The 53,870-nt window shown below is 35.7% G+C and overlaps 3 protein-coding genes and 2 pseudogenes across 3 annotated transcripts; all 5 read left to right on the top strand.

The window, feature by feature from the left end:
• Window positions 1-11,265: 11,265 nt before the first annotated feature.
• On the top strand, window positions 11,266-12,275 carry LOC131182035 (auxin-responsive protein SAUR68-like). Its single transcript, XM_058150662.1, has 2 exons — window positions 11,266-11,565; window positions 12,237-12,275. The coding sequence occupies exons 1-2, from the start codon at window positions 11,266-11,268 to the stop codon at window positions 12,273-12,275; spliced, it is 339 nt and encodes a 112-aa protein (XP_058006645.1).
• Window positions 12,276-13,513: 1,238 nt separating this feature from the next.
• LOC131182485 (auxin-responsive protein SAUR68-like) lies at window positions 13,514-14,042 on the top strand (annotated as a pseudogene).
• Window positions 14,043-15,168: 1,126 nt separating this feature from the next.
• Window positions 15,169-15,594, top strand: LOC131182036 (auxin-responsive protein SAUR68-like). Its single transcript, XM_058150663.1, has one exon. It carries the CDS (start codon window positions 15,169-15,171, stop codon window positions 15,592-15,594), a length of 426 nt encoding a protein of 141 aa, XP_058006646.1.
• Window positions 15,595-16,451: 857 nt separating this feature from the next.
• On the top strand, window positions 16,452-17,152 carry LOC131182037 (auxin-responsive protein SAUR68-like; annotated as a pseudogene).
• A 2,531-nt stretch (window positions 17,153-19,683) lies between these two features.
• Window positions 19,684-23,078, top strand: LOC131182038 (NAC transcription factor NAM-B2-like). Its single transcript, XM_058150664.1, has 2 exons — window positions 19,684-19,906; window positions 22,658-23,078. Exons 1-2 carry the CDS (start codon window positions 19,684-19,686, stop codon window positions 23,023-23,025), a joined length of 591 nt encoding a protein of 196 aa, XP_058006647.1. The 3' UTR covers window positions 23,026-23,078.
• The last annotated feature ends 30,792 nt before the right edge of the window (window positions 23,079-53,870 follow it).

Raw genomic sequence — 53,870 nt, forward strand, 5'->3', positions numbered from 1 at the left:
CAGTTCACCATCTCCATAGACCAGAAACATATCTTTAGTCCTTCTCAAGTACTTAAGAATGTTCTTTACTGTTGTCCAGTGATGTTCACCTGTATTAGCTTGGTATCTACTAGTTATGCTTAAAGCATAAGATACATCTGGTCTTGTACATAGCATTGCATATATGATAGATCCAATAGCTGAGGCATAAGTGATCCTATCCATTTTCTCTTTCTCAATCTGTGTCTTAGGACACATATCTTTGGAAAGAGAAATACCATGCAATATAGGCAAGAATCCTCGTTTTGATTCTTCCATGTTAAACCATTTTAACACTTTGTCTATGTACACAGATTGTGAGAGACCAATGAGCTTTCTGGATCTATCTCTATAGATTTTAATTCCCAAAATATAGTCTGCCTCTCCTAAATCCTTTATGGAGAATTTCTTGGATAACCATATCTTTACAGATTGGAGTAATGGCACATCATTTCCTATTAATAATATGTCATCTACATATAAAATAAGAAAAATGATTCCACTCCCACTAACCTTCTTGTAAACACAAGGTTCATCCACATTTTTAATGAAGTCAAACTCTTTGACTGTTTCATCAAAACGGATGTTCCAACTTCGTAAAGCTTGCTTTAGTCCATAAATGGACTTTTGAAGCTTGCATACTTTGTTAGGAAATTCTTTGGATTCAAACCCCTCAGGTTGTGTCATGTACACATCCTCTTGCAAATTCCCATTTAGGAATGCAGTTTTGATATCCATTTGCCAAATTTCATAATCATGGTATGCAGCTATAGCAAGTGAAATCCTTGTAGATTTTAGCATGGCTACTGGCGAGAAGGTTTCATCAAAGTCAATGCCTTGCCTTTGCCTATAACCTTTAGCAACCAGCCTGGCTTTATATGGTTGTACATTGCCATCCATGTCAGTCTTTCTCTTAAAGAACCACTTGCACCCAATGGGTTTTATCCCTTCAGGTGGTTCAACCAAAGTCCATACTTGGTTAGTGTACATGGAATCCATCTCAGATTTCATGGCTTCAAGCCATTTCAAAGAGTCAATGTCACACATTGCTTCCTGAAAGTTAGTAGGCTCTTCTGGTAAGAATGACATGTCATTATCAGCTTCTATTAAAAGATCCAATCTTGTAGGAGCATGACGTATTCTACTAGACTTTCGAAGTTCTTGTGCTACTTGAGTTTCAGGTTGTGCATCTGATGCTACAGTCTCACTCATCGATTCCATTTGGATGGTAATTTATGGTTCTTGAATTTCTTCAAGATCTACTTTACTCCCACTGCTACCTTTGAGAACAAATTCCCTTTCAAGAAAGGTAGCATGTCTTGAGACAAACACTTTTTGCTCTGTTGGATGATAGAAATAATATCCAATTGTTTGTTTTGGATATCCCACAAATTTGCATTTATCTGATTTAGAAACTAGCTTATTAGAAATTTAATGTATTGGAAAGGCAGCTGTTAGCTGCCACTTATTTTGCATTTATTTAGGGCATTTGTTTAGGAATTTTTGTGTACATATCTTTTCTTCCCTTTTGTTGTATGATTCTGATACAATTTTGGTAGTTTAGCTTGATTAGGAACCTATTTGTTAGCTGTAATTTTTTATATATATCTTTAATTTCTGGGGCAATAAACATCAGAATTCTTATTCCAAAATTTCTTAGTTCTTTTACATGGTATCAGAGCCATGGCTGATGAAAAGAAAAATGAGAGTTCTGGATCAGGGAAGAAAACTTCTAGTTCTTACACACTGAATTCGAATGACAACCCAGGTAACTTGATTACCCAAGTTCAGTTGAAGGGCGAGAATTACGAACAATGGGCGTGAGCTATGCGGACTGCATTGCGGGTCAAAAAGAAATATAGTTTTATTGATGGATCTATCAAACAACTAGCAGATGACTCACTGGAACTCGAAGATTGGTGGACGGTTAACTCTATGCTGGTTTCTTGGGTGCTTAACACCATTGAACCGACGGTTCGCTCGACCATCTCTCACATGGAGAACGTAAAGGATCTGTGGGAGGATATTAAACAGAGGTTCTCAATTGGGAATGGTCCATGAATGCAGCAACTGAGATCGGATCTGGCGAATTGTAGGCAAGAAGGTCAACCGATCGTGTACTATTTTGAAAGACTCAAAACGTTATGGGATGAAATAAACAACTATGATCAGATACCAGTGTGTATTTGTGCAGGCTGCAGATGCAATCTTACCATTGAATTGGAAAGAAAGCGTGAAGAAGAGAGAGTTCATCAGTTTTTTATGGGCTTGGATGAAGAAAGATACGGAACAGTGCGCTCTAATATTTTGAGCACTGAACCCTTGCCCAGTTTGAATCGTGCCTATGCTATGGTTGTTCAGCAAGAGCGGGTGTAAACTATGACACGAACCAAGGAAGAAAGAGGCAATCCTATGAGTTTTGCAATTCGAGCAGTTAGTCGAAATTCAGGGGGGGATAAAGACAAATCCTCAATTTGTTCTAATTGTAACCGAGAGGGACATGATGCTGAAAGTTATTTCCAGCTGATAGGTTATCCAGAATAGTGGGGTAATAGACCACGTGGAACTTCTGCTGGACGAGGAGGTGGTCAAAAGCGTGACAATGGAGCAGGACGTAGCAAGGGAGGAGTTGCTCGTGCCAACGCCACACAAGCAACTGGAGTTGATGGTGGGTGTGAAATTGTGACAGATTCAGATCGAAAGGGTCTTAGTGGATTAAATGAAGAGCAGTGGGCTGCTTTGCTGGGCATGTTGAATTCTTGACAGAATGGTGGCAATGAGAGGCTGACAGGTACGCAGAGGATATTTCCTTGGATTATTGACACAGGAGCTTCCCATCATATGACAGGAACGTTGGCATTTTTGAGTGAATTGCATGACATTGTGCCATGCTCAGTCGGGTTACCTAATGGAGGAAAGACCTTGGCGGTGAAAGAAGGAACTATGTTGCTTGGAGGAGACTTGAAATTGCAACGAGTCCTTTATGTGTCAAATTTGAATTGCAATCTGATCTCTGTATCACAACTACTTAATGATTCAAATTTGGTTATTTAACTCACAAACAAAATTTGTGCTATACAGGACCTAAATTTGAGGAACCTGATTGGAGCGGGTGAGCAACGCGAGGGGCTGTACTTTCTCAAGGGAGTGACATCGGTACATGCTTGCAAGGTAACTGATGTGGGGTCTTTTGAGCTTTGGCATAAGAGAATGGGTCATCCTTCTTATAAGGTGGTAGAGTTAATTCCAGAAGCTGGTAGCATAGTTAGGAAAACTAATAAAACTTGTGAAGTTTGTTTTAGAGCAAAGCAAACAAAAGAGATTTTCTTTTCTAGTGACAATAAAGCTGATGGTTGTTTTGAATTAATACATTGTGATTTGTGGGGACCTTATAGAGTCCCAACTTCTTATGGAGCAATTTACTTCTTAACAATTGTTGATGATTACTCTCGTGCTATTTGGATATATTTGCTGAATGGAAAACAAGAAGTAGCTTGTGTTCTTAAGAAATTTGTTGTGATGGTTAAACGCCAATTTGAAAAAAATGTGAAAATTGTCAGAAGTGATAACGGAAGTGAATTTATGTGCTTGAAAGAATATTTTGATGAACCAGGGATGTTGCATCAGACTGCCTGTGTAGGAACACTTCAACAAAATGGCCGAGTGGAAAGAAAACATCGCCATATTCTTAATGTGGCAAGAGCCTTGCGTTTCCAAGCAAATTTACCCATAGAATTTTGGGGAGAATGTGCACTTGTAGCCGGGTACTTGATTAATAGGACTCCATCTATGTTATTAAATGGTAAAACCCCATATGAGATGCTCTTTGGGAAAGTACTTTCTTACAAACACGTTCGGGTTTTCGGTTGTTTGTGCTATGCACATAATCTGAATCGGGATAAAGATAAATTTGGTAGTAGAAGTCGTAGGTGTGTTTTTGTTGGGTATCCATTTGAAAAGAAGGGATGGAGATTGTATGATTTGGAAACTAAAGAATACTTTGTATTAAGAGATGCGGTATTCGCTGAAACAGAATTTTCATATGCAAATGAGAAAACAATGGATGATGAACTCATTAAAAATGGAGTTGAGGAGTTGGGTGATGAAGTTAATGGTTTAGAGAACAACTTGGGAAAGGAGCACGATGAAAGTGTGGGTAGAGAAAGTGAGGTGAATCCTGAAATGGAAGAATTAATCCATGAAAACAGTGAGGGAGTGGATAGAGGTGAAGTTGTTGAAGAGCAACTAGGTAGGGGACAAAGGGCCAAGCAACCTAGTGTTCGTTTGAAGGATTATGTGACAAATGCCATCAAAACAAGCCCCTCGGTATGCTCACCTTCCCAATCTGATTCCTCAGGTACGCCTTACTCTATAGCACATTATGTGGGTTATGATAAATTCTCTGCACAACACTGATGTTTTTTGGCAGCCATTACTACAGGACATGAACCAAGCTCTTATGCAGAAGCAGTTAAGGATGAACGGTGGAGAGCGGCTATGAGAAAAGAAATACAGGCTTTGGAGGATAATGGTACATGGACAGTTGAAAATCTGTCATTTGGAAAGAAAGCAACAGGAAGCAAGTGGGTATACAAAATTAAATACAATTCTGATGGAAGTGTTGAACGATACAAGGCGCGGTTAGTGATATTGAGAAATAATCAAGTTGAAGGCATAGATTATCAGGAGACTTTTGCTCCTACAGCAAAAATGGTTACTGTGCGCACCTTTCTTGCCATTGCGGCTGCAAAGAATTGGGAACTCCATCAGATGGATGTCCAAAATGCTTTCTTACACGGTGATTTGGAGGAAGAGGTTTACATGAAGATGCCACCTGGATTTGCTTCTCAATCACCAGGGAAGGTTTGTAAACTCCAGAAATCTCTATACGGTTTGCGGCAAGCACCTAGATGTTGGTTTGCGAAATTGGCTGCATCTCTAAAAGCTTATGGATTTCAGCAATCATGTTCAGATTACTCTTTGTTCACTTTTCGAGCTAGGACTGTTCAATTGAATGTGCTTATTTATGAGGATGACCTTATTATCTCCAGCAATGATGTTTCCATTGTACAAAAATTCAAGAACTATTTGAGTCGTTGCTTTCATATGAAAGACTTGGGGAAGCTGAAATTTTTCTTAGGGATTGAAGTAGCCAGAAACTCGAATGGTATTTTCTTATGTCAACGTAAGTATGCATTGGATGTAATTTCAGAAGTTGGATTACTGGGTTGCAAGCCGGCTAAAACTCCTCTTGAACAAAATCACAAGCTGGCCCTTACCGAGAGTGATGATGTGGATGACCAAGATAGGCCCGTGTGGGACGGCTTATTTATCTAACAATAACTCGGCCCGAGTTGTCTTATTGTGTGCATATTCTTGCTCAGTACATGCAACAACCGAAGAAAGCTCATTGGGAGGCAGCTGTTAGAGTTGTGCATTATTTGAAAGGAAATCCAGGTCAGGGTATACTACTGCATGCCAATTGTGATCTCAAATTATCTGCTTACTATGATTCTAATTGGGCAAGCTGTCCTTTGACGAGACGGTCTTTGACCGGTTATTTTTTTCTTTTAGGTGAATCCCCTATCTCGTGGAAGACTAAAAAGCAACAGACAGTGTCTCGCTCGTCCGCTGAAGCTGAATATCGATCTATGAGTACTACAACTTGTGAACTTAAATGGTTGAAAGGATTATTGAATTCTCTTAGTGTGGCGCATACTGAACATATGAATTTATATTGTGATAGTCAGGCAGCTCTGCATATAGCTGCTAATCCTGTCTATCATGAACGTGCCAAGCATATTGAAGTGGACTGTCATTTTATCTGTGATGAAATATTGAATGATAACATTCGAACATATTATGTACGTAGTTCAATGCAACCTGCGAATATCTTCACAAAGGCGTTGGGAAAGGATCAGTTTGACTTTCTTTTTCGCAAGTTGGGCATTCGAGATCTCCATGCTCCAACTTGAGGGGGGGTATTGGAAAGGCAGCTGTTAGCTGCCACTTATTTTGCATTTATTTAGGGCATTTGTTTAGGAATTTTTCTGTACATATCTGCTCTTACCTTTTGTTGTATGATTCTGATATAATTTTGGTAGTTTAGCTTGATTAGGAACCTATTTATTAGCTATAATTTTATATATATATCTTTGATTTCTAGGGCAATAAACATCAGAATTCTTATTCTAAAATTTCTTAGTTCTTTTACATAACGCTTCACATAAGCATCACATCCCCAAATCTTTATATGTGACAGTGAAGGTCTCTTGCCCATCCATATCTCATATGGTTTCTTTTCAATAGATTTGGATGGAACTCTATTAAGAAGGTATGCAGCAGTTTGTAGGGCAAAGCCCCAAAAAGAAACTGGAAGGTTAACATTACTCATCATGGATCGCACCATATCTAATAGGGTTTGGTTCCTTCTTTCAGAAACACCATTGTGTTGTGGCGTTCCAGGAGGTGTCAACTGGTGAAGAATCCCATTCTCCTTTAAATAATCTTGAAACTCCTGACTTAAGTATTCTCCACCTCGATCAGATCGGAGTGTTTTAATACTCTTTCCAGTTTGTTTCTCCACTCCACTTTTAAATTCTTTGAACCTTTCAAAAGATTTAGATTTATATTTAATTAGATATACATGCCCATATCTAGAATGGTCATCAGTAAATGTAATGAAATATGAGTACCCTCCTATAGCATGGGTAGTCATTGGCCCACATACATCTGAATGTATTATGCCCAATAATTCAGTGGATCTTTCACTCTTTCCAGTAAAGGGTGATTTGGTCATTTTTCCCATTAAGCAAGCTTCACATGTTTCATATGATTCATAATCAAAAGGATCAAAATATCCTTCCTTATGTAACTTTGTGATTCTTGTTTCATTTATATGACCTAATCTACAATGCCATAGATAGGATGGATTTTGATTATCTGATTTTAATTTCTTGCTATTTATGCTAAGAACAGGCCTTTCAAGATCAAGCATATACAAACCATTTGCATAAACACTAGATCCATAGAAAATATCATTATTATAAAAGGAACAACATTTGCCTTCAATAATAAATTTAAAACCATTCAGTGCTAGGCAAGATACAGATATGATATTTCTAGTTAGTATCGGAACAAAATAACAGTTATCAAGTTCAAGCAAAAGGCCCGTAGGCAGAGATAAAATACATGTTCCTATGGCTAAAGCAGCAACCCTTGCTCCATTTCCAACCCGTAGGTCCATTTCACCTTCCTGTAAAGGTCTAGGTCTTCTTAGTTCCTGCATATTATTACAAATATGAGATCCACATCCGGTATCTAATACCCAAGAACATGAATTTGACATAGATAAATTTATCTCAATCATAAACATACCTGAACTAGAAGCTTCATTAAGCTTCTTCTCCTTCAGTGCAGCAAGATAATCAGCACAGTTCCTCATCCAGTGACCTTCTTTACCACAATGATGGCAAGTACCTTTGTCCTTTTTAATGCCCCCAGCAGGCTTAAGTGCTTTAGGCAAAGTCCCTTTCTTTTTATTGTTCTTCTTCTTGGACCTTTTGGATTTGGTCTTAGAAGATTGAACCATAAGAACAGGGGACTTGTTCTTTTTAAATTCCCCTTCAGCAGTAGTTAGCATCCCCAACAGTCCAGGCAATGTAGTTTCCAACTGATTCATGTTGAAGTTCATTATGAACTGTGAGAAGCTAGGAGGTAGAGACTGTAAGACCAAGTCAATACTTAACTCATGATCCATGACAAAACCCAATTGGCTTAATTTTTCAATATAGCCAATCATCTTCAGAACATGAACATTCACTGAAGATCCTTCTGTCATCTTACAGCGGAACAATTCCCTTGATACCTCATACCTCTCATTCCTGCATTTTGAATCAAACAACTCCTTGAGATGCAAAATGATAGTTCGAGAATCCATATTCTCATGCTACCTTTGAAGTTCAGGAGACATGCTAGCCAACATCACACATGTGGCTTACTCATCATCATCTGTGTGATGAATGAACTCACTTAGTACCTCTTCAAGAGCATCAACAGGAGGAATACTGGGTTTGGCACGTTCAAGGACATATAGCCTCTTTTCTTGCTTGAGAACAATTCTCAAGTTTCTGTACCAGTCTAAGAAATTTGGTCCGGTCAACTTATTAGCATCCAGTATGCTACGTAGGGAATGGTTGTTACTCATGGTGATATTAGTGATCTACAAATGCAAAGATAAAATTGTATTAATTTCATGTATATAATTTTCATTAACCAAATTAATATAAGGTCTTTAATATCCATTTGGTCTCCCACTATTTTACTCAAATTAATAGCCCTCACCATTAATTCAGGAAATTTAACGCATTAATTTCCTTAGTGGGCTAGGACCCCATTTTATTTTATTTGACCTTGAGTGTGCTCAACAAATCAAAATAAAATTAAATTAGGTAGATAACTATTTATCAATCACATCTCTATGTGACTCCTAGATCAGTTAGGTGACAACTATTTGTCTAAACATAATTTTAAGTTTCTCCTAACTATGCCTCCGATTCTATATGATCATGAGTATGCTCATCCAAATCATGTAAATCAGTTAAGTAAAACCCATTGTTCAGAAATATCCAATATTTCATAGCCATAAACATGTTCGAGAGAAAAGCAACCTTGAGTGTGCTCAACAAGTTAACTTTAATATAAAACTTAGGTTTATACTATAACAATGGAAGGCATCATGTTCATAACATGTACTTAATATTTGAATGAGGGATTTTAGGTCTATGCCAATTTTTAGGTCTCATTAATTAACATGCTAGCAATATCATACATCACATATATATAACATACACCCCTAGCATGCATTTCTAATTGGATGATTATGGACTTTACTAAATAATTCTCTCGAGCCATTTGAGAGAATTATAGGGTCAAAAACCTAGGTAATAGCATTGTAGGACTTCATAAGTCTTCTTAGCAGCTCCTTGAAGTATATTCATTAGCTCCTCTTTCTACTTACATTCACAAATAATTTTCTTATCTACTCTTTCTAAAACTATATAACGTTTACATATTTCAGAAATAGAAACCTCAAGTTACATTCGAGGGGAGTAAGATGAAAAAAGCATTTTCAACGCAGAATATAAGAGAAGGCAGGAAACACAGTCCCTATTTATGAATATACAGACATTCAACCATATAAAGAGCAATCACATTGGTCTTTAGTCCATAACCATCCATCATGCATTATAATCAAATTAAACTGCATAAATAAATTTAATCATCCTCATTGTTGTTGTTGGTTTCATGTGTAATTAAAATAATATTTCTAACAATTAGAAATATTAAATCAAAATATATAATGTTCCTCCCACTGAATAATTATATTTAATTGTCTTGGAAACGATTTTCTTTAATTAATAAGTAACTTAATCACAATTAAATACCTATTAATTTAACAAAACAATTAAATCAAATTTTATACTACCCAATGCAATATATAATTTAGAAACAATTTTCTAATTTATATATATGTGAGTTAAACAATTTAATTCAATATCTAATCTATTTCACAATTAATTAAAATGGCTCTGATACCACTGTTAGGAAGCATGAATTCTCAATTAAACAAGATCAATTTTAATTAAGTATGAAATGGTAATAATAAAAATTTTATTATTTAGCAAATTACCTCAAACAGCTTGAGGAATTTTCGGACCACCAGGCCAGGTTGTAGCAAATCACCAGCCGTCCAGATGTTCGGCCTCTGATGGTATCCACACAGACCGGTTGTGAGGAAATTCTCCAAGACACTCTTACAGAATATTGAGAGTTTTGAGTGCTAGTTCCTTTCTTTTTCTTTTTTCTTCAAAAACAAGCTTCCCTATTTATAGGGAATAACATTTTATAATTATAAATTTAACCCTTTAAATTTATTAATTATAAATTGACCCCTATAGAAATTATAATTCACACAATTAATTCTTATAATTCTAGAAACTTTAAATTAAGTCTACACTCAATTATTAGGACATTAAGCAGTCTAAATAAAATTTATACTTTAGTCCTTAAGTCTCTAAAATTTTTTTTATCAAGTCCAACTTGATAATTTAATTTAATTCCTCACTTATAGTCTTTATTTGTGTGACCCATTAGGTTCTTAATATGTTGACAACAAATATAATTAAATAAAATTAATACTTTAATTTTATCATCAATTCACAATTAATTAATTATATTTGTAGATCATTATTGACATCTAGCAATGTGTAATGACCACCCAAATATTAGAACTTGTCAAAGTGGTTTGACTAACCTTTCTGTGATCAGTCTGTCAGTGTAATTAATATCTCTTCATCATAATATTTCGATTTATACATTGATGCATAGAATGTATCTGCTATATATAAATTATTTTCGTCCTCCTAGTATAATTGATTAATTAAATAAGATCTCAATCTTATTTTACCTTGCGCAAGGATTTAACAATCCATACTGGCCAAGAACAATTGAAATATTTTCCTTAATTACCTAAGATGATGAATTCTATCTTGACAATTAAATATCTCCACATAGTTCATATTATATCCAACAGCTGCCACATTTGTTGTCTTTATATAGAATGACATGTGAGCAGTATCAAAATACAATAATTCTTATATAAGATAATTTAATATCTCAAGTCTAAGGATCATTTACACGACTATCACGTGAGCGCTTCCATAGACACAGGTAAACTTCCATATGGAATTCTTGTGCGGCTCAGTTCAGTAAACTTGTCACCACAAACACTTACACGTTGGTTCTAGGTATCTCACATACCTCAGCTTAATGAGAACTGCTGCTTCCTTTCATAAAGGAAAGAATGCAACGTGTACTAGTCTCGACAATTATATCAATGTCCGATCTTGATATAACATTGACCAGGAACATTTTTGGAATAATGCTATAATGCAGTCAGAATCTCATAATTATAACAACATTATAATTTCCACTGCTATGCATATAAGTCTCATGGACTTTATCTTTATTAATTAATATTCATTAAAATTAAATTAAACATTAAAGATAAAGCAGCCTTTTATTAAGAATAAAGTATATATATATATGAATTAAGTGATCACACTTGCAATTAACACATTAGCTGCAGTGCACATACACTAACAAGAACAGCATTTGCAACTTTGAATTCTAAAGTTCTCTTTCATATCTCACAATTTCCCTCAAATCCCTTCCTTTAGTAGCAAGATGATCAGCACCAAGAGACTACTCAAATTGGCACGAAAATGGCACATGCTAGCTGTTGTAAGGCGAAAAAGAATCACACCGCTGCAGGCCATTGGAGAAGCGAGCAGTTGTAGCACATTAGAAATGGCCGAGAAGGGCCACTTTGTTGTGTACTTTGCTGATCAGAAACGATTTTTGATTCCTTTGGAGCATCTCAAAAATGAAATTATCAAAGAGCTATTTAATATGGCAGAAGAAGAGTTTGGATTGCCAAGCAAAGGGCCTCTTACATTGCCATGCGATGCAGAGTTCTTCGAGCATGTAATTTTCTTGGTCAAATAGCAAGTTACTGGAGACATTCAAAAAGCATTAATAATGTCCATAGCTAGCTGCTGTTCATCGTCTTTCTATCTCCAACAGAGAGAAACAAGCCATCAACTACCAGTTTGCAGCTTTTGAAAGAGTTACAATTAGATTCAAAACAATGTATGCAATGAACACAATTTAATAGAAATCTCAAATTCTTTTCATGATTAGTTTTCACTCAAAGTGTAGGCCTGCATATGCTCACACTACCTAGTGTGCAGCAAATTCACAAGTATACTTGGAATTATCATGTGTACTGTTTTGAACTTTGGTTTGTAATAGTAAATTATAACCCATACAGGCCTCACCATCGATCACCATAATCAGCATAATATTACTCTTCTTCACGAGAAATTTTCCACATTCACCTTTGAAATTTGAATTTTGTAATCATTGTTCATGACAAGTATAAGTTTTAGGAAAAAAAAAAAAAAAAGCAACTCTGTTACTTATTTTGTTAGTCTGATCAGAATCAGCGAAACATGTGCCATGTGGTCCTCATTTAAGGGAATGCAAGAAAATGTAATATTGAAGAAACAAAGTAAAATCATTAATTCACCATGATCATGTTGACCTACCTTTTACAATCCTAGGTTAGTAAGTGAAGACTATTTCTGAACTTGCAGATAATGAGCACAACAAATGAAGCACTTATAGATATCTAAGAACTCCTATTTCCTTTTGTCCCTAAAAAGAAGTCCACATCATTCCATGGCCTCCACAAGATTATTTCACAACTAAATCATAATTGCACAAAACAGAGTAACAATAAACATATGCAACTCTATTACAAATTTACAACCTATCATTTCAGTTTCCCTCTTTTTCTTCTTGAAACTCAACTACAAAACACTCTAGTTAGAACCTAATGAACTCAGATCCTAATTGAAGTCTACTTCTGCACACTGCATTAACTTTTAACTTAATAATATTATACTGGACATCTCTTCATACGTAATAATTGCATTGATGAAAACATATATGAATATATATGCTTGGGGAATTATTTGGCCGAGGATATTACCCTAATAAATTAACCCCCCACCCCCCATTCCTATATGTATGTGCTTAGGTAAAGTAAAAGTTGGTACTCATTTTCTTATTCTATACTTCTGCACACTGCATTAACTTTCAACTTAATAAGATTATACTGGATATCTCTTCATACATAATAATTGCATTGATGAAAACATATATGAATGTATGCTTGGGGAATTATTTAGCCAAATATATTACCCTAATAAATTAACCCCCCAGCCCCCATTCCTATATCTATGTGCTTAGGTAAAGCAAAAGTTGGTACTCATTTTCTTATTATGTCTATTCTAAAATTCTATCAATTCTTTATATATAAATGGATTACCTCTAACTTAGGTATTGGAGGGTCCCCAATAGAAACATGTTTCTATTAGTCAGGACCACAGCACTAAGCTTGAACAGACTTTCCCAACTTTCACCAACACTCGAATTTTCGAAATACAAATTGGCATTCATTAAATGTACCCATCAAAAGTAGATCCTGATTCAAATAAGCTTATAAATTTATCTTCATTGTTAGTGGTTCAAATAGCTTATGATATATGGTCATAACCCACCATTATTTTTTGCTGGTAAACTACTAGACAAAAGGATATAATTATTACATGCCTATGCTCCAACTTGATGGGATCATTATCAAACATAAGCAAACATGCCAAACTTGATAACAATATTTCACAACCACCTATCACATGGTTTTGCTTCCATGCACCTCTGCCTTGTGGGAGCTCCATGAAATGGATTGTCTAACCTTATGAGCATATAACCAAGCCCCTTACTTTCCCTTCTACCTATAAAAAAATTAGCATTAAGTATTTTAGAGTCTAAAGGTTTCTTCCTTTATTTCCCTCATAAATTTTTGTTCTTACAAACTAACAAGATGATCAGTGCCAAGAGACTTCTGAAATTGGCAAGGAAATGGCAGAAGATGGCTACTATCAAGTGAAGAAGAATCACATCGCCACGAAACATGGGAATTATAGATACAACTAGTTGCAGCACATCATCAATGGCTGAGAAAGGCCATTTTACTGTGTACTCTGCAGATCTAAAATGTTTTCTTCTTCCCTTGGAATATCTCAACAATGAAATGATTAGAGAGCTATTCAACATGGCAGAAGAAGAGTTTGGATTGCAGAGCAAAGGGCCACTCACACTACCTTGGGATGCAGATCTCATGGAATATGCAATTGCTTTAATCAGACAAAACGCTACTAGAGATGTGCCGAGAACACTGCTGGTGTCAATAGCTAGCAACTGCAGCTCATCATTTTTCCTTTTCCAACATCAAGCAACAAGCCATCAGCTACCAATTTGCAGCTTCTGAAGAGTCACAATAGATTTGTAAAGATACACATACAAGTGTACAATTTATTTCATAGAAAATGCAAAATTTTTTCTCCTGCTCCTGCCCAGTTATTATCACTATCCATAATTTTCAAAATCACTATGAATTATATGTGTTGTCCAATAAATCATCTGACATATATGATTTTGACATCTGGAATCAGTTTAAAAAGCAGAACAAGAGATTATAAACCAAAATTAAAGTCCAAGTTACCATTGACACCATTTTCCCAAGAAAATTCTTTTATAGATTGTCAAAACACAACTAGAAATGCGCTTTGACACTATGGCAGTGGAGTAGTCTCTGAACAGCCACTGAGAGGGTACAAATTCCAGCTCCCAACTCCACACAAAGCCAAATAAAAATAATAAAGACAACCACCCTTGTGGTTTCGACAAGGTAATCTACATTTAGTAAGATGGTAGTATACATTTTTGTAATTCTAGAGAAAATTAAGTTATACTTACCTCATATTGGCTTGCATAGTAGTAGTAGAAGCTCTTGTGGGATACCTCTTTGGGTATGATGCTAGTGTTTCTGATGGGTTGGGTTTTCTTCTTCTTTGTTTCATTCTCATTTTATTATTATTTTCTTCATTATCAAAATCGCAAGGAATTGACTGCGACTTTTCCAGTAACAAGTACAGTGGAAATTTAAAAACAAACTAATCAAACTTTAACTTTGCTGTTACTTAGCCATTGTATTAACATCTAACAGATAGTATTATTTGCTTGTGATCTTTTACACTCAGAAACTTCATATACTGGATATCTCTTCATAGAGTTATAATTAGATTCGTAAACAAAGATATATAAAAGTACAGTGATAAAATTTATCAGAAGGCTCAAGAGTTATAATATGCTTAGTTCATATGATTACTAACTGAAATCAAAATTTAAGGCACTATTCACTCTAGCTTTCCTAAGAGTTGGAGATGACCAAAGATATCTAGAACCACCTATGATGTTATTCAATTGCCAATCTTTATGGAAAGTTACAAAATACTAAACCACATGCTTCTGCATTGAAAATATCAACATAAAGAAATCTACATGAAATGGAATATCTCAAACCTTTTTAACTATATAAGTAACAAACTTTTATACCCTTCACAACTCAAATCAATACCATCCTAAGATCTAAATCTTTCCTTCCAACACAAAACAAGAAGCATGATCAGCCTAAAAAAGCTCATCAAAATATCAAGAAACTGGCATAGGATAGCTTCCATTAGGAGGAAAGGAACTTCATTTCGTAGGATTAGTAGTAACACGAATGCGGATTTGCCCAATACATCATCATCAGTTGGAACAGGAAATTTTGTCATTTACACCAATGATTGTAGGCGATTTGCTATTCCCTTAGCATATCTCAGCAATAATGTCATCAGAGAGCTATTCAAGATGTCTGAAGAAGTGTTTGGGCTCCTAAGTGAAGGTGCTACCAAATTTCCATGTGATGCTGTCTTCATGGAGTATGTGGTTTCCCTTATCAAAAGGGGTTTAGCTAAAGACGTTAAGAAAGCTTTGATTATGTTCATGGAAACAAGTTGTTGCTCATTTTCTCTTGGTTTCCATCAAGGACATATAGATCATTGATTACTAATTTGCGGCTATTGAAGTAGTTTAGTTCTGTAGTGTTAACTTTAATTTATGTGCTGTATCATTCAACAATTCCCCATGCAAAATATATTGTGAATGAAACAACAACATTTGCTAGGAGATACATTTCTAGTTTTGACTCAAGAACTTTGTCTAAATAATCAAACCTCAAGTTGACCCATAATATCATATATAATATTCCACATATAAAGAGATTCTACCTATCCAGCCTTTGCAAATTATTAGAAAATAGAATATTTCATTGCAATATGTATTTGTTTAGTGAAGAATTTATTAGAGTAAGTTACAATGACTAAGCAGAGAATGGTTTCTGCACTAGCTAATCAAGGCATAACTTGAGCTAGAAGTTATCGAATTGAAGTTAGTCTTTGTTACATTTGTTAGAAAAGTTGTTTAAGTCCAGGCTGGACAAAGTGTAACACAAATAATCACACCAACAAATGGTCAGACTGCACATATTGTACATAACTTGTGAATAGTCAATTCCATGTCTTACGTGAGCCATAAATTCCATGTGTCTCTTTGGCGGTTCCCTGACATAATTGGTCCAACTTGCTCTGTGTTACCACTTCTACCACATATTAGTGAAGAACACAGCACTAAGTTTGAAGGACTTTCCCAACTTTCACCAATAGTTGAATTTCCTATCTACAGATTGGCATTCACTAAAAGGACCCATCAAAAGTAGATCCAGATTCAAATCAGCTTATAAGTTTCTCTTCATTGTTAGTGGTTTAAATAGTTTATGATATATGGTCATGACCCACCATTCTTTTTGCTGGTAAATAACTGGACAAAAGGATATAGATATTACATGCCTATGCGCCAATTTGATGGGTTCATTATCAAGCGTAAGCAAACATGCAAATCTTGCTAATAATCTTTCACAACCACCTATCACATAGTTTTGCTTACACGCTCCCCTGCCTTGTGGGAGCTCCATGAAATGGATTGTCTGGCCTTGTGAATATATAAACAAGCCACCTACTTTCCCTTCTACCCATCAAAAAATTAGCATTTAGTATTTTAGAATTTAAAGGTTTCTTCCTTTATTTCCTTCATAAATTTCCATTCTTATATACTAGCAAGATGATCAGTGCCAAGAAACTTCTTAAATTGACGAGGAAATGGCAGAAAATGGCTGCTATCAGGCGAAGAAGAATCACGTCGCCACAAAACATGGGAAGTAATGACACAAGAAGTTGCAGCACATCATCAATGGCTGAGAAAGGCCATTTTGTTGCTACTTTGCATATTAAAAACGTTTCCTTCTTCCCTTGGAATATCTTAATAGTGAAATGATCAAAGAGCTATTCAACATGGCAGAAGAAGAGTTTGGATTGCAAAGCGAGGGGCCACTCACATTACCTTGCGATGCAAACCTTATGGAATATGCAATTACTTTGATCGACATGAATGCTACTAGAGATTTAGAGAGAGCATTGCGATGTCAATAGCTAGCAGTTGCTGCTCATCATTTTTCCATTTCCAACATCAAGCAACAAGCCATCAGCTACCAATTTGCAGCTTCTGAAGAGTCACAATAGATTTGTAAAGACGCACATACAAGTGTACAATTTATTTCATAAAAAATACAAAATTTTTTCTCCTGCTCCTGCCCAGTTATTATCACTATCCATAATTTTCAAAATCACTATAAATGATATGTGTTGTCCAATAAATCATCTGACACATATGATTTTGACATCTGGGAATCGGTTTAAAATGCAAATCAAGAGATTATAAACCAAAATTAAAGTCTCAGTTACCATTGACACCATTTTCCCAAGAAATTTCCAGATAAAATTAGAAATGAACTTTGACTCCATGGCAATGGTGTAGTCTCTAAAGTTACAATTTCCAAGACAACCACCCCTGTGGTGGCGTAGATTTTTGTAATTCTTGGAAAAGTATCTAAATAAGCATACCTCATCTTGGCTTGCATAGTGGTAGTAGAAGCTCTTAACGGATGCCTCTGTGGGTATGATGTTGGTGCCTCTGATGGGTTAGTTCTTTTTCTCTTTGTTTCATTTTCATCATAAGCTTTGTAGTTGCTAATTTTTCTTCATTTAAATTCGAATACCAAATTTTGAATTTAGAGAAAAATTCCCTTATTTTTTTTATCACCATGCTCTTATTCTTCTATAAGGCTTTTATCGGTTGGTGACACCAACGTCCCCAACAGTTAAGTTTCCATGAGAGGGAAAAGTTTCCTTTATTTATTTTTTTTTAAAAAGTTAATTATAGAAAATCCTAAGATTTGTCTTAAAATATATTTTAATTTTTAGTGATTCAAAATTAATAATTTAATTTTTATCCCAATATTAATGAGAAATTAAAAAAAAAAGAATTAAAGTGTTTTAAATTTTAATAATTTAAAAATTAAATATATTTAAAATTTTAAAATACTAAAATATTTGAAACATCAAAAAGCAAATATTGATTTGATCAATTTCTTCTAATCTCAAGCAATAAAATTTGGGCTTTCACGACCAAAGCTTAAAAGAAGTATTTGATTGCAATTTCTGTAGAATACAATCAATGAATTGTGCTACAGAACACTGCAGATCACTTTGAACTGAATAAGATATCTCTAATATGATTAAAAAGAAGAAGCACTCGGAAGTGATGCATCTCTGTTTAGTAGTTCTCAGACATATTGGACCCAACTTGACGTGTCTTCTGCCACATAAACGTCTAGACTGCATAGCCAAATTTGCACAACTCTGCCAGTTCTCTGCAATATTTGAGTTAATATTGGGCCTAAATCATTTTGATCTTTCTCTTGTTGTGGTTCACAAAGTCTGTAGGCTCATGAGCCAATTCAACATGTCTTATATATATCTTTTTTGGTGCTTAACTACTTGGCAGAAGGATATACGCATGTTACACCTATGCTTTACCTTGAAATGATGATTTTCAATCATAAGCCAACATACCCACCTCCCAAACAGGCTCTTACAACCACTATGACATGGCTTTGCTTCCCATCTATCCCTGCACTGTGGAAGCTCCATGAAACAGACTTATGCCTAGCCTTGTGATTATATAACCAAGCCACTGCTTCCCTTGCATTCAACCCATCACATGATTGGCATTCAGATTACCCATAGATCTTTGCCTTTCAACAAGATGATCAGTCCCAAGAAGCTCCTCAAATTGGCAATGATATGGCAGAATAAGCAGGCTGCTACGAGGCGAAAAAGAATCGCATTCCCACAAACCATTGGAAACACAGATACAAGCAATTCCTGCACAGCAAAAGCTGAGAAGGGTTATTTTGTTGTGTACTCTGCAGATCAAAAGCGCTTCATGCTTCCTCTGAAATACCTTAAAAAACCAAATCATCAGAGCTATTCGACATGGCAGAAGAAGAGTTCGGATTGCAAAGAAAAGGACCTCTCACATTGCCATGCTAGGCAGAGCTAATGGAATATGCCGTCACTTTGATCAAAGGGCAGGTCACCAGAGACGTAGAAAAAGCATTACTGACTTCCACAGCTAGCAGTTTCTGTTATTCGTCTTCGACTTCCATTACTGACTTCCATACCTTAAAATACCAATTTGTAGCTTCTGAAGAGTTTATGTACAAATCAGATTTTATCCGAAATTTTATCCTTTTCTTTTTTTTATCAATCCATATTTAATAATAATTAAGCGGAAAATCCGTTCTTATCCAGCTCTCCTCTAATTTTATTAGGAGAAGGATTGAAAAAAAAAAATGACATAAACATATAAGAAAAACAGCACAAAAAGAAGAAATCGAAATCAAAAATCAAAAACCGTACAAAGAAAGTGTTTTATAGAACGTCACCGTTTTATGAAGGGAAGACAGGAAGAAAAAAAAAAAGGCATAAAGTTGGCTACTAATCCTCAGGATATTGATTTTTGCAAGAAAATTAATTTATTTTACTTATCTTGCTCTCCTCTAATTCTATTAGGAGAAGGAAACCTATTTTTACTTGGTAATGGTCTGAACATTCGAGGTATATATATATATACATGCAGCAAAAACCAATTAGTTGATCAAAACCCTTCTCTGAGTTTGTGTTTGCAGTACAAATAATGGTGGAAAATCATAATAAGAACAAGGGAGTTGCCGCAAATTGCAGTGGTGATGACGATGATGAGAAATATGTCAATTCACTTCCAGTTGGGTATCGATTCGCACCTCATGATGATGAGCTGATTCTTGACTACTTACTGAAAAAGATCAAGAAACTTCCCTTGCCTCGTAACAGGATTCATGAGGTTGATTTGTATAAATATAGCCCTCGAAAGCTCACTGGTTAGTATTAAGTTGCATGCATCTATGCGTTTTCTTTTTCATCTTTATTTACTTTTATTTATTTTAAGTGGAAGTACTCTATTTTTTTAGGAATTAAATGGGAGTAATTTTAATTATAATTTTTAATCTCATTTAGATTAAATTATATGAGTGTTAATACAATCATTAAATTTTAACAAAAAACGTATTTAGATTTTTACAATTTTATCCAATAGTCGTAAAAATTCTTAAAGTGTTTAGAGTTCCAAATAAACTCTTCAAGTCTCAAGATTGCTGGCCATCAACTTGGAACCTACTACTGGACAATCTCCAATGTAATGATGGAGGGCATCTCATATGCTGATGCCTCGCATATGTGATATTGTAAAGATGCAAGTTTTCCACGGGTTTTTAATTAACGAAAATTTTAAATTTCACATTTTTTTATCCCAATTTTACCTAAATGGTTATTTGCAATTCCTGTGAATTTACCCACGTAATTACTGCAAAGTTAAGTTTGTTAAAGCACCCTTTGCTGGTTGCATTGGCTGTCAAAGCTAGCTCTGTGTTGATAAGTAACAAATAGTGGTGAGAAATTTGGGCATCGCCGAAGTCAGTATCTCCATTGTGGTATTCCGGCGAGAGTGATAGGAAATTCAGCAAGAGAATGACAGCCTCTGCAGCGACAGGAGTAGGCCGTGACAGTGGCAGGGGGTTGAGAAGCGGTAGCGGTGGGTGGGAGGAGAAAGTTTACAGCAATATTAAGTGTAATATCGTTTTTTTTTTTTTTTTTTTCTCAACAATCTGCTATTTTTCTTTATATTTTAATAATTTTAAATGTAAAAAGTAATATTTTATTTATTAAAATCGACTTTACTATTTTTTTAACACCTTATCTAATCGAAATTAAAACATGAGAGACATGTTTAAACTTTAAAGGCTAATATAATTATTGGATTAAACTTTAAGAGTTTAAATAAGTCTTTTATATTAAGTTTTAATTAATATTTAATTAAAGATTATTGATATGTGTTCTAGAAAAATTTTTCTATTTAATCTTTAAGTTTTACGGTCATTAATTTTTAGATATCTGTAATTTGAAACTTAAATTCTTTTAAATATAAATTATTATTTAACCTTTAAATATTATAATTATTATTTTTGTCCTCAGTTATAACTTCATTCATCTGTTTTATCTATGAACTATGCAGAAATCTATAAACTGAATAGAGCAAGAGAAAGCGAGTGGTATTTTTTCACTGCGAGGGAGAAAAAATACCCAAATGGGTCTAGACCGAATCGAAGTGCGGGAGATGGATTTTGGAAGCCTACAGGAACTGATAAAGCCATCCCAAATAACAAAAATCCTGTTGGTTTTAGAAAATCTTTGGATTATTATTCAGGGAAGCAAGGTGAAGGAAGCAAAACGGACTGGAAGATGCATGAGTATTTGCTTAATCCAAAGCTTGTTTCTTCAACTACTACTTCCAGACTCAAAAACCCATTGCAACCTATGCTGGTATTTATTGAATTTCTTCTTTTTCTTTTCTTTTTTTAATTGTGTTGATGATAAATAAAATAATTATGCAACTCCAAGCAGGGTGATTAGAATTCGATTCAAGTAAGGTGATAATATATTTATTTGCTTCTTTGTGTTTTTTTTTTCTTGGTCAGTTGGATGAATGGGTTCTTTGCAAAATCTACAAAACCCAAGCAGAAAGAAAGAAAAACAATAATGATGAAGATGGAGGGACTACTATAAATTCAGAAACAGAAATTTCAAAAGCTGATGATTCCACTGCACAGCCTCCAGAGTATGATAATTCTTTGATGATTTTTGAAGAAAACGAGAATGGTTTTGGGTCTTATTATCCTCCTCCTCTAACATTGAATAACTTTGTCTATGATCCTCCACCAATGAACAACACATTGAATTATAACTTCAACTATGATCCTCCACCAGTGAACAACACATTCAGCGATAGCTTTGTATATAATGTGCCACCAATCCAATCCTATCTCCCCTCTTCTTATAGCTATGACTTTCAACCCATCTATGGATGTCCAGATCAAGTTTGTTATAGTGACTGCATGGAGATGCCCACCATAAATAATAATCAATCAATGCCAACTGAGGAATCAATTCCTTCTTTCCCAACTATTCAGTCAATCTATGGATATGGAGATCAAGTTTGTTATAGTGACTGCATGGAGATGCCTACCATGAACAATCATCAATCAGAGGAACCAATTCCTTCTCTCCAGCCTATTCATCTCATCCATGGATTCGGAGATCAAGTTTGTTATAGTGACTGCATGGAGATGCCCACCATGAATAATCATCAATCAGTGCCATCTGAGGAATCAATTCCTTCTGTCCAACCTGCTGCTGAGAAAAATAACTTCTTGGGTGCTCAACCTAACTCTTCAAGATCTGCCTACTCTTATTGGAGAGTCTCGTGATTATGCATCTTCTTTAATTTTAGTTGGGAGTGGTTTAGATATGAACATGTATTCAATAAATTCTCATGTTTAACCCTTTAGTGAAATTTTTAGTATAAATTTAAAATATTTAACCCTTTAGTGAAATTTTTAGTTTAAATTTTCTATTTAATCTTTAAGTTTTACGGTCATTAATTTTTGGATATCTATAATTTGAAACTTAAATTCTTTTAAATATAAATTATTATTTAATCTTTAAATATTATAATCATTTATATTTTTGTCCTTGGTTATAATTTCATTCGTCCGTTTTATCTATGAACTATGTAGAAATCTGTAAACTGAATAGAGCAAGAGAAAGCGAGTGGTACTTTTTCACTTCGAGGGAGAAAAAATACCCAAATGGTTGTAGACCGAATCGGAGTGCGGGAGATGGATTTTGGAAGCCTACAGGAACTGATAATGCCATCCCAAATAACAAAAATCCTGTTGGTTTTAGAAAATCTTTGGATTATTATTCAAGGAAGCAAGCTGAAGGATGGAAAACGGATTGGAAGATGCATGAGTATTTGGTTAATCCAAAGCTTATTTCTTCAGCTACTACTTCCAGACCCAAATGCCCATTGCAACCTATGCTGGCATTTATTGAATTTCTTCTTTTTCTTTTTTTTTTTTTTAATTTCGTTGATGATAAATAAAATAATTATGCAAATCCAAGTAGAGTGATTAGAAATCGATTCAAGTAGGGTGATGATATATTTCTTTGTTTCTTTTTGTTTTTTTTTTTATTTTTTTGGGTCAGTTGGATGAATGGGTTCTTTGCAAGATCTACAAAACCAAAGCAAAAAGAAAGAAAAACAATAATGATGAAGATGGAGGGATTGCTATAAATTCAGAAACAAAAATCCCAAAAGCTGATGATTCCACTGCACCTCCAGAGTATGATAATTCTTTGATGATTTTCGAAGAAAACGAGAATGGTTTTGGGTCTTCTTATCCTCCTCATCTAACATTGAATAACTTTGTCTATGATCCTTCACCAATGAACAACACATTGAATCATAACTTCAACTATGATCCTCCACCAGTGAACAACACATTCAGCAATAGCTTTGTTGTCTATAATGTGCCACCAATCCAATCCTATCTCCCTTCTTCTTATAGCTGTGACTTTCAACCCATCTATGGATGTGGAGATCAAGTTTGTTATAGTGATTGCATGGAGATGCCCACCATAAATAATCATCAATCAATGCCAACTGAGGAATCAATTCCTTCTCTCCCACCTGTTCAATCCATCTATGGATATAGAGATCAAGTTTGTTATAGTGACTGCATGGAGATGCCCACCATGAATAATCATCAATCAGTGCCATCTGAGGAACCAATTCCTTCTGTCCAACCTGAATTAAATTGGGTGCTCAACCTAGCTCTTCAAGATCTGCCTATTCTTATTTGAGAGTCTCGTGATTATGCATCTTCTTTAATTTTAGTTGGGAGTAGATTAATTTAAATTTATATTGGATTATATTTTTAAAATTTTGTTTTTAGTAATAAATACAAATTTAAAAATATTTTAATTATAAATAAAATGTCACACATTATCCCTCTGTAAGGCATAACATGATCCCGTAAAATACCTAATGAACTACCGCACTTCACCTACCGATAACTCATTAAGTACCTTACAAGGGATTTTAAAACAATTTTATTACTTTTGTTAAGTGGTGAGCATTTTCTAATAGGTATTTAAAACATATGATTAAAAGTAAATCTAATTAATATTTTTAGTCCATTTTATTTTTCCGCAAATTTTATAAAAATTTTGATAGAGTTCCCTCTGTATTTTGAGAAAATAGTTCTTCAAATACTTGTCAAAAGCACTTCTAAAAATTTTTCTCAACCATTACTTCAATTTCACAATCAAACTCAATCAATTTCACAATCATTTCAATAAATTTCTCAAGTTCAAAATTCAATAATCCTCAGCATACTAGCAATACATTTCATTCAAATTAAATAAAATAGTTTCATTCATATTTCATTAGAAACAAAACAATTTAGATATATCATTACAAAATTTACATTAAGAGAATTTCAAACTACAATATATATTACAACTTTATACAAATTTTATACAAACTGCTCAAGACCCATTTTTACATGTCCACACATTTATGTGCAATATATACATCAAAAGAAATATTTACAGTTAGGGTATAAATTATACCCGAAGACTTCAAGCTGAATGATCCTCAATCTTCAAGACTCGATCTTTGCTCCTCTAGTATCTAAATCTGCGACAGCAATAAAAGCTATCGCTGAGTACTAGGACTCAGTGGTGCATAACATACTAAAATAATCTTTATGCAAAACTTAAATCACATTTATTCAAAAATTTGGCTGAACATGAGAATTAAGTACAAATCATGCATTATGAGATTTTAAATGCAAACTAAGTTCATTTCAAAGTATCAAAACACATTTCATAAAACCTACAGTTAAATCATGCCATTCGAAACAAATAGAATCTCAATAGCCAGAGGCTAAAGAGAAATCACATCACAAGGCTAGCTAGCTCAAATATATGGATATCCATTCACATCCTCTTCTACTGGCACACCTCAACACTTCTCCAGAGAAGGAATCAAAATTCGAAACTAATTACCCCCACTAGTTATGCTAGTGAGGTGTTCAAATATATGGTCATGACACTGTGGTTTCAAAACTTATCTTAACAATTTGCTAAACATTTTCATTTCAAATATACACAATAACTTTCACAATTTAAATCAAACATCATAAGAATGCCATAATTCAATATTTCACATTATTCAAAACAGTATGCAGAAGATAATTATAAAAAGTATACGTTGTGCACAAACCTCAAGCGAGTCGCCTCTTGGCCTTGACTCGGTTCCTCGGGTTCTTTCCCGGTATTCTTTTCAACTGAAACACACAATTTTACAGTGTTTCAGTACCATAATTTAACATAAATCCAAAAATAAATTTAACTTCACTTTTACCTAGCTCTAACGTGCTAAATTCGACGTTCTTGAAATTTTGTATTTCGGGTTACTATTCACTACACTATTCAAGTCAAATTATTGACTTTGTAAGGCTTAATAGGTATGGGAATTCCAACTTTACCCACATACCACATTTTGGTCACCAAACTTGTTGGTTTTGGTCATTTTCTCAAAACTTAGGTCTTTTAGGCAAAATTGCCAAAATTTCAGTTTTGGTGTCCTTAATTGTACTATTTCATTGGTCAGTTTACTGTTAGAATTTGGCAAAACTTTCTTCATAGAAAATGTTCCTTATTGTCTTAAGTTTATTCTCCTTTTTGAATCACTCCAATTGGAGTTTTGTAGCTCAAGTTATACTCAAATTACTATTACTGTTCATGCTGCAGAATTTGGTTCTGCAGATTTGTTGATCCAACTTCATTTAGTAATTTGATCAAGTTAAGTCCATAATTTGGTCTAATTTTCTTCATATGAAATGTTCTACTATGTCTTAGGTTTCCATCGGTTCAAGAATCGCCTAAATCAGAGTTTTCTAGAGAGAGTTATAGCCATTGAAACTTTACTGTTTATATGGCAATCTGCAGTTCTGCAGATTCAGGTCACCAACTTTGCTCAGTATTTTGATTGGGTTAATGGCATAATTTGGGTTAGTATTATTCATAAAAGTTTTAGATCTATATCTTATCTAATTACTGGTAAAATTTCAGGTCATTTTGACCTGCCTAGCTCGAGTTATGACCAAATGAACAAATACTATTCATTTGGTCAGTTTGTGCAGAGACAGCCTGCGATTTTCCGACTTCGGCCACTTTGTTCACTAGGTTTTAGTCACTTTTTGGGTAGGCTTCCTAAATGAAAATTGTGTCATTTAGTGCCTATTTTCATCCCCAATTGGTCCCATATCCATTGGACTTGTAAAATTTCGTTTTTGGTCCCTCAAAGGAGATTTTTGGTCATGGTGCATACCCAATCCGAATTTGACTTTGATTCAAACACTTCTAACATACTTAATTAGGTCACAAATGACCATTTCTTTCCTTAAACTATGTCAAAGACATCATTTAGCACTTCTTCGCATTTTTGGTCTCTAAACCCTAAGTATCCAAACCCTAATTCACACTAATTTTTGCATTTACTTGAATTCTAATTGTATATGTGATACTCATCCATTCATTTACACTTAACAACTTCATTGTTTGCATCAAAACATCCATTTCAAACATAACCCTAGCTGTCCAATTTCATACATAGTTCCTCAACAATTGTTTTTCTTTCCATATTTTCCATGCAATTCACACTTATTCAACCTCATATCCATTCATAATACTTAATTTAAAAGAGAAAATGGACTTACCTAAATTTGTGAATTTCCACTTCTTCAATCCTTCAATTTTCCTTATCTTTTTTTTTTTCAATCTTTAAATCAAAGCTCAAGGGAAATTTTTTTTCTTAAGGGAGTTGTGAAATTAATGGAGGTTTTTAGGGTTGTGAGAGCTTAACACAAGCTTTCATGGTGGAGGAAGAAAATGAGAGAGATGAGAGAAAGAGATGAATCGGCAATAAGGAGAAAGAAAGAAGCAAAATGAATTTCTTTTTGTTTTTTTATGTTATTTATCTCTTAAATTAGCCATTTGACTTGGTCAATTATTGGGCAAAATTAATTTTTATTTTCACATCATTTGTGATGTCATCAAGATGATGAAATAAAGCTTTTTTTTTTCTTTTTCATTTATTTTTCTATTAGTTCTTTAATTTAATTCTCGATTCTGAAATTTTCTTTTCTCCGATTTTATTTAACAGTTAGGTCAGGAGTCAGCTCTGGGGGTCAATTGAGCAAATTGCCCCTCGCCGGTTCATCCCGGTTTGCAAATAATTTCATATTTCTTCTGGCTCCCTGACCTAATTATTTGACTGGCTTAACAGTTCTTTTTCGTGATTTTCTCTTTTCCACTGTGTTTATAAGGGTCCTAAGGACCGCGGCGTCACATTTTACGGTTCGAAATTTGAGTTTAAAATGACTTCGCAGTCGTTCCCGAGAAGGTCACCCATCGCTGTGACTCTCGGCTTGTTTAACTTCTTATGTTCTATTTTTCTTATTTATACTTAACTAATTGAACATTACTAATTATTTGTGTTTATGGCTTCTCTAATTGACTTAAGTGTGGTTCTAATCCCCTTAATTGTCTGGACCGACACCGGTCACTGGAATAATGAAATATACCAGGCTATACAAATGAGGTGTTACAATTCTCCCCCCCTTAAAATAAATTTCGTCTCGAAATTTTACCTGGTATCAATCTCTGAACAGCTATGGGTGCTGTCTCCTCATGTCCTCCTCTCGTTCCCAAGTAGCCCCCTGGCCCGAATGATGGTTCCACAGCACTTTCACCAACGGTATCTGCTTATTCCGTAGCTGCTTCACCTCATAAGCCAGAATCTCTATGGGTTCTTCTTCATATGTGAGGTCTGGATTCACTTCAATTTCCTCTACTGGTAGTACATGAGATGGGTCTGATCGATACCTCCTCAACATAGACACATGGAAGACATTATGTATCTTCTCCAACTCTGGAGGTAGTGCCAACCGATATGCCAAAGGACCCACTCTTTCCAGAACCTCATATGGCCCAATGAAACGAGGACTCAGTTTCCCCTTTCTGCCGAATCTCATAATTCTTTTCCAAGGAGAAACCTTGAGGAAAACTTTCTCACCCACTGCATACTCAATATCCCTTCTTTTCAGATCAATGTAGGACTTCTGACGGTCTGATGCAGTCTTAAGTCGATCTCGAATCACCCTGATTTTCTCTTCAGTTTGTTGAACAATTTCGGGTCCAATCATCTTTCTTTCACCCACGTCATCCCAACACAACGGGGTTCTACATTTTCTGCCATACAAAGCTTCATATGGAGGCATCCCAATGCTTGATTGGTAGCTGTTGTTGTAAGCAAACTCAATCAAAGGCAAGTGTGTATCCCAACTGCCCTCAAACTCAATCACACAAGCCCGTAGCATGTCCTCCAAGATCTGAATTACCCTCTCGGGTCGCCATCATGCGTGGATGGAATGCAAGATCAAGTTCAATCTAGTTCCTAGGGCTCTCTGAAGACTACCCCAGAATCTAGAAGTGAACCTAGGATCTTTGTCTGACACGATGGATACTGGCACTCCATGGAGTCTCACAATCTCATCGATGTATAACTTGGCCAATCTTTCTACACTGTAGTCCATCCGAACTGGCAGAAAATGAGCAGATTTAGTCAGTCTGTCAATAATGACCCAAACTGCATCATGACTCTTCTGTGTCCTCGAAAGTCCCATCACAAAATCTATCGTTATTCTCTCCCATTTCCACTATGGTACTGGCAGTGGATGTAACAACCCAGCAGGTACTTGATGCTCTGCCTTCACTTGCTGATAAGTTAGTGATGTCCCAAATTATGTCCAAGAGGGGGGGTGAATTGGACTTTAAAAACAATTTTCGGTTCTTGCTCAAAACCTTTGAAAATTGCAGCTAGGTTCAACTAAATTAACTAATATGAGAAATGAACAATATAGCTCTATTGACAAGTTGACTCAAGGTTAAGCTATATGCAATCAGTATACTGATATAACAGACTATACAAGCATTCAGTAAATATATCAGTAATCTGAATACGTTTTTAATACAGCAACCAAAGCAGTATACCAAATATCCTATCTGACAGCACAACAGATAACCAGCAGAATATATCAGATATCAACAAATTAGCAAAGAAAAGCGATTTAGCAAGAAACTGCTTTTCTCGCATGACAAGATCAACAAAGATATGATATCAATTTTCATATCAGCAAAAGTATATCAATCATAAAGTTAAAATTGCATAAATGTAAATAGCAATGGTTGAGAAAATGAACACTGGAATTTTTATAGTGGTTCGGCTTTAACTAGCCTACATCCACTCTCTCAAAGATCACACTTTGAGTCTTCACTCCACTATTCTTCTCTTTTCAAGGCAAGAGACAAAGCCCTTTACAAATCTTCTCAACAAAGCTTTTACAAGTAGCTTCACACTTCTACCAAGTGTTATCCCAAACACTTATCACAACCAAGCTTCAATAGGTGCTTGAATGACCTCTCACAAATGATAATAATGTGTTGAAAAACTCACTCTCACTCAATTACAACAGCAACTATAAAGAAGAGTTGAGTAAATAAGCCAATGATGAGCAATAAATCACTTTGAGCACTTTGAATGAAAGCTTTAAAGATTTTGAACAGTAGAGGGACTTTCATTAAGTGCAAAATGGCCAAAGGAAGGTGTATTTATAGCTTTGGAACGTTTGTTACCGTTGCAGAACCCATTTGAACGTTACAGATACGAATTTCAAGAAAATAGCCGTTATTTTGTCGTTTTCTGCGATGTTGTGCAGAGTTGAAACAGTTAGCGTACTTGAGAAAATAGCAAACCAGTTAGCATACTAATATAAGTAGCAAACCAGTTAGCATACCAGGAAAAACTTTTCTGCATAACTTTCAAAACTATAAAACTTTACACCAAAACATAGTCAAACACTTTTTAGGCCAATATTAATAAAGAAAAATCTTTTGAGGGATTAAAAATAAGAATCATTGACTTTTACTCCTCAATTCTTTTCACAAGAAATCCTAAGAAATAAAACTAACTCTAATACTATATGTACCTTCAATTCTGATTTTCAATGCAGCCTTGGAAGGTAACCTTTTCTTCTTTTATCTCTTTTGCTTCGTCTTGTGTTATCCTTAGAATGTCATCTTTTCTTCATAAGGACCAATCCATCATAAAATCCTTTTGTCCTTTTTCTTTGAGATACACAACACTTAAAATAATGTTAGTTTGATTCTAGTTGAGTTTTGGTATCATCAAAATCTATGCTCCTTTGAGCTTGTGGGGTCAACAATCTCCCCCTTTTTGATGATGACAAAACTCAATTGAATCACCAAGTAAATGTAAATAAGTGTGAGTATGTGTATGAATGTATATGTGTGAATAACTCCCCCTATGTATGTGCTTATATCAACAATTAATCACAAATAACTCCCCCTTAATAATTTCAATAAAATATTCATAAGCATATTCTTAAGGAGTCAAGTGTGACTAAAAATACAAACTAAATATGCACAATATACACACTAATCACAAACTGTATATATCATTCACAAGTGATATCAACAATATGCACACCATAAAGTTATATCAACAATATACTATTCACAAACTATATCAATCATGAGTAATATCAACAAGATTACTCATTCAATACTTTTCTACTCATTCATTACTTTTCTCCCCCTTTTTGTCAGCATCAAAAGAATATGGGAGAAATCATGTATGTCAAAAATCAGTCTAAGTGCAGTGAATAAACAGTCAATACAGTAACTGATATAGCAGACTAAGTTAAAGTTCAGAAAAACCAAAAGTAGCAAGCTAAGTAGCAAACTAACAGACAGACTGTTAGACAAAATTCAATCAAGGTTCAGTTTATCCTTTCAGCCTGGAACTTCTCCTGATTGGTTTTGGAGCACCCATTTTCAGCTTTTTGGGCTTGATAGGTTTGTCACTCAAAGTTTGAAGAATTGCAGCAGCCAATTCAGTTCCGGGTGTCAAAGGAACAATAGGCCCAGCTGCTAACTCAGTAGTACCAGACTCAGCTGCAGACTTTTTGCCAGTTTTAGTCTTTTTGCCAGAGGGTTTACCAGTTTCCTCTTTCTGTTTGCTTTTTTGTTCCTTTTGAGTTGTTTTTCCCTTTCCTTTTGCAGGAGCAGCAGGAGCAGGGGTCTCTGGTTCTGCCTCAGACTCTGAGTCACTCATATCTTTCCCACTACCTTCTTTGCTGCCTCCATTACCATTCTCATCATCAGATTCATCCTCATCTTTTTCTGCTTCAGCTTCTTCCTCTTCTTCCTTTTCTTCCTCTTTCTCTTCTTCTTCTTCTGTTTCTTCTTCCTCTTCCTCTTCTGTTTCTTCTTCTTCCTCTTTTTCTTCCTCTTTTTCCTTTTCTTTTTCTTTCTCAGCTAGAGGAACAGAACCAGTAGCAACCTTACTGGTTTCTCCAGCCTCAGTGGTTGAAACACCCAAATGAACTTTGATTTTAAACAATTCTTCCACAATCTTGTACATTAACATCAAAGTCCCATCAACTTTAGAATCAAGAGCATTCATAAGAACAGTTTGAAAACTTCTAAATTTTTGTAGCTCTCCAAGTTCCATTTCAACAAATTCTCTCAAATTGTTCACTTCCTCCAAAATACCTTCAACATTTAAAGTGCCACTTGCACTATCTTTGGAGCTAGCACCTTGCTCAAATCTAAGCTTTCTACCATCATCATCTTTTTGCAAACTAGTGATTGGGATCATATTGGTTCTAAGTTTCTCAGTTTCCAAAGGTATCCCAAAGTCTCGAAATAGACCATTTAGAAGATGAGCATAGGGTAGCTTATAGGGTGGCTTCCATTTCATGATTTGTTTCAGCATAAAATAGGCAAGATTAAATTCAATTTGGTTTACTATATGCCAAATTATGCAGAGGTCAAGGGTACTCAAATAGTTGGGACTGCCGGTTCTAGGATTCAACACATAAATGATAAAACTATGAAGAATTTTGATGTGTTGATGAGCATGGGTAATGCTAGTTTTATCCTTCACTTCCCCTTTAAACACTTCACCCTCAAAATCCCTTTTGTTAAATCCTCCAACAGCAAAAACATCTTTGTGGAAGCAGATTTTGTTCCCACTGTTTGGAATTCCTAGGGCTTTAGCTAATCTAGCTACTGTCACTTCATAAATTGTCCCTTTCATTTTCACCTTAAAAGACTCATCTTTGTCAGAATCATCAACCCTCAAATTTTTATAGAATTCTTGTACTAAATCCACATACACTCCTTCAGTGTCAGAACACAGTTTATCCCATTTTTGATACTCAAATAAAGATTGCAAAGGAACCGAAATTTCAACAAAAGCAGGCCAGTGAATATACCTTGGCTCATGAATAGCCCTCTCCATACGCACAACTGGAGCTTTTGAAATCTTTTTCTTTTTGGTTTCCTTCTCTTGAACTGACTCACTGGTTCTTTTCTTGGTTCTTTCTTTTGGTTTACCAATTACCAGAGGAGCGTCTTTTTGTGGAGGTGGTGACGCAGGGACACTTGCGTCAGTTGAGTTTGATGATGAATACGTGGTTATCTTGGCTTTCCCTTTTCCTTTGTCTCGCGCCATAACCAATCTCAGAAATAAATTAGGCCGAAATGACAGAGAGAACTGAGATTATAAAATCAGTAATGTGAGCAGCCAATAGATATATATATATAATCAATTTAAGCATATCAACATCCATTTATCACAACAGAGCGCAATGACACAAAAAAAAAAATTAAAACAGTCAGCAAAAAAAAATCGAGTTCTTATAAATCCATAGCAGTCGAGTTATTATTATATACCATATTTTACGAAACGTTAATGCCCAAAAAAAATTAACAACAGAGCGCTAGAGCAGAACAAACAACCGAGAGCAATAATAATAAAAAATCAGCACATTACGATAGCAGAACAAACAGGCATCGAAGAATATGAAACACGATTCCATTAAAGGTTTAGACTTCGTACCTGAAATATACTGAAACAGAGAGTGCGAATCGACAAAGAAAAATAACCAACAGCAAATGATTTCTTTCGGAAGATTCAGTGAAATAAAGGAAACGAAAAATTTCGGGGATTTTCTTTCTGTAAATAATCGATTTAATCGATTCACTATCAACAGGTTTAGGAAATATTTAAAAATGATGAAGGAAAACGATTGCATGAAGGGGTGCGACCAAAATGGTTTTTGTGAATGGAAAGAGAAAGGCAGCCGTTCGGGTTCTGGGAAACGAGGCGACGGAAAGAAGGGTTTTGAATTTTAAAACTTGAAAGGACACAACTGTAGGTTTTGCAGGGAATAGGTAGCGTGTAGCAGAGGAGAGACGGCGAGAAGACTGATGGTTCAAAAAAAAAATAAATCCCGCGCAAATCAAAGTGATAAAAAGTCCATTTTGCCCTTAAATACATAATGATGCAATACTTTAAGTAGAGGGGTATTTAAGTAAAATGAGCTTTAAACATGCAGAATAGGCGCTCGAGAGAAAAAATAATTTTAGAGTTTTAGAACAATCAGACCTGATTCCCAGTTTGCCAACGAAAAAGTGGGAGCAGTGGTAAAGCATTTAGCAAACAAGAAATTTAGCAAACGGATTAGTATGCCACTGAGATCAAATTCTGCAGATTACTGTTCATATCTGATATCACCCAGAATTTTTCAAATTGCACCAAAATTATCAGAATGCATCTTTAACACTACAAATCAACATATATCACTTCATTTTCATATGGAAACATGAGAATACATCAAAACTTAATCAAAAGCATCAATCATACCAAGTTCTCTTCTTATTTTGCAGAAAATTTCCTCACTAAGTGGCTTTGTAAAAATATCAGCAAGCTGTTTTTCCGAAGGGACAAATTCGATTTGAATATCACCATTTTGAACATGATCCCTAATAAAATGATGTCTAATTTCAATATGCTTGCTTCTAGAGTGTTGAACAGGATTTTTTGATAGGTTTATAGCACTAGTATTGTCACATCTTATGGGAATGTGATCAAACTTAATTTCAAAGTCTTCAAGCTGTTGTTTCATCCACAAAATCTGTGCAACACAACTTCCAGCTGCAATATATTCAGCTTCTGCAGTAGAAAGTGCAACAGAAGTTTGTTTTTTACTGTGCCATGAAACTAATGCATGACCTAGAAATTGACAAGTTCCAGAAGTGCTTTTTCTATCCAATCTACTACCAGCAAAATCTGAATCACTATAACCAATAAGATCAAATGATTCACATTTTGGATACCATAAGCCAATGTTGTGAGTGCCAATGAGGTATTTAAAAATTCTCTTAACTGCTACAAGATGAGATTCTTTTGGACATGATTGAAATCTTGCACATAAACATACACTAAAATGAATATCTGGTTTAGATGCTGTCAGGTAAAGTAAAGAACCAATCATACCTCTGTAAAATTTGTTATCTACCTCTTTACCTTTTTCATCTTTCTCCAATTTAATTGTTGAGCTCATGGGAGTTCCAATACTTTTCATATCCTCCATTTTGAACTTCTTTAGCATATCCTTTATGTACTTGGACTGATTTATAAAAATTCCATCTTTCATTTGCTTAATTTGCAATCCAAGAAAGAAGGTAAGTTCACCCATCATACTCATTTCAAATTCACTTTTCATCATGTTGGAAAATTTCTTACAAAGAGAATGGTTAGTAGCACCAAAAATAATATCATCTACATAAATTTGCACAATAAGCATGTCTTTTCCAATTTTCTTAATGAAAAGAGTAGTATCCACTTTTCCTCTTTTAAAATCATTTTGAAGCAAAAATTTACTAAGTCTCTCATACCATGCTCTAGGAGCTTGCTTTAAACCATAGAGAGCTTTAGTAAGCTTATAAACATGATTTGGAAAGTGAGGGTCTTCAAAACCAGGAGGTTGAGCTGCATAAACTTCTTCATCAATGTATCCATTTAAAAATGCACTTTTAACATCCATTTGATAAAGCATGAAATTCTTAAAACATGCAAATGCACACAACATTCTAATAGCTTCAATTCTAGCAACCGGAGCAAAGGTTTCATCAAAATCAATACCTTCCTCTTGATTGTATCCTTGAGCTACTAGTCTAGCTTTATTTCTAACTACATGTCCTTTTTCATCCATCTTATTCCTAAATACCCATTTAGTTCCAATAACAGTATGCTTTTTAGGTTTAGGAACAAGTGTCCAAACTTTGTTTCTTTCAAATTGATTTAATTCCTCTTGCATAGCAAAAAGCCAATTTTCATCATTTTGAGCATCATCATATGTTTTGGGTTCAAATTGAGAAACAAAAGCAACATTACCAAAGTATCTTCTAAGTTGAGCTCTTGTCATCATTCTTTGTGATGGACTATCAAGAATGTCATCTTTGGAATGATTTCTATGGTATCTCCATTCTTGTGGAATATCTTGATGTTGAGGTTCCTCAATTTGTAGTTCTTCCACATTTGGTTGAGAGTCATCTTGAATTTCAATATTTGTGGAGCAAGGGAGTTCTTCTTCTTTATCATTTTGATCACCCTCCACTTGTTCTTTTGATTCAAGCTCATCATTATTTGACTTCTTTGAATTTAGAATCTGCTCAGTTTCATCATCACAAGAATCTTTCCTTTGCAAGGAAGTGTTAGCATCATCAAAAAGTATATGCATTGATTCTTCCATGGTTAATGTTTTTCTATTGAAAATCCTATATGCTTTGCTATTTGTTGAATACCCTAGAAATATTCCTTCACAAGATTTAGCATCAAATTTCTTGAGATTGCTGTCTTTGTTATTCAAAATGTAACATTTGCAGCCAAAGACATGAAAATATGCAATATTGGGTTTTCTTCCTTTCCATAGTTCATAAGGAGTTTTCTTTAATATAGCTCTAATGGAAACTCTGTTCAAAATGTAGCATCTTTGTATTCTGACACTTGAAATATTTTGGTAAACTGTTTTCATTCAGCATTGTTCTTGCCATTTCTTGCAGAGATCTATTTTTCCTTTCAACAACTCCATTTTGTTGTGGAGTTCTAGGAGCTGAAAATGTATGATAAATACCATTTTGAGTGCAGAAATTTTCAAATAAATTATTTTCAAATTCTTTTCCATGATCACTCCTCAAAGATGTAATGCAATATCCTTTTTCATTTTGGGTTCTTTTGCAAAAAGCTTCAAATATATCAAAGGTTTCATCTTTATGAGCAAGAAAGAAAGTCCATGTGAATCTTGAAAAATCATCAACAATTACAAATGCATATGCCTTGCCTCCTAGACTTCTAGGTGTGATTGGACCAAAAAGATCAAGATGTAATAATTCTAATGGTCTAGACGTAGTTACAACATTTTTTGATTTAAAAGATGATTTTGTATGCTTACCAAGTGCACAAGCTTTGCATTGAAATTCTTTTTCAAATCTTAGCTTTGGAAGTCCTCTAACAAGGTTCTTTCTTGAAAGTTTAGCAAGTGTACTCATGCTAGCATGTCCTAATTTTCTATGCCATAACCATGCATTATCATCCGAAGTCATAAAGCATGTTTCACAATTTTCTTCAAGACTTGTTAAATCAAGTAGGTAAATATTATCTATTCTAGCACCAGCAAACATAACATTATTTCCATGAATTTCACAATGTGTAGAAGTAAAAATAACTTTAAAACCATTATCACATAGTTGACTAACACTTAAAAGATTATACTTTAATCCTTGAACTAATGCAACATTTTCAATGCAAGGATTTTTACCAATTGTTCCACATCCAACAATTTTAGCTTTGCTTTTATCACCAAATTTCACATAACCTTCTTCTTTCAAGGTAAGAGAGGAAAACTTGCCTTTATTTCCTGTCATGTGCCTAGAGCAGCCACTATCAATGTACCAATGTTACATTTCCGGATACTCCTTAGGCGGACACAAATCAGTTAACTGTTCTTAGGTACCCAAGCAACTTTGGGTCCTTGGATGTTAGTAACATTAGGTACGGTTCCTTTAGGCACCCATACTTTCTTTGCCTTAAAGGTTCCTTTCCTAATAGGACAAGCATTAATCATATGACCATTATGATTACAATAAAAGCATGTAATACTCGGTTGAGAAAAGGATGTAGCTTTAACAAAAAATTGTTTGTATTTTCCATACTTCATAAATCCATCATATCCAATTCCAGATTTTTCATTTGTGAATCTTTGATTCCCAAGAAGTATATCAAGTGTTTCTTTCCCTTTTGTAAATTTAGTTAAATCTCTTGTTAAAGATTCAACTTTTTCTTCAAGGATTCTGTTTTTCTCAAGAAGTTGTTCACATACTTCTTTTGATCTTTGAAGCTCATCATTAACTTCCTTAAATAATTTCATTTGAGATTTATAAAATTCATTTTCCTTTGAAATCATACTCAATGAAATATTTTCTGATCTTAAAGCACAATTTTCATGAACTAAAATTTTGCATTTCTTTTTAAAAGTTCTATATTTATCATATGTCTTCACAAATGCAAGTTCTAATTCATCAACACTAGAAAGTTCAAGATTTACCTCATTTTCACTATCTTCGATGTGTGAGCTTTCACCTTTTTCTTCAATTGCCATCATACAAGTGTTTGCAGCCTCTTTGTCACTTGTTTCATCATTTGATGAAGAGTCACTATCACTCCAAGTTGCCGCCATTGCCTTCTTGCTTTTGTCCTTTCTAAACTTATTTTTCTTCTTCAAAGTAGGACATTTTGGCTTAATGTGGCCTGGTTTGTTACACTCATAACAAACTATTTCACTTGAATGATTTGGAGTCTTTGGAGCATATTTCTTAGTGAACTTCTTGTATTTGCTTCCACCTTTTCTAAATGCTCTTTTGAATCTTTTGACTATCATAGCCATGTCTTCATCATCATCACTTGAAGCACTTGAATCCTCACTTGAACAAGCTTTAAAAGCAACATTTTTCTTTTTCTCATCTACCTTTTCGGATATGAAAGCTATGCCTTTCTTTTTCTTTTGATCACCTTCATTCTCATCTTTCTTATAAATCATCTCATGTGCAATGAGAGAACCAATTAGCTCATCATAGGTGTATTTTCTGAAATCCTTGGTGTCTTGAATAACAGTAGTTTTTGCTTCCCACGTCTTTGGAAGAGACCTCAGAATTTTCTTTACAAGTTCTTGTTCTTCAAATCTCTTTCCAAGAGCTTTAAGTAGATTTACAAGGTCTGTAAATCTGGTACTCATCTCAGCAATAGTTTCACCAGGTTTCATCTCAAATAATTCATAATCACGGATGAGGAGGTTAGCCTTTGACTCTTTCACCACATCAGTTCCTTCATATGTGACTTCTAATTTGTCCCATATTTCTTTTGCAGTTTGGCATCCTGAAACACGATTATACTCATTAATATCAAGAGCACAATGAAGAATATTAATAGCCTTGGCATTTGTAGAAATTTTCTTCCAATCATTATCATCAAATTCAACTTCAGCTTTAGGAATTTGTACAGTTCCTTCACTGGTTTTATAAGGAATATAAGGACCATCTTTAACTATTCTCCAAGCATCAATGTCAACAGATTGTATAAAATTTCTCATTCTAGTTTTCCAAAAGGAGTAATTTGTGCCATTAAAAAGTGGTGGTCTAGTGATGGAATAACCTTCACTAAGAGGCGGTATACAGTGAGAATTTCTAGATGAACTAGCCATGTGTGTGGATCACTCTAAGGGGTTTAATCCTCAAGCAAGAGAGACAAGCTCTGATACCAAATTGATGTCCCAAATTATGTCCAAGAGGGGGGGTGAATTGGACTTTAAAAACAATTTTCGGTTCTTGCTCAAAACCTTTGAAAATTGCAGCTAGGTTCAACTAAATTAACTAATGTGAGAAATGAACAATATAGCTCTATTGACAAGTTGACTCAAGGTTAAGCTATATGCAATCAGTATACTGATATAACAGACTATACAAGCATTCAGTAAATATATCAGTAATCTGAATACGTTTTTAATACAGCAACCAAAGCAGTATACCAAATATCCTATCTGACAGCACAACAGATAACCAGCAGAATATATCAGATATCAACAAATTAGCAGCAAAAGCAGATTTAGCAGTAAACTGTTTTTCTCAGACAGCAGCAAGATCAACAGCATATGATATCAATTTTCATATCAGCAAAAGTATATCAATCATAAAGTTAAAATTGCATAAATGTAAATAGCAAGGGTTGAGAAAATGAACACTGGAATTTTTATAGTGGTTCGGCTTTAACTAGCCTACATCCACTCTCTCAAAGATCACACTTTGAGTCTTCACTCCACTATTCTTCTCTTTTCAAGGCAAGAGACAAAGCCCTTTACAAATCTTCTCAACAAAGCTTTTACAAGTAGCTTCACACTTCTACCAAGTGTTATCCCAAACACTTATCACAACCAAGCTTCAATAGGTGCTTGAATGACCTCTCACAAATGATAATAATGTGTTGAAAAACTCACTCTCACTCAATTACAACAGCAACTATAAAGAAGAGTTGAGTAAATAAGCCAATGATGAGCAATAAATCACTTTGAGCACTTTGAATGAAAGCTTTAAAGATTTTGAACAGTAGAGGGACTTTCATTAAGTGAAAAATGGCCAAAGGAAGGTGTATTTATAGCTTTGGAACGTTTGTTACCGTTGCAGAACCCATTTGAACATTACAGATACGAATTTCAAGAAAATAGCCGTTATTTTGTCGTTTTCTGCGATGTTGTGCAGAGTTGAAACAGTTAGCGTACTTGAGAAAATAGCAAACCAGTTAGCATACTAATATAAGTAGCAAACCAGTTAGCATACCAGGAAAAACTTTTCTGCATAACTTTCAAAACTATAAAACTTTACACCAAAACATAGTCAAACACTTTTTAGGCCAATATTAATAAAGAAAAATCTTTTGAGGGATTAAAAATAAGAATCATTGACTTTTACTCCTCAATTCTTTTCACAAGAAATCCTAAGAAATAAAACTAACTCTAATACTATATGTACCTTCAATTCTGATTTTCAATGCAGCCTTGGAAGGTAACCTTTTCTTCTTTTATCTCTTTTGCTTCGTCTTGTGTTATCCTTAGAATGTCATCTTTTCTTCATAAGGACCAATCCATCATAAAATCCTTTTGTCCTTTTTCTTTGAGATACACAACACTTAAAATAATGTTAGTTTGATTCTAGTTGAGTTTTGGTATCATCAAAATCTATGCTCCTTTGAGCTTGTGGGGTCAACAGTTAGGCATTTAGAAATAAACTCTGCCACATCTCTTTTCATACCCATCCACCAGTAATGCTCCTTTAGCCCTCTATACATTTTTGTGCCACCAGGGTGCATGGCAAAAGGAGACTCATGTGCTTCCTTCAAAATGATCTTCCTCAATTCAACATCATTAGGAACACATATTACGCCTGTGTAGCGATGAACCATCATCTCTGATTGAGAATTCTAGTTTCTTGCCCTGTCGGACTTCTTCCAACAGCTTCTGATACTTCTGATCATTCTGAGCAGCCATTCTAATCTGATCAATCAACACTGGCTATACATGCCATGCAACTGTTGTCTGCCCATCATCATTAATCTCTAAGCTGGCATGTAATGATCTCAACTCATGTACTAAAGACAAAGGAGTAACCCGTAGACTTGCCACAGTCTTGCGACTTAAGGCATCAGCCACAACATTAGCTTTCCCTGGCTGATAGTCTATCAAACAATCATAGTCTTTTATCAACTCTAACCATCTCCTCTGTCTCAAATTCAGCTCCTTCTGGGTGCCCAAATACTTCAAACTCTTATGATCTGTGTAGATGTAACACTTTTCCCCATACAAATAGTGTCTCCAGATCTTAAGAGCAAACACAATAGCTGCAAGCTCTAAATCATGTGTTGGATAGTTCCTCTCATGCGGTTTTAGCTGGCGTGATGCATAGGCAATGACATTTCGATCTTGCATCAATACACAGCCTAACCCATTGTGAGAAGCATCACTATATACTGTATATTCTTTACCCGGAGTAGGTAAAGTCAAGACTGGAGCTTCAGTCAAACATCTCTTCAATTCTTCAAAACTCTGCTGGCATTTGTCCGTCCACTGAAATTTCACATCTTTTCTAAGCAGCTTGGTCAATGGAGATGCCAACATGGAGAATCCCTTCACAAATCTACTGTAGTATCCAGCTAAACCCAGAAAACTACGAATTTCTGTGACATTTCTGGGTGGCCTCCAACTAAGGACAGCTTCAATCTTACTTGGATCTACCTTGATACCCTCTTCTGATACTACATGCCCCAAAAAGGATATTTCCTTCAGCAAAAATTCACATTTCGATAATTTGGCATATAGCTGTTTCTCCCTCAAAGTCTGCAGTACAATCCGCAGATGTCTATCATGCTCTTCTGCATTCCTCGAATAGACCAATATATCATCTATGAATACCACAACAAACTGGTCGAGGTATGGTCTGAAAATAGTGTTCATCAGATCCATAAAAGTAGCCGAAGCATTAGTTAACCCGAATGGCATAACCAAAAACTCATAATGGCCATAGCGGGTTATGAAGGCAGTTTTAGGAATACTTTGCTCTTGTACTTTTAACTGATAATAACCTGATCTCAGGTCAATTTTGGAGAACACAGCTGCACCCCTCAACTGATCAAACAAGTCATCAATGCGGGGCAATGGATATCTATTCTTTATTGTCACCTTATTCAACTGCTGATAATCAATACACAAGCGGAGAGTGCCATCTTTCTTCTTTACAAATAATACTGGCGCTCCCCAAGGTGACACACTAGGGCGGATAAAGCCCTTGTCAAGCAATTCTTGCAACTGCACTTTCAACTCTTTCAGTGCAGTGCCATTCTATATGGTGTTATGGAGATTGGGTCCACACCAAGCATAACATCAATTTCAAACTGCACCTCTCTTTCTGGAGGTAATCCTGATAATTCATCAGGAAATACATTCAGAAAGTCACATACAGTAGGGATGTCCTTCAGTGCTACACTCCCCACTTGAGTGTCTATCACATGTGCCAAGTATGCTTCACACCCCTTTCTAATCATCCTTCTAGCTAGTGCAGCCAAAATTATGTTTGATGGTAGTAAATGCCTCTCCCCATGTATTACCACATCACCGAACAAAGGGAGACCAAAAGTGACTGTCTTCAGTCTATAGTCAATCATGGCGTGATGCCTGGCTAACCAATCCATGCCCAAGATGATATCATACTCTCTGAAGGGCATTTCAATCAAGTCTGACAGGAAAACATGTCCTTGGATCACCAAAGGACAGTCTCTATAAATTCTGTTGACCCGGATCTCTTGTCCTAATGGACTAGTTACTAGCACTTCAAAACCCATTTGCACACATGGAACAGCAAGTGAACAGACTATGCTAGCACTAACATATGAATGGGTTGAACCGGGATCAAACAACACAAATACATCTTGATCAGAGATAGAGAATGTACCAGCTACCACATCAGAAGTCTCAGCCTCTTCTCGCTGTCTCATTGTGTAGACTCTGGCTGAAGCACTTCTTTGTGCTGACTGACCAACTGTTCCCTACCTGCCTGAAGCAGTACCTCTACCTCTGCCTCTTCCTCTGCCAAATGACTGTGAGCCTCTGGGAGCAGGACTCTGAATAGATCCCTCGGCAGTAGTAGGAGTTGGACCATATCTCGGAGACGGAGCACTAGTACAGTCTCTTGCTAAATGACCCTTGCCTCCGCAGTTAAAGCAGGCTCCAGTGGCCCAATAACACTCCCCCCCATGAATCTTGCCATAAGTCTCACAGGGGCGGGCAGAATGTGAACCCCTGCTCGACTGCTGACCAGACCTAGGGGGTCTCTGTCCAGAAAATCTGCCCCTACCAAATCTTCCACCTCGACCCCTGCTGGCTCCACTAAATTTCTTCTTTTTCCTAGAAGTCCCACCAGAACTCGGCTTTACTAACTTTTCCCCCTTGTCTTTCTCTGATTTCTCAGCTTTCTCTGATTTTTCTTTCACTGGGGTTGCTTCTGATTCTATTCTTTCCAACTCAAGTGCTTGAGACATGAGCTCTGAGAAGTTGTTGTGTCGGAATCCCACAACTTGCATCCTTATGCTGGGCTTCAAACCCGTCTCAAATCTCTTGCACCTTGCCTTGCTGGTAGTAAGGAGACTCCCCGCATAGTGACTCAGGCGGGAGAACTCCCTCTCATACTCTGCCACTGATCGATTTCCTTGTTTCAAACTCAAAAATTCTTGCAGTTTCTGATCAACATATGCATCTGGGATGTATTTACATGCGAACTCTCTCGATGAAGTCATCCTGTGTCAAGACCGGTGGTTCAACCAAACTGTGGGGGATGGTCTTCCACCAATCATACGCATCCCCTTGTAGTAGCGACACAGAGTATTCAAACTTCAGTTCATCTTGGCAGTGCAGCTTCTTAAATACTCTGTCCATTCTTTTAAGCCATTACTCTGCCTCCAAAGGGTCCACTGTACCCTTAAATTCTGCAGCCCCATACTTCAATAACTTATCATACTGTCTGGCTGGAGGCAGTGGTTATGCCACAGGTGGTTGGGGTGGAGTTTGAACAGGCATACCCCCAGCCATTTGTTAGGGTATCTCCTGAACAAGTAACACATGGAGATTTCCCTCCATTAGTTCATATTCATATGGCAATCTGCAGTTCTGCAGATTCAGCTCACAAACTTTGCTCAGTATTTTGATTGGGTTAATGGCATAATTTGGGTTGGTGTTCTTCATAAAAGTTTTAGATCTATATCTTATCTAATTACTGGTAAAATTTCAGGTCATTTTGACCTACCTAGCTCGAGTTATGACCAAATGAACAAATACTGTTCATTTGGTCAGTTTATCTTGAGACGACTGCGATTTTCCGACTTCGGCCACTTTGTTCACTAGGTTTTAGTCACTTTTTGGGCAGGCTTCCTAAATGAAAATTGTGTTATTTAGTGCCTATTTTCATCCTCAATTGGTCCCATATCCATTGGACTTGTAAAATTTCATTTTTGGTCCCTCAAAGGAGATTTTTAGTCATGGTGCATACCCAATCCGAATTTGACTTTGATTCAAACACTTCTAACACACTTAATTAGGTCACAAATAACCATTTCTTTCCTTAAACTATGTCAAAGACATCATTTAGCACTTCTTCACATTTTTGGTCTCTAAACCCTAAGTATCCAAACCCTAATTCACACTAATTTTTGCATTTACTTGAATTCTAATTGTATATGTGATACTCATCCATTCATTTACACTTAACAACTTCATTGTTTGCATCAAAACATCCATTTCAAACATAACCCTAGCTGTCCAATTTCATACATAGCTCCTCAACAATTGTTTTCCTTTCCATATTTTCCATGCAATTCACACTTATTCAACCTCATATCCATTCATAATACTTAATTTAAAAGAGAAAATGGACTTACCTAAATTTGTGAATTTCCACTTCTTCAATCCTTCAATTTTCCTTATCTTTTTTTTTTTCAATCTTCAAATCAAAGCTCAAGGGAAATTTTTTTCTTAAGGGAGTTGTGAAATTAATGGAGGTTTTTAGGGTTGTGAGAGCTTAACACAAGCTTTCATGGTGGAGGAAGAAAATGAGAGAGATGAGAGAAAGAGATGAATCGGTAATAAGGAGAAAGAAAGAAGCAAAATGAATTTCTTTTTGTTTTTTTATGTTATTTATCTCTTAAATTAGCCATTTGACTTGGTCAATTATTGGGCAAAATTAATTTTTATTTTCACATCATTTGTGATGTCAACAAGATGATGAAATAAAGCTTTTTTTTTTCTTTTTAATTTATTTTTCTATTAGTTCTTTAATTTAATTCTCGATTCTGAAATTTTCTTTTCTCCGATTTTATTTGACAGTTAGGTCAGGAGTCAGCTCTGGGGGTCAATTGACCAAATTGCCCCTCGCCGGTTCATCCCGATTTGCAAATAATTTCATATTTCTTTCGGCTCCCTGACCTAATTATTTGACTGGCTTAACAGTTCTTTTTCGTGATTTTCTCTTTTCCACTGTGTTTATAAGGGTCCTAAGGACCGTGGCGTCACATTTTACGGTTCGAAATTTGAGTTTAAAATGACTTCGCAGTCGTTCCCGAGAAGGTCACCCATCGTTGTGACTCTCAGCTCGTTTAACTTCTTATGTTCTATTTTTCTTATTTATACTTAACTAATTGAACATTACTAATTATTTGTGTTTATGGCTTCTCTAATTGACTTAAGTGTGGTTCTAATCCCCTTAATTGTCCGGACTGACACCGATCACCGGAATAATGAAATATACCAGGCTATACAAATGGGGTGTTACATAAAATATATTAAAAAAATCAATATTTAAATATTGTATCAATAAGTGAATGTCAAAGTATTAGTAACTAACAGTTATGGGATTTAATTCTCGTCCATTAGTTTGGTATAATTTGGCATAATGCTATTGATGTAAGCAAGAATTATCTAATAATATAGACAGGAGGCACGCAACGTTACCATTCGTGTTTAGCAGTTATTTGGACTGTCGTTTTCGTTAGCAATGTCTACACTACGAAACCAAACTTGCACAACTCTACAAGCTAAGTTCCCTTCAAAAGTAGATTCAAATTCATGTGGTCTTGAGAGGTTCAACTCTTGTCCGTTGTTACGGCTATCTTATATGGTCATGATTTATATTAGATACACGACAATCCTATGGTCCACCTTGATGGGTTGATTTCAAAACGTAAGCCGACATGCCCACCTCCCCAGCAAGCCCACGCATCCACCAATCACATGGCATTGGAGCTCCATCAAAGGGACTTGCTTCTGTTCTTTGTGTGTATATATTCAAGTCATTTCCTTTGCCCTCCACCTATCCCAAAAACTGTTAGGAAGCATTAATTCTTAATTAAACAAGATCAACTTTAATTAATAATGGAATGGTGATAATTAAAATTTTATTATTTAGCAAATTACCTCAAACAGTTTGAGGAATTTTTTGAACACCGGATCGGGTTGTAGCAAACCACCAGCCGTCTAGATGTCCAGCCTCTGATGGTATCCACACAGACCGGTTGTGAGGAAATTCTCCAAGACACTCTTAGAGAATATTGAGAGTTTTGAGTGCTAGCTCCTTTCTTTTTCTTTCTTCACCTTTGAATAGAAGACAAGCTTCCCTATTTATAGGGAATAACATTTTATAATTATAAATTTAACCCTTTAAATTTATTAATTATAAATTGACCCCTGTAGGAATTATAATTCACACAATTAATTCCTATAATTCTAGAAATGTTAAATTAAGTCTACACTCAATTATTAGGACATTAAGCAGTCTAAATAAAACTTATACTTCAGTCCTTAAGTCTCTAGAATTATTTTTATCAAGTCCAACTTGACAATTCAATTTAATTCCTCACTTTATGTGTGTGACCCATTAAGTTCCTAATATGTTGGCAATAAATATAATTAAATAAAATTAATACTTTAATTTTATCATCAATTTACAATTAATTAATTATATTTGTAGATCATTATTGACATCTAATAATGTGTAACGACCACCCAAATATTAGAACTTATCAAAGTGGTTTGACTAACCTTTCTGTGATCAGTCTGTCAGTGTAATTAATATCCCTTCATCATAATATTTCGATTTATACATTGAAGCATGGAATGTATCTGCTATATATAAATTATTTCTGTCCTCTTAGTATGATTGATTAATTAAATAAGATATCAATCTTATTTTACCTTGCGCAAGGATTTAACAATCCATACTGGCCAAGAACAATTGAAATATTTTCCTTAATTACCTAAGGTGATGAATTCTATCTTGACAATTAAATATCTCCACATAGTTCATACTATATCCAACAGCTGCCACATTCGTTATCTTTATATAGAATGACATGTGAGCAGTATCAAAATACAGTAATTCCTATATAAGATAACTTAATGTCTCAAGTCTAAGGATCATTTACATGACTGTCACGTGAGTCCTTCCATAGACACAGGTAAACTTCCATATAGAATCCTTGTGCGGGTCAGTTTAGTAAACTTGTCATCACAAGCACTTACACATTGGTTCTAGGTATCTCACATACCTCAGGTTAATGAGAACTGCTGCTTCCTTTCATAAAGGAAAGAATGCAACGTGTGCTGGTCTCAACAGTTATATCAATATATGATCTTGATATAACATTGACCAGAAACATTTTTGAAACAATGCTATAATGCAGTCAGAATCTCATAATTATAACAACATTATAATTTCCACTGCTATGCATATAAGTCCCATGGACTTTATCTTTATTAATTAATATTCATTAAAATTAAATTAAACATTAAAGATAAAGCAGCCTTTTATTAAGAATAAAGTATATATATATGAATTAAGTGATCACGCTTGCAATTAACACATTGGCTGCAGTGCACATACACTAACAATCTCCCACTTGCACTAAAGCCAATCACCCATGTATCTAATACCATAACCCTACAGGTGGTGATCGTGTCTTTGCTGGGACAATGCCTTAGTAAGAGGATCTGCAAGATTTTCTTCAGTGTGGACCTTTTCTATCATTGCATCTTTTCGCTCAATGATCTCTCTGATCAAATGGAATCTCCTAAGTACATGTTTGGATCACTGATGAGACCTTGGTTCCTTAGCTTGTGCTATGGCTCCATTGTTATCACAGTACAGAGTTACTAGATCAACAATGCTAGGAACCACACCAAGTTCAGTGATGAACTTTTTGATCCAAACAGCCTCTTTTGCTGCCTCAGATGCAGAGATGTACTCAGCTTCAGTTGTAGAATCTGCTGTAGTTTCTTGTTTGGAACTTTTCCAACTCACAGCACCACCATTAAGTATGAAAATATAACCAAACTAGGATTTTCTATTATCTTTGTCAGATTGAAAGCTGGCATTGGAATACCCTTGAACTACCAGTTCACCATCTCCATAGACCAGAAACATATCTTTAGTCCTTCTCAAGTACTTAAGAATGTTCTTTACTGTTGTCCAGTGATGTTCACCTGTATTAGCTTGGTATCTACTAGTTATGCTTAAAGCATAAGATACATCTGGTCTTGTACATAGCATTGCATATATGATAGATCCAATAGCTGAGGCATAAGTGATCCTATCCATTTTCTCTTTCTCAATCTGTGTCTTAGGACACATATCTTTGGAAAGAGAAATACCATGCAATATAGGCAAGAATCCTCGTTTTGATTCTTCCATGTTAAACCGTTTTAACACTTTGTCTATGTACACAGATTGTGAGAGACCAATGAGCTTTCTGGATCTATCTCTATAGATTTTAATTCCCAAAATATAGTCTGCCTCTCCTAAATCCTTTATGGAGAATTTCTTGGATAACCATATCTTTACAGATTGGAGTAATGGCACATCATTTCCTATTAATAATATGTCATCTACATATAAAATAAGAAAAATGATTCCACTCCCACTAACCTTCTTGTAAACACAAGGTTCATCCACATTTTTAATGAAGTCAAACTCTTTGACTGTTTCATCAAAACGGATGTTCCAACTTCGTAAAGCTTGCTTTAGTCCATAAATGGACTTTTGAAGCTTGCATACTTTGTTAGGAAATTCTTTGGATTCAAACCCCTCAGGTTGTGTCATGTACACATCCTCTTGCAAATTCCCATTTAGGAATGCAGTTTTGACATCCATTTGCCAAATTTCATAATCATGGTATGCAGCTATAGCAAGTGAAATCCTTGTAGATTTTAGCATGGCTACTGGCGAGAAGGTTTCATCAAAGTCAATGCCTTGCCTTTGCCTATAACCTTTAGCAACCAGCCTGGCTTTATATGTTTGTACATTGCCATCCATGTCAGTCTTTCTCTTAAAGAACCACTTGCACCCAATGGGTTTTATCCCTTCAGGTGGTTCAACCAAAGTCCATACTTGGTTAGTGTACATGGAATCCATCTCAGATTTCATGGCTTCAAGCCATTTCAAAGAGTCAATGTCACACGTTGCTTCCTGAAAGTTAGTAGGCTCTTCTGGTAAGAATGACATGTCATTATCAGCTTCTATTAAAAGATCCAATCTTCTAGGAGCATGACGTATTCTACTAGACTTTCGAAGTTCTTGTGCTACTTGAGTTTCAGGTTGTGCATCTGATGCTACAGTCTCACTCATCGATTCCATTTGGATGGTAATTTATGGTTCTTGAATTTCTTCAAGATCTACTTTACTCCCACTGCTACCTTTGAGAACAAATTCCCTTTCAAGAAAGGTAGCATGTCTTGAGACAAACACTTTTTGCTCAGTTGGATGATAGAAATAATATCCAATTGTTTGTTTTGGATATCCCACAAATTTGCATTTATCTGATTTAGAAACTAGCTTATTAGAAATTTAATGTATTGGAAAGGCAACCGTTAGCTGCCACTTATTTTGCATTTATTTAGGGCATTTGTTTAGGAATTTTTGTGTACATATCTTTTCTTCCCTTTTGTTGTATGATTCTGATACAATTTTGGTAGTTTAGCTTGATTAGGAACCTATTTGTTAGCTGTAATTTTTTATATATATCTTTAATTTCTGGGGCAATAAACATCAGAATTCTTATTCCAAAATTTCTTAGTTCTTTTACATGGTATCAGAGCCATGGCTGATGAAAAGAAAAATGAGAGTTCTGGATCAGGGAAGAAAACTTCTAGTTCTTACACACTGAATTCGAATGACAACCCAGGTAACTTGATTACCCAAGTTCAGTTGAAGGGCGAGAATTACAAAGAATGGGCGTGAGCTATGCGGACTGCATTGCGGGTCAAAAAGAAATATAGTTTTATTGATGGATCTATCAAGCAACTAGCAGATGACTCACTGGAACTCGAAGATTGGTGGACGGTTAACTCTATGCTGGTTTCTTGGGTGCTTAACACCATTGAACCGACGGTTCGCTCGACCATCTCTCACATGGAGAACGTAAAGGATCTGTGGGAGGATATTAAATAGAGGTTCTCAATCGGGAATGGTCCATGAATGCAGCAACTGAGATCGGATCTGGCGAATTGTAGGCAAGAAGGTCAACCGATCGTGTACTATTTTGAAAGACTCAAAACGTTATGGGATGAAATAAACAACTATGATCAGATACCAGTGTGTATCTGTGCAGGCTGCAGATGCAATCTTACCATTGAATTGGAAAGAAAGCGTGAAGAAGAGAGAGTTCATCAGTTTTTTATGGGCTTGGATGAAGAAAGATACGGAACAGTGTGCTCTAATATTTTGAGCACTGAACCCTTGCCCAGTTTGAATCGTGCCTATGCTATGGTTGTTCAGCAAGAGCGGGTGTAAACTATGACACGGACCAAGGAAGAAAGAGGCAATCCTATGAGTTTTGCAATTCAAGCAGTTAGTCGAAATTCAGGGGGGGATAAAGACAAATCCTCAATTTGTTCTAATTGTAACCGAGAGGGACATGATGCTGAAAGTTATTTCCAGCTGATAGGTTATCCAGAATAGTGGGGTAATAGACCACGTGGAACTTCTGCTGGACGAGGAGGTGGTCAAAAGCGTGACAATGGAGCAGGACGTAGCAAGGGAGGAGTTGCTCGTGCCAACACCACATAAGCAACTGGAGTTGATGGTGGGTGTGAAATTGTGACAGATTCAGATCGAAAGGGTCTTAGTGGATTAAATGAAGAGCAGTGAGCTGCTTTGCTGGGCATGTTGAATTCTTGTCAGAATGGTGGCAATGAGAGGCTGACAGGTACACAGAGGATATTTCCTTGGATTATTGACACAGGAGCTTCCCATCATATGACAGGAACGTTGGCATTTTTGAGTGAATTGCATGACATTGTGCCATGCTCAGTCGGGTTACCTAATGGAGGAAAGACCTTGGCGGTGAAAGAAGGAACTATGTTGCTTGGAGGAGACTTGAAATTGCAACGAGTCCTTTATGTGTCAAATTTGAATTGCAATCTGATCTCTGTATCACAACTACTTAATGATTCAAATTTGGTTATTTAACTCACTAACAAAATTTGTGCTATACAGGACCTAAATTTGAGGAACCTGATTGGAGCGGGTGAGCAACGCGAGGGGCTATACTTTCTCAAGGGAGTGACATCGGTACATGCTTGCAAGGTAACTGATGTGGGGTCTTTTGAGCTTTGGCATAAGAGAATGGGTCATCCTTCTTATAAGGTGGTAGAGTTAATTCCAGAAGCTGGTAGCATAGTTAGGAAAACTAATAAAACTTGTGAAGTTTGTTTTAGAGCAAAGCAAACAAAAGAGATTTTCTTTTCTAGTGACAATAAAGCTGATGGTTGTTTTGAATTAATACATTGTGATTTGTGGGGACCTTATAGAGTCCCAACTTCTTATGGAGCAATTTACTTCTTAACAATTGTTGATGATTACTCTCGTGCTATTTGGATATATTTGCTGAATGGAAAACAAGAAGTAGCTTGTGTTCTTAAGAAATTTATTGTGATGGTTAAACGCCAATTTGAAAAAAATGTGAAAATTGTCAGAAGTGATAACGGAAGTGAATTCATGTGCTTGAAAGAATATTTTGATGAACCAGGGATGTTGCATCAGACTGCCTGTGTAGGAACACTTCAACAAAATGGTCGAGTAGAAAGAAAACATCGCCATATTCTTAATGTGGCAAGAGCCTTGCGTTTCCAAGCAAATTTACCCATAGAATTTTGGGGAGAATGTGTACTTGCAGCCGGGTATTTGATTAATAGGATTCCATCTATGTTATTAAATGGTAAAACCCCATATGAGATGCTCTTTGGGAAAGTACTTTCTTACAAACACGTTCGGGTTTTCGGTTGTTTGTGCTATGCACATAATCTGAATCGGGATAAAGATAAATTTGGTAGTAGAAGTCGTAGGTGTGTTTTTGTTGGGTATCCATTTGAAAAGAAGGGATGGAGATTGTATGATTTGGAAACTAAAGAATACTTTGTATTAAGAGATGTGGTATTCGCTGAAACAGAATTTTCATATGCAAATGAGAAAACAATGGATGATGAACTCATTAAAAATGGAGTTGAGGAGTTGGGTGATGAAGTTAATGGTTTAGAGAACAACTTGGGAAAGGAGCACGATGAAAGTGTGGGTAGAGAAAGTGAGGTGAATCCTGAAATGGAAGAATTAATCCATGAAAACAGTGAGGGAGTGGATAGAGGTGAAGTTGTTGAAGAGCAACTAGGTAGGGGACAAAGGGCCAAGCAACCTAGTGTTCGTTTGAAGGATTATGTGACAAATGCCATCAAAACAAGCCCCTCGGTATGCTCACCTTCCCAATCTGATTCCTCAGGTACGCCTTACTCTATAGCACATTATGTGGGTTATGATAAATTCTCTGCACAACACTGATGTTTTTTGGCAGCCATTACTACAGGACATGAACCAAGCTCTTATGCAGAAGCAGTTAAGGATGAACGGTGGAGAGCGGCTATGAGAAAAAAAATACAGGCTTTGGAGGATAATGGTACATGGACAGTTGAAAATCTATCATTTGGAAAGAAAGCAATAGGAAGCAAGTGGGTATACAAAATTAAATACAATTCTGATGGAAGTGTTGAACGATACAAGGTGCGGTTAGCGATATTGAGAAATAATCAAGTTGAAGGCATAGATTATCAGGAGACTTTTGCTCCTACAGCAAAAATGGTTACTGTGCGCACCTTTCTTGCCATTGCGGCTGCAAAGAATTGGGAACTCCATCAGATGGATGTCCAAAATGCTTTCTTACACGGTGATTTGGAGGAAGAGGTTTACATGAAGATGCCACCTGGATTTGCTTCTCAATCACCAGGGAAGGTTTGTAAACTCCAGAAATCTCTATACAGTTTGCGGCAAGCACCTAGATGTTGGTTTGCGAAATTGGCTGCATCTCTGAAAGCTTATGGATTTCAGCAATCATGTTCAGATTACTCTTTGTTCACTTTTCGAGCTAGGACTGTTCAATTGAATGCGCTTATTTATGTGGATGACCTTATTATCTCCAGCAATGATGTTTCCACTATACAAAAATTCAAGAACTATTTGAGTCGTTGCTTTCATATGAAAGACTTGGGGAAGCTGAAATTTTTCTTAAGGATTGAAGTAGCCAGAAACTCGAATGGTATTTTCTTATGTCAACGTAAGTATGCATTGGATGTAATTTCAGAAGTTGGATTACTGGGTTGCAAGCCGGCTAAAACTCCTCTTGAACAAAATCACAAGCTGGCCCTTACCGAGAGTGATGATGTGGATGACCCTGCTCAGTATAGGCGTCTGGTGGGACGGCTTATTTATCTAACAATAACTCGGCTCGAGTTGTCTTATTGTGTGCATATTCTTGCTCAGTACATGCAACAACCGAAGAAAGCTCATTGGGAGGCAGCTGTTAGAGTTGTGCATTATTTGAAAGGAAATCCAGGTCAGGGTATACTACTGCATGCCAATTGTGATCTCAAATTATCTGCTTACTATGATTCTAATTGGGCAAGCTGTCCTTTGACGAGACGGTCTTTGACCGGTTATTTTTTTCTTTTAGGTGAATCCCCTATCTCGTGGAAGACTAAAAAGTAACAGACAGTGTCTCGCTCATCCGCTGAAGCTGAATATCGATCTATGAGTACTACAACTTGTGAACTTAAATGGTTGAAAGGATTATTGAATTCTCTTAGTGTGGCGCATACTGAACATATGAATTTATATTGTGATAGTCAGGCAGCTCTGCATATAGCTGCTAATCCTGTCTATCATGAACGTACCAAGCATATTGAAGTGGACTGTCATTTTATCCGTGATGAAATATTGAATGATAACATTCGAACATATTATGTACGTAGTTCAATGCAACCTGCG

The sequence above is a fragment of the Hevea brasiliensis genome, chromosome 8 (assembly GCF_030052815.1).
Source record: "Hevea brasiliensis isolate MT/VB/25A 57/8 chromosome 8, ASM3005281v1, whole genome shotgun sequence".
Lineage (NCBI taxonomy): Eukaryota > Viridiplantae > Streptophyta > Magnoliopsida > Malpighiales > Euphorbiaceae > Hevea > Hevea brasiliensis.

Excerpts from the sequence above, each read along its gene's own strand:
- LOC131182035 (XM_058150662.1), top strand. The coding sequence starts at position 11,266 with ATGATCAGCACCAAGAGACTACTCAAATTGGCACGAAAATGGCACATG. Across the intron at positions 11,566-12,236 it reads ATGCAGAGTTCTTCGAGCAT|ATAATGAGCACAACAAATGA; the intron begins GTAATTTTCTTG and ends CTGAACTTGCAG.
- LOC131182038 (XM_058150664.1), top strand. The coding sequence starts at position 19,684 with ATGGTGGAAAATCATAATAAGAACAAGGGAGTTGCCGCAAATTGCAGT. Across the intron at positions 19,907-22,657 it reads TAGCCCTCGAAAGCTCACTG|AAATCTGTAAACTGAATAGA; the intron begins GTTAGTATTAAG and ends TGAACTATGTAG.
- LOC131182036 (XM_058150663.1), top strand. The coding sequence starts at position 15,169 with ATGATCAGCCTAAAAAAGCTCATCAAAATATCAAGAAACTGGCATAGG.